General features: G+C 38.0%; 2 protein-coding genes across 2 annotated transcripts; both read right to left on the minus strand.

Annotated features, from left to right (window-relative positions):
* Positions 1–5837: 5837 nt before the first annotated feature.
* LOC145037872 (delta(12)-acyl-lipid-desaturase-like) lies at positions 5838–7180 on the minus strand. Its single transcript, XM_078986618.1, has one exon. The coding sequence runs from the start codon at positions 7101–7103 to the stop codon at positions 5955–5957; it is 1149 nt and encodes a 382-aa protein (XP_078842744.1). The 5' UTR covers positions 7104–7180; the 3' UTR covers positions 5838–5954.
* A 31240-nt stretch (positions 7181–38420) lies between these two features.
* On the minus strand, positions 38421–41501 carry LOC145037874 (uncharacterized). The gene is made up of 3 exons (XM_078986619.1): positions 41100–41501; positions 39273–39502; positions 38421–38781 (listed from the first exon to the last, which is right to left on the minus strand). The coding sequence occupies exons 1-3, from the start codon at positions 41461–41463 to the stop codon at positions 38503–38505; spliced, it is 873 nt and encodes a 290-aa protein (XP_078842745.1). The 5' UTR covers positions 41464–41501; the 3' UTR covers positions 38421–38502.
* Positions 41502–72089: the final 30588 nt, after the last annotated feature.

Below are 72089 nucleotides of genomic sequence, written 5' to 3' on the forward strand. Positions count from 1 at the left end.
GCGAAAAAGGACTTCGGATAAAGAAGTTATGAATTTATAAGGGAGTTTTCCTATCCCGGCCCACTAAAATAATATAATAAAAATAAATTCAAAATTAGCCGACGGAGTCTACACGAAAGTTGTAGACCATAGTCGCACCTACGCGTGGATGTAAAGAACATCAAAAACGGAGCTCGTATGAGGAAGATATGAATTTTTGAAATTTATTAAGTAATTAAAGTATTTAATTTAAATATAAATTCGATATTATCCGAAAGAGGGGAGTCACCGGCCTTATTCACATTATGCCCAGCGTAACATAGAATTACGCCCAATGTAATTTGGGGTTTTAGCCCCCTACAAAAGGAAGTCGAGGGCAGCCGAGTTCTTTGCTCATTTCTTCTCTTTCTCTCGTGTTTTTGCAATGTTTTTCATGCAAGAGATATCTCGAAGCCCCGATATCATTCCCGAAACCTGAAGCAAGTCTCGAAGCCCCGAAGATCCTGAGAAGTGCGATTCCCAAGCTGAAGCTCTGCCCGCGAGAAGCCAATTTTTGTGAAGATCTTCTAGATCTACTGAAGAATACTACTTCTACAAGTCATAGTGTTGTCCGGTCATCTTCTAATCAAGTGAGTGTATGGTTACTTTCTTCTAATATATAAATATTTAGTATTTTCTATGAAATATGTGCTACATGTATAATATTTTGTTGTTTATTTGAGATGATTATGGAATGGATGAATTATATAAATTTTAATGAGTTAAACTATATACGTATTTTGTATCTAAAAATATGTTGGGTAGAACATGAGTAGATGAGGTTGTTGGTAGCTGATAAAAGGTGGGTTGGACCATGAGATAAAAGGATAAAGAGATAAACTTGTTTTAGATCCGAGAGTACGGATTAGAGCAGGAGGTTCATTTTAGATCCAAGGGTATGGATCAGATCAAGAGGTTAGTTTTAGATCCGAGAATATGGATTAGGTAATGAGGCAAATTTAATATACGGGAGTACGAACCATGTATTTTAGAATTACGTGTTCATTCGATAAGGTATGATGTGTATAGTCCCTTTTAGGAACATGATTTTAATACGAGTACTGATTATAATATGAAAATACATATGTATGTGAAGTATTTGTCATTTTCCGAAATACGTGTTAGATATATTTGATAATATACAACGTGCGAATCAGATATGGTTCAATATGTGTTAAGATGTGTATATACGATACTATTCCTTAAAACCTTGTGTTAACTATACACTAGTTAGCGTTTCCTAAACGGAGATAGTATCAAAAAATTGGTTATAAACATTGTAGGTTAGACTAGTGATGGGTTAAGACTTAAATGCAATGTTAGTTCAATTAAGATTCGAATTTAGGTAGTCTCTCAATAATAGTATGTGTGGGGTGAGATTGATGATCGGTGGACTACGTCCTATGTACAGAAGTACATTTTATGTACGATGTCCTTTTCAAAGCTCTGTGTCTTGGGTGCTGCTTGTGCCAGGGTACTATTATGTTCTCGGGTACGATTCTTTCGCATACCAGAGTACTATAAGGTGCCAAAAGTACTATCACGTACAAAGTCTTTTTGACAATTTTGTGTGTTGGTTACGGGAGCGTACGGGAATACTCTATTAGTATTTCCCCATACTTTTATTTTGAGAGAGCTTTCAAGTCAGCGTTTCTTTTATGAAGTGATCGACCGAGCTTCATATGTCAGCGTTTTCTTTCACGAAGTAATTAAGGGAACTTCGTACACTGCCTAATAAAGTGTGTCGATAACAGACCATTGCTAGGTATGTCTGGTGTTATATTGCTAGATAGGGTGCGTCTGGGGGTGAAATACCTCATGTATTCAGGCCACTGCTAGGCAAAGTTCGATGTTGGGATAGGTAGAGTCTGGGGGTATAATACCTCATGATAGTCAGACCACGCCTAGGCATTGTTATCTAGATAACTACCCCTGACTTAGAATGTCTTGTGGTTCTTTCTTTTACGAACGAAGGTTCGTGGTGAAACTTATTCCATTCCCCTCATTTGATGTCATTATTGATCCTCGTTTGCTGCAAGGGAATTTCCGAAGCTTCGTCAGTTTGTGGTTCATATCGATTCCTTAAGCTAGATCTCGTAAGATCATTGTATAGGGTCAATATGTGGGGATCGACGGGATGGGATATATTGTCTTAGAAATATAATTTATATGTGTTTATAACATTAGTGTTTTCGTAGGATCGAGATATACTTTATTATCACGTTGTTTGAACTCAGAGCTTTCATTCTCTGTGTTCCTTAGGTGATAAGGTTCACCAGGGATATTCGAACTAAGTGTTCATTAAATATTTGAACTTCGTGTTCATTAGGGATATTTGAACTAAGTATTCATTAAGTTCTTGTGAACTAGGTGTTCATTGGGTAATATTGGAACTAAGTGTTCATTAGGTGTTCTTGAACTAGTTGTTCATTAATTATTGTGAATTGCGTGTTCACCAGAGGTTATCTAAGAACCTTGGCGGCACTAGACTTTGTGCCAGTTCCTTAGGGCAATCCTTAGGAATGAATGGGATAAGGGTAATCGGTTCTTAGGATAAATCTTTAAGGAATAAATGGAGATAATGGGGGTGGGTAATTGGATTGATTGTTTGATAGTCAAATATAATACCTATATTATTGTGGGATGAAAACCCTATATGCTCACCAAGTTCCCAAGCCTGACCCACTCAGTTTTCTTTGCATTACAGGTAATGGCACAAGAATATAAGTTGGTGAACTTGACGAGTGATTTTGGATTATAGGCCAGTAGTTATGAATAACTGTTGTAAGGTCTATTTTGTTCTGTTTATGCTTTTGGTATGTAATGAACATGACATCCTGAGATTTTGTTATATAATGAAAATACATTTTTTTTAAAGAAATGCTTGGATAATTTTTATCATATTTTGTTTAGGGAACAAATTCCGCAATTGTTTTCTTTAAAAGATTCTTCTGATTTTAAAAACAAAGCATAAAAAAATCGGTCTTTTCTGGCCATGAAATTGGGGATGTCACATTGCACCCTATTTAAGGAACATTATAACCCTTCATCAGCCTCCTTGATACTCTCTCAAATCCAGAACGAAACCCTAGTGCCTCCCATGAGCTTGTGAGCATTCTTGAGTGTTGTGAAGCTTCAAGAAGAAGGTGAAGTCTTGGGGATACAAGAAGAGACTAGTAGATCTAGATACCTCTTGAATTCTCCTCCATTTTCTGGTAAGAAAGTTTCCACCTTGATCATTATGCATGTGATCTCTCTCTTCTTTTCATTTTGGGGGTTTTTTAGTCCAAGAACCGTAGCATGAGAGGAATGGACATCCCAAGAGCTTGTGTTTTCAGATCTAGCACTATTAAGGGCTCTTATGGCATAAAGGTGCAAGCTTTATGCCATAGGAACCCCCCTTGTAAGCATATGAAGTTTTCTTTTAGCCTTTTTATCTCAAAAGGCCATGAATGGACGAAAAAGGTGGTATCTTTGCATGGTTAGGAGATGGTTGGGTCCAGATCTATGTTTTTGGTGCTTTGAGACCCTCAGAAATCATCTTAATAGAATTGGACATAGAGGGACTCGGCGAGTCACTTGGGGGACTTGGCGAGTCAGGCCAGTTATTGCCCGAAAACCCTTTTGTTAAGGGTATGAGTTGAGTTTGGTAAGGGACCCAACCAATCTGAGTCCATAATGGTCATGAAGTTTATGAAGACGGGCTCGACGAGTTGTCCAAACAACTCAGTGAGTTACAGCCTAGACATTCTTATGTGGATGATGAACTCGACGATTTCAAGGTAGAACTCGGCGAGTTGGCTGAAGATGGTCCCGATTGTATGGTTGAAGGAGAACCCGTCGAGTTTTTGCTAGACCCGACGAGTGGAGTCGGGTTTGTATGGGGTTGCAGGAGTATGGACTCGAGGAGTTGGTAGATCAACTCAGTGATTCATGTCAACTGGAGGTTGACTTTGACAGTTAACTATGACCTAGGTTGACTTTTGGGAATGTTGTGGTCTAAATTTTATTTTGGTTATTAATTGTTCGGGAAGTCGAAAGGTCAGCGGTTTAGAAGTTGCCGACTAGCAGACAAAAGTGTTCAGCGAGTTTTCAGCAGTGCGGGGTGAGTCTCCTCACTGTATGCATGGGTCTACGGCCACAATGCCGGCCCATTATGTTCATGTTTATGTTTATGCTTATGTATAGAAGGAAGATCTGGGGGTTAGTTCTAGGCATTTATTGATATATGTTCCGGGTTACGACCTAATGCAGGGTGGGGCCCAAGGAATGTTAAGATGCTAAAGGTCTTTGTCATTCTTGCATGTTTCAGTATGATAGGTTTTGGACCGAAGGTCCGGTGTCGGGGTATGCTCGAAGTACATTAGATAATATTATGTCTCCGGGTCGGGGGTCTGATGCCGGGGTAATCCCGAGGAAGATTCTTAGTTAATATGTTATATTATACTTGCTGTCTTCGTGATACTTGTATGTGCCTAGTAGGGAGGTGAGTGTAGGCGAGGTCCCGTATCTCATCACTAGCTGAGTATGGATGGGGTTCCATATCTTGATATTAGCAGATCAGGGGAGAGGACCGTGGTAGGAAGGATGTGAGTGTGGGTAGGGCCCCGCATCTCACTACTAGTAGGAGTGTGGACGAGGTTCCACTACATCAGTAGCAGACAAGGGGCGGGGCCCAAGTAGGCGAGGCCTTAGATCAGGATATGGATAGGGAATGTTTTTGTATGTTTTAGTATGTTATTTGATCGTATTTACGTTTATGGCGGGCGAGGCTGAGGGACAGGCGGGGCCTAAGGGAAACATATTTGTATACCGAGTGGGGCTCGATGCCAGGCGGGGGCCTGATAACGGACGGGGTCCGATGGCAGGCGAGGCCTAATGCAACGGGCGGGGGCCCAGTATGTGATTATGTGCTCACGATTCTATATAGCATGTTTGGATCAGTAGATATTTATGGTATGTGGTAGGTTGGGGAACTCACTAAGCTTCGTGCTTATGATTTACAGTTTTGGTTTCAGGTACTTCCGGTAGCAGAGGGAATGGCTCGGGATTATCGCATGGGACACACCAAGAAGTTTAGTCTGGAATGTTTACTCTGATAAAATGAACAAGTGTTTTCAAAAGATACTCTGATTTGTCATGAAACCCTTATAGTATGATTGAAATGTTTTAATATTTATGGGTTAGTAATGTCTTTAAAAGAAAATTTTTGGTCACGATTTTTGAGATGTTACAAATTTCTGATTAATTCTTAATTAAATAACATTATTTCTAATTTATATATTATTCTCATAGTATATTAATAAATCATTTATTTTGATTTCTAATTAATGTATTAACTATATAATAAATTAATATACTAGTTTCTCTCTTGAAAAAACATTGTAATCCATTATTGGTTTTAAAGGCAATACAAAAAAAATTGCTAATAATTCAGGATTATACTAATTTAATTATTAACTTAGAAACATAATCTAACGATTTTGTCTAGAATAACAAACAAGAAGGCTATAAAAGTGGTAATCATGGATGAAGACGGAACTTATCAAGCACAACCATTGTTTAGAAGAAAGCACTTGAAGGTTTTAATTTTATTGGTATTTTGTGTGTATGTGGTAGAACTATTTCAAAGTTCAATATTATTATATCGGCGTTTATACGAGCATACCACTTAGTTTTTTAATAAATTCAAAGATCAACTTATTATTTAGTTATTAATGTTTTTTCTAAATGGCCATTTTTAAAAACAAAACTAAATTCAAATTTTTATATTTTAATGTAAAATGCTAAATTTTTTAATCTTAATTTCAACAGATCACTTCAAACAACAAACCACCATAGTTTATACTATTATTGTTTTTAATTGGCCAAGGCAGTTACAAGAAATTACATCTTCTGTTTAAGGTTGAAAAGCACTACAAGACACAAACATGACATCAATATTGACCTTTGAACCAGTAGATACCTTTGTTCTTCTCATCGATCTCATTATCCGGCTCCACGAATAGACAGTTCTTGGATTCTCTCCATAACGCCAAGAAAAATGGAGTGTTATCACTTTGATAAAACTCACCGAGAATAGGGCGGATCGCTTTGGTGGCTTCCATGGCATGATAGTGTGGAATGTATGAGAACAAATGGTGTAGCACATGTGTGTCAGTAATATTATGGAACACCTTATTTAGAACTCCATAATCTCTATCTACAGTAGACAGTGCTCCTTTAATCCAGTTCCATTCAGAGTCATCATAATGAGGCAAAGAAGGATGAGTGTGATGAAGGTAAGTGATGGTCACAAGAAACGCGTTCATGACCATCAATGCACCTCCATACACACAGAAAACCCAAGCAAACCCTTGAATCATCGCCACTTTGTATAACATGTAAGAAAATGTTATAAGTCCGATATCAGACATGAGGATCAATACTCTCTCACTCTCTGAGAAAATCGGGCTTCTAGGATCGTAGTGGCTTGCAAATTTATCATACGGTCTTCCAGCAGCATTGATTGTCAAATAGATGTACCATCCAAGAGTGAGTTTAACAAGAAGTGTTAAGATTCGACCAATTGGGTTGTCAAGGTAAAACGAGGAAGAAGCAAGTTTTGATTTTGTCTTTGGTACATATACTTCATCATGTTGAAGAGAACCGGTGTTAGCGTGATGTCGTCGGTGGCTTATTTTCCAGGAAAAGTAAGGTGTTAGTAGGCATGAATGTAAAACAAACCCTATAGAATCCTCGATCCATACGTGGTCACTGAAGGCATGGTGACCACATTCATGAGCAATAAGCCAAAGACCCATGAATATACAACCTTGAAGGAACCAGTAAACCGGCCATACAATGTAAGGGAGAGGGTGAGGGAGTTGTGGAATATATGTTGTGGCGAGGTAGTACAAGATCGAGGAAATGATGAGATCAAAAACAAGATACGAAAAGGATCTAATCCAGGATCTTTGGAAACAATGATGTGGTATGGCTTTCTTGATATCTGACAACGAAAATGGAGGTTTTGAGGTAGGGGCTCGTTTAATACTGTATTTAGTATCTAGATCATCAGGACTCAAAGCACCAGCAGTGGCCATGTTTCTTATGAACTGGATTGACAAAATCTAATTTTAGCTCGTGGAAACTAAAAAGAAAGTATGAGAGGATTCTCAGTCATCAGTTACATAAATATACGTTAAGGTATCAATATTATTGAGCCGCCTTTGTTTACCATCCAGACTTCCAATGAGGCAATGACTTTCTGGGCGCTTTCATCTATAGAAATTTTATTATTTTAAATTTCCTTTTCATAATAACGTTTAGCCAATCATATTTCGAAAAACACTATCGGGTTATATACGTATCTAGTTTAATGTTTGGTCAAAATAAGCGGGTATTTTAGTTTGAAAATAACAGAAAATATATATATTTTTTCAAGAATAGTTAATTGTTATTTTTGATATATTACAATATGCACGCATATTTTGTTTCAATATTTTTTTTAATTGGCATATACAAATACATAATTTTTGGGTTCCGCATTCTTTTAACGATAAATTTATAAAATATAAATTGATGAATTGAAGATCATATAATTTTTTGTTCTAATCAAACGAACGCGTGTTTTTTTAATGGCGGCATTAATATTAATAGCTAGCAAAAGCAAAAACAAAAATACATTTAGTAATTACAACAGACAAGAGATAGATTTTGCACTCAATTAACCAATTTAATTTGAAACTTAGGAAATCTTGAATTAATCTAAAAAAAACGATTTTGAATGAAATCTCAAACCACCGCCTTCAAAGGTTTCACTTGCACGAATTGAAAAACGTTCTATTATGTAAGGACCATATCACCCAAACATAGTAAGACCATCAACATCCAGACATCTTGTCGGTTGGAGATGCATTCAAATATAATTAATCATAGATAACCACTCAGAAATTAGAAGACAAAACTAGCAAATCCGACTAGCACCTTGTAGCTAGAAAACTCCACAAATTCATCACCATCCCGCAAGAAAAAAGATGATTGATAGTTTCAACGTCTAAGTACATCACATAACCAATTGCAATATCACATCTATCTAAATTAACTCTAGTAAGAGCTTTATTCAAATTCAACCTCTAAAAAAGAATAGGTAGAATTTCGTATACGCCCTTCCTAAACAGCTAAATATCGTATTTGCCCAGACTAAGCTCTAAATATCGTATTTACCCTTCCTAATGTTTTTTAATATCATATATACCTAAATCTATTTTTTTGGTATTTTTTATTGATTTATAATTGTTTTTCATAATGTTAAATCATTATAAATAAAATACATTATGAATGGACAACAATACCCTTCCTCCTAATCTCCTATTCACCACACGATTCACAACTTTATGGATCGATTCTGCGTTTTCACCTCTTATCGCATAAGACACACACATCAAGCCTTCCATGAGGCTTCCGATTTTTGCATCCAATCGCTACATCTAAATCGATCGTTGATTCCAGTTGGTGCTCCCCTGTTATCGCATACAGACACATGCATCAAGTATCTACCTTCCTTCTGATCATAGCACAATTCCTTCTTCCTCCTGTTGTCACACACTCCTCACACTTGCATCATCAAACCAGGTTCTATCGGCATCAACATATACCTATTTTCCATCTTGTTAATTTCGGTTTTAGGGTTCTTTTAGTTTCAATTGTTCAAAGTCTTGTTACAATCCGCTTTGTTATGTTGTATTTGATAGCTTGGTTATGTTGGATTTCAAGTACAATCGGTTTAGTGAACTAAGAACTTTTAATTTCGGCCATGATCTTCAGCCTCATGAGATTAGGAGTTCGGTGATTGATCTTATTCAAAAGCATTGCCTTCAACACTTGTGATTCCAAAGATACAGTCAACTACAAGCAACAAGGTAATAAGGTTTTCATTCTATTTTTTTAAACTGATTAAATAGGTTGAATTGGTATATGTGTAAATAGTGTACTGAACACCAGCATTATAATTTTATATGTTGTTTGTAGTGTCCAGTTTAAGAGTTTTGCTTACATCTACAATGAAGATCAATTCATGGCAACGTTAGCAAATGATATCTCAACTGTGAAACCCCTTCCCAAAACCATAAAAGGAACCATAAGAAAGAAATAAATCCCTTCATTTAAAGTGTTTAACTCATAAGCCACTTTGTAGATGAACTAGTTATTGCCGATGGTGGATGCTTACAGGTAAATACATTGTTATTTATGTAATAACCCGGGTTGTTCTTTATCATGGTTGTGTTGAGATTTTTTAGGTACTTAATTAAATTATTCTAACTATATCTATTTTTGATGGATTTTGTGTGAATATGAAGGATGTACATGGAATTATCAAAGGCAATATTATTGTGGATTCACACATACAAGGTCCGAACGGTTCATGGGACACAATAATCGACATATCTGGAGGAGAAGTCTTAGGTGGCCAAAAGAAACTTATCATGTATCATGCAGTCTTTGAAAATGTAGTGGATAGGACACAAAGCGTGAAGCGAATCTTAAGAAATAGCATTGTACTTTGAGGAATTCATGATATATAGCATTAAACTTTCAAAATTTTGTAATAGTTAATAACAGTAGCTATATTTGTTTATGTTTGTATGTTTTAATTGTAATATATACAATTTTGGTCATTAAAGGATATATTTGAAATTAGTTACATTTTGGTCCCTGAACTTTAAATTTGCACAATATTTACCAATTTCACAACAAATGCAAATCCATGAAAAAAAACTAAAACAAAATATTTATTTATGTCACGTACTAACAAAAAAATCCATCTATTGAACCCTAACTAAGAATATTTTCAACTTAAACTTACAAATTTTTTCTAAAGGACCAACTAATTTCATGAGACCTTTTCATGTAGAACCCGAAACTCTCAAAACACCATGTGATTTTGTATCCTTTCCATGTAACCTTTTAGATGTAAATGTTTCACTTTGATCAAAACTATGAGATGCAGGATTTTTACATGTCTTTTCACGGTATACATACTCTCTACATCGCGGACACTTGTGTCTTCTTTTAGACTCATCCGATGATTTTATTCTATTCTTTTTGGTCGTCCAGCTGGGCGTTTGATAATAGGTGGATATATTTTCTCTCCATTCTTTTGTGCCCATTGAACCTATCCGGGCATCGGAGCAATTTGAAAAGCATATGCGGCTTTAAAGTTTTCTATAGTGAAATATGGATCAACATATTTGTCCCAGTTAATATCCTTATATAAGCAATAAAAGTCGTTGCATGTACACATGGTCGACCTTGAACTTGCCACACTGGACAACTACATTTTTTTTCATCTAGGTTGACCTCCCAACGTGTTGCCTTGTACTTCACCTCAACTTGATTCTCAGAACTTCTAGTAACTTCATACTCTCCCAAGTTCTACATGATAATTTATATATATATATATATATATATATATATATATATATATATATATATATATATATATATATATATATATATATATATATATGATATATATGTATTATTGAAGTAAATACTAAAATAAATATAATCATTCAACTGAATTATTTAACATGCTTACCTTAGTGATGTCATTGAGATGGTTTTTAGAAATAGGAAACAATGTGCCATTCCATGTATTCACCAAATTTCTTTTCTTATCAAACCGTTTCATAATCTTTTCCCTAATTGCATCAAGGAGATCAAGCACGGGTTTATAGCGTAATTTACCAATCCAAGGATTAAATGTTTCTGAAATATTATTAGTGATGTAATCACACTTGGAAGTAGTACCAAACTTGCTTCTACTCCATATTTTTTTATGATTGGTATTTAGATATGCAATGACATCTTCATTTTTATCACTAATTTCCTTTAATAATCTGTCATGCTTGGTAGAATGGTATGTTTTAGCAGCAACCCATAGTTTTCTGTTAAAGAAGTCCCCACGAAAGTGTTTCTTGAAGTTGCTATATAAGTGCCTCATACATTCTCTATGCTCAACATTAGGATAAACATTCATCATGGCTACTTTTAACGCTTTTTGCATGTCTGATGAGATAACAAGACCATTTGGCGTTCCAATTTCTTTTTTCAGTGAATCAAGAAACCATGTCCATGATTGTGTGTTTTCTGATTCAAGCACACAATATGCTATTGGAAAGACATAATTGTTACTGTCAATACTAGTTCCTGAGGCTAATACACCATTGAGTTTTCCTTTTAAATGACAAGCATCAAGACCGATATACGGACGACAACCAGCAACAAACCCTCTAGAACAAGCTGCTAAACAAATAAAAAACCTTTTGAAAAGTTTCTTTCCACCAACTATGTCAAAGTCAATTTCAACAATGCTTCCTGCGTTCCTTCATAATAGTTCTTCTATAAATTCTTCCATCTTCATGAAGGAGTCTTCCTACTTACCATACACGTCGGTATAAGCTTACTCTTTCCCTCTAAAAAATTTTAGGTATGGCACATCAATCTCTATGGAGAGACCTCGCCATCAACATTGTAAGTTTTCATAATCCAATTTCTAAGCTCATATGGAGAGACCTGGCCATCAGATTTCAACTTGTCAGTAATTACATTAGCAATCCATCCTTGAGTGGCTCGCTTATTGCCACCCTTGTTGCTGTAAGCGCAAGAATGTACTTCTACCATTTTCTTAACCTAAAAAAATGAAATAATCATAAATATATTTTTAATATGAAGCATGTTAAATATAACTTAAAGTGTACACTCACTTCAAAGGTAATTGCATCTTGTGTAATAGAAGCATGAATTCTCCACTCGCACTCTAGGTTTTCACACCTTGTTGTGAACCATGTCAGGTTGCTTTTTTGAATGTATTAGTTAAATTCATTTATGACTGCATAATGGTTCAAAGCTCTCCTAAAATCAACCACGTTTTCAAATTTTGAGCCGACTTTCATGCTTATACTATTCTTACTAGATGAGTAAACTACATCATCATCATTCATTATATCATCTTCATTATCAGAACTGAGATGACTGTGATAGCTTTCTTCACTAGGACAATGGTCAGCATCATACTCATTGTGTGGTTCATCTGTATTGGCACACAAATGGTTAGTATGATTATTGGAGCTGATGTTATTCTCTATTGTTGCATAAATGGTTACTTGTTTCTCGCTTCCATACATGCCAAGCATAGCCATGAACTTTTCATCAGAATCAAGCACAATAAGGGATTTTTCTAGTGCATACTTGTCAACATAAAAAATAGAAATTTTTGGGTTGTTCTTTGATGAATAACGTTTTACCACTTCTTCATGTAGTTGACTAAACTTGTATAAAAATGTGTCTATGTGGATACATTTTTGAGATCCAAAGCAATATATTTTCCTACAACTATTCTTCATTAGCCAAAAGTAACCTCCAAATTTCAATTTTAACTTGAACTTGGATGTTGGTATATGCCTGAAATTGAAAATTAATTAGAGAAACAATCATACAATTTAGTAAATGTCTAATTGAATTAACATTAAGATATTTGCATAAACATACTCGATTATTAGAGATGTAGCCCTGCTCTCCCATATGGGTTTTGATGTATCATGAAGGGTAGTATCTTCTATTTGAGAATGATCTTCCGACATTGGTTTGTATCGCCTCTAAAGATAAGAAAACAAAAAAGATATAAAGGTATAAAAACACGACTACAAACATCAACATTGCATATCATTGGCACAATAGCTAAGTGTAGTTGATTCAGATATAAAGGTATAACATGATTAAGATATAAAAGTATAACAACACGACTACAATTAGTTTTCTTCATGATATAATAGAATCATCAGACAAATTAGACAAATTATATGCAGCTGCAATAAGTCTAGGAACTGCTAAACAAATCAAACAACAACAACATAATCAATATTAGTTTTTTGGTTAGTGTCTTCCCATGAAGTCACGTTTTGACATCAAATAGTTTTCTAGTTAGTGTCTTTTATTTTGAAATCAATTAGTTTTCTTCATGATATAATGGAATCATTGACAAATCAAACAAATTATATGGAAAAGGAATTATGAAATTGATACAGGGACTTCACCAATTCCAGATTCTTGATGTGTAGTTGACATATTCATCAGTTGTAATCCCCAATTGAATGTTCAATTGACAAAAAAAATCATAAAATCATGATTACTAAAATAAGTCTAGGAATGCGACTGGAAGAACGATTGAATGCTTAATTGAGGAACGGGAATGGATTCAGTTTTTATTTAAATGTGCGTGTGTGTGTATGCGATTGGAAGAAAGATTAAATGGAAGCACGATTGATTGGATGCGGATGCAACGGTCGACAATGTATGGAATACTCGATCGTGATGTTGATTGGAGGTATCGACAACATGGGCTTGATCATGAATTGTGGGAAAAACGCTATGATCGCTAGTATGTAATCTGTGAATCGTGTGGTGAATAGGAGATTAGGAGGAAGGGTATTGTTGTCCATTCATAATGTATTTTATTTATAATGATTTAATATTATGAAAAACAATTACAAATCAATAAAAAATACCAAAAAAATAGATTTGGGTATATATGATATTAAAAAACATTAGGGGGGGAAAATACGATATTTAGCTATTTAGGAAGGGCGTATATCAAATTCCGCCAAAAGAATATTAACTTTGGAGGGGTTAAAATATTCCATCTGGATGGTTGGAAAGATGTCTCTAAAAATCTAGAATCAATCAAAACTCGAGTTGAAACAACTGTAAAACCCACATCCAAGAATCATATTCCTCCACAAGATTAACTTGAGCAACACAATACCTTCAAGAAGTATACTGGAACATCTCGTGACCACCTTTAGGAGGCCTGCTAAAAACCAAGAGCCAATCAAATAACTAGAGATGCTCAGAAACTGAGAAAGACTTCTCCAAATCTGGACCATGGACCCTAGGAAACTGACATTTGAATGAAATACCAACACACCAAAAATTATCCCAAAACAAAATAGAAGGCCCATTACCAAGCTTGCGTTTACGTAGAGATAATAGATAAATACCTTTCTGAGAAAGATTATTAGTAGCACTGATAATCACATTCCAAGGAGAAGTATCAGAGCTACGAGTGACGACTTTTGAATACCACCATTGACACCGTATATATTTTTAATCAATTCAAGTCATAACTCATGAGGATTCATTTTGAACCTCTATATCCACATAAACAAGAAAATATATATCCAGAGAAAAAAATACTCCCAATAACCAAATCCGTAGATCTCTACTTGCCAAACACTTTCTCTAAGAAACCCATGCCATCTTCATATATTCCAAATCTTTGCCTATAAAAATGTTATTTTGAAAATACTCCAAACATTTTTCTACATCAATCGACATTCTATATAAAGACATATATTAATTAAGTACATTCCCAAGAACTGATTTAATCAACGGTAATCTACCACCAAGAAAGAGTGTATGAGCCTTTCTTACAAAAAGTTAATTTTTAAATTTTTCAACAACACACTTCGAATTGGCAATACACGACATATTACAACTAACTGGAACACCAAGGTAAGTATAAGGGAAAGTTAAAGCCCTACGTCCCAAAACCAAATCCAATTTATTAATTCCACCCTTAGGGACACTGATACCCAGCAACATACGTTTTTATATAATTATTTTTAGTTCTTTTAGAAAGAAAACAACACAGCATGCATGCCAATCAAATTACTACCATTGCGTAAAGATCATTTCCCTATAAAGATCACATCATCGTATACATCAAATAAGAAGTTCTAAAGCCATTAAACCCACTAGAAGCACCTCTAAACAAGCCAATAAATAAAGCCTTCCAAATAATTGCATGTAAACCTTGCATAGAAAGGATAAAAAGAAACGGAGAAATTGGATCACTTGATAAAAACTCCAAAAAATCTCAAATTCGACTGTATGAGCACCATAACCAAAATAGAATCGTGAGCATTCCAAAGACAACCCTCTATCCATCTTTTCCATTTACAGCCAAACCCCATATCATCCATGACAATATCTAGAAAATCCCCATCGAATAATCATAAGTTTTATCGAAGTCAGCTTTAAGGGCATCCACAATTCATTGAACTCCATAGAGTTTAATGGATTGCCATATCATCATTCTAAAATTCATACAACTCTATTGTTGTTTTGTCTGCAATGCATTGAACTCTACAAAGTTCAACAGAATATTACAAAATATAATTTATAGTAAGTATTTAAGGATTAAAACTTTCCTTTTTCCCATTAAAGAGTTTAATGGCCATTAAACTCCAAATCCATTGAATGCCAAGGTGGAATCTCACAATGGTTGAGTTCCATCCATTGAATGACACATGGACTTGCCACCTCATTCAACTCTCCCATTGAACTCACCATTGTGGATGCTCTAAACACTAACAAACTCTTGTATTGCTTTTGATACCACTCCATCACTTCATTAAGAACCGCTGGACCATCCAAAATTTTCTAACCTTGTACAAAAGAGTATCTCTCATAACCATTACAACATCTAATATCAAACTTAGATGATTAACTGACAGTTTGCTAAATATTTTATATAGAAAACCTATCAGACTAATCGGTATTAAATCAGAAACAAATTGCATAAAAAATAAATTTAGGAATTAAATCTATGAAAGATGAGTTACACCCTTTATGAAATTGAGCAATGGCAAAATAATCTTTAACAAAATGAACAACATTTACCTATATGGTCGACCAGAATGTCTTATAAAAAGGCAAATCAAACACCGTCAAGCCAGGAGCACGATCGTTACCATAATCCCAAACCGCATGTTTAATCTCTTTCCAAAAGATATGGACTTCCAAACTATCGACTTGTAAAGAAGACAACCGATAAGGCAACTCGAAACCACACCAAACTCGAGAACCCTCAACAGGAGAAAAATGTTGCCTAAAATGATCATAAAATTCTAGTTTAATAAAGTTCACGTCTTCAGTCAAATTACCAACTTTCATGACACTTTTTTTTATATCCATCTACCATCATTTTTCCATTAAATTCCATGAAAAAACTCTGAGTTTTTATCCCATTCCACAGCCTATTTAACCTTAGATTTTTGAGCTAAACCTTTCTCTGCATATTTATGTAAATCAACTAACTATTTTATTGACTAATTCCTTATTAAGAAATCTTATTTATAAGTTACAACTTCATCAACTAACAAATCAATTATTGCAATATAAAGTACCGAGCTTATTTTTTCCATCTTGTGCAAGACACAAATGGATAATTCATTTTCGAATTACCGATATCAAATTTTAATTTTCTAAAAAAAGATCAACTAATATTAGAATAAAAGTACTTTGGGTTATCCTTGACTAATTTTTTAGTACCGTTGACTTTCTCCTGTTCAATGAAACATATTTTTATGACAATATATTTAAACTAGGAGAAGCTCCGCACTTTAGTGCGAGAAAGGGAGGCTAGTGTACGCATGGAATAATGTTTACCAACACAACCATTTTATAATTTTTACAAAGAAAATTTGCATACATACCTTCAGAGTAGGAAGTTATAAAGCATAGGGACCAGAAGAGGCAAATCTCAAAAATATGGGGCCACCACACCAATTTAGTAAAGAGTAGGACCAAAAGTGGCAAATCTTGAAAATATGGTGGCAAATTTATGAAACAACAATACTATATTGTTCCTCAATGTTTTGGGAATTAATTGTATGTATAATACAAAGAACTAATTCAAATTATGTATACTCGAGTAAATGTAGAGCTATATTAATTACAAAATCATCTTTAACCAATTTTTAAAATTATAAAAAAAAAACCCTACAATATTTCTTATATATATCATATCATATTTTTCTATATTGTGATCTTTAAAATATTTTGTGACATACAGTCACATTTTACCAAAATACGGTCCTACTCTAGAGCCACAACAAACAAGGAACAGGGAAGAGAGCCCAGATCAAGAGTTCTCAGGCTATCCTACATGACCACATACCGACAGTCCCTAAGGGAACTCCATAGATGATAACCAACAAGCACATATAAGATACAGTTCTACGGGTTATATACCACAAAGCAACATTCTCAACACCAAGAGACAGATATAACAGATCACTATAACATAACAATATACTATATATCAACAATCCAAGGAATGCATGGTTGTATATACTCAAAGGTGAGATAGTCACCCGGAAAGGTGATCCTACTATAGAACCACAACCAAACAAGGAATAGGTAAGAGAGCTTATATAAAGAGTTCGCAATTTATCCTACATGACTATATACCGTCCATAGGGCATCCCTCTACTAGCAGATAACTAAAACTAGTGGGCCAAAACTGGTGCCTTCGACCCACGGGTACATTGAGGTGAAACTCACCTCAATATGTGTGTAGATAACCATTGTAGCAACAAAGAACACTACCATCTTCAACTCACTTCCAATCACCTACAGGAAGATACTTGATTCAATACCTGATCACCAATTATATTCATTACAACAATGACTACCCTACATGAAATGATGATTAGGGTTTTATATAAAATAACGATTAGGGTTAAGTAAGAACATTGAACCCGTTAATGACTTAATCACTTAAGGGTATGATTGATTATGGTTTGACTTAGTCATTCTCGGGTGAAATAATAATCCAATGAAAGCCCAAATACAAGTTCGATCATTGTCCAAAATAGAGTTCCTCGAGTCTAGGGTTTTTACATAAAATGATAAATAGGATTAGTATTCCACATTTAACCCATTAAGGACTTAATCCATTAAGTAAAATATTGCATCAAGTTAATTGTGGAGAATTATTAAGTACTATTTTAAGCTTAATTAATAGTTTTAACACGGTCCCGACCAACTCCAAAATTAGGGTTTCTTGATATTAGGGTTTTCTAAACCTAATTAAGGTTTCCAACTCCTAAGTTAAATGATTAACTAATTAAATAAATATAAAATTAATGAATTGGGCACCACCCACCACCACCTCGGTCAGTGGTGGTCGGTGGTGGTCCATGGCGGCAGCCACTCGCACATGATGGTGGTTCGAGTGATAATTCCAATAGTCCAAACACACATACAAGTTCCTACAACACACATACACATACTAGCATAAAAACGAATAATAAAAAGCCCAATACAACCGCCAAAAAAGGTGGCCGACGGTGGCAGGAGGTGGAAGCTACCACCTCACGGTGGTGGCGGTGGGTTTTCTTTGGTTTTTCGGCTAAACAAAGACCATACAACATCATACAAATAAAATACGCTCACACACACTACATGGATACACGCACCATAACTCACACACATAGAAACCACACACGATGGCTGGTGGTAGCAGATATGGCAACAAATGGGCAGCAGCCATCATGGTTGGCTGTCATGGTGGTCTTTCACGTTTTCTGGCAACTCAAAACACCCATACACACATGCAATATTAATCAATTATGTTTGATGCTAGTGGTTGTCATGGTGGTCCTTCACGTTTTCTGGCAACTCAAAACACCCACACACACATGCGAGACCTGCAATTAAACTAATGTCACAGCCCCAAACCGGAATGACGGAAACGTTCGGGAGCGAAGGAAGTCATGTACAGTATCACAACAATTGTAAAATAGTAATCAAAGCAACAACAATCGTTGTATTAATAACATAGTATTTACATTGTGTTCAAAACATTACTTGTACAACATTAAAACTATATCAAAAGATAAGGCGTAATGCTACTATGCTCCACCTTCATAACACTCGAGAAAGTACCTGCTACTAACTTTCCTGAGAATACATTGAAAAGAGAGTGTCAATATTTAAGTTGGTGAGTTCATAAGTATTTTGGTGGAAAATATGTGTTCTTTGTTATTAACAACATTAATGTGCTCTTCCAAAAAATCCAATATTTTCTTAGTAAACATATCATAACCTTAGTACTTTGAGACTAAAAAGTATAAGTTTCTTAGGTTTATAACCTAGGATTCAATATTCTGATTCATGTACTTAATCTGACCCATCATGTTACCTCCTATGATTACTTAGTGTATACAATTATATATAATAAAAATCGAACGAACAATCGATTGGGTGAACCTGCCCTAAGACCACAACCAAACAAGGAACAGGAAGAAAAGCGGAAATCACACATCCCACTAATTATCGGATCTTCATTATATAGAATCGTAATGTATATATTAAGTAATCATAGATATTAATAAAAAGAATACTTGTTATATGTTTTTTTGAATTTCTATTTGTACCATATTAGTAATAATATAATGTTTTACTTTTCATGTAATTCGTGTGCAAATCTATAATTTATTACTTACAAATAAAGTAATATAGTTTTATTATTTAAATAAAACCTTTGAAAGTACATATGCCTTGAAATCCGAATGTATGGTTAATAATCAAATAAAACCAGTTGATAACATACCATTCGTAAATAAGTATTGAATTCTTTGTAAACATATTCTTAGGTATATCCGTTTTACTATAAAACATTGAGTTCGATAAACAGTTGTGTTTGTATTCAAAAAGTTGAACTGTACACTGTTCAGCTATAAAATAATGATATTGATTTTGGAAAATCTTATATCTTCCACAATATTGATTTTTAGTTTTAAACGTTCCCAAACCGAAAAGGTATAGGTTTAGTTGCCATAATTAATTTCATCATACGTACTTTTATTCATAAGTAAAACTAATTAAATGAATATTTGGCATGTAAAATAGATATGATGTAAATACCTTGTTTTACTGCTTTAAAAGAAGTATATTACTACGTAAAATAATCATTGTTTTATCCATATGAATTCTTATAACCATATTGTAACGACCCAATATTCAAGGCCAAAAATTTCATTTTTGGTTTAATGTATTTAACAAACTTTTTACCAAAACATTATTAATAAAACGTCCAACACAAATTCATAAGGTTGTATTTCAAACCATAACATCATACGTATTGAAAATCAGAGTACAGTCCCAAAACTTCTTGCGGAACATGTGAGTGTGTGTGATGTGCTGCTACGCCGCCCCTTCAACGAAGAGGTACCTGAAACCAAAACCAAAACTGTAAGCACAAAGCTTAGTGAGTTTCCCCAAAATACCACATACCACACAATATCGTCGACATCTTTCAACCGGTAACATTCATCGGTATCTTTCAACCGGTAACCATGATCGGTATCTTTCAACCGGTAACCATCATGGGTATCTTTCAACCGGTAATCAACATCGATATCTTTCAACCGTTAACTGGGGACTATTTCACCCCCTACTACTAACATGCAATCAACAGGTATAAGCATACAGTCAGGCATATCCGGGTATTGACCTACCCTTGGGTCCTATGGACCACTGTTAGGGAAACTAATCCCTTCTAAACACATAACACATAATCAAGATAAATCACATAACCCGACCAAGATAATTATCACAAAGACCATTATCTTATAAATACCCCTTTTTGGTGGGCCGGCATTGTGGCCATAGACCCAACCCTACTGGAAGGTAACTCACCTCAATGTCGTGCAGTGTCTGAAATATCTTTGGCGCACAAGTCGACTCCCTACGACTCCTTGATCCCTACACGACAATCTCCAAGTCAACACAAATCACATACAACCCTAAACAGGGCCAGTCCAAGTTTAGTCAAAGTCAAAACTGGTCAAAGTCAACATTCTGTTTACCTGACTCGCCGAGTTGGCCTACCAACTCGTTGATCCATGCCTCACTAAACCCAAACAAAACCCCGGCTCCACTCATCGAGTCTAGTGAAACTCGATGGGTCCTCCTTCAGTCATCACATCGGGACCATATTTATCCGACTCGCCGATCTCCTTCTTGAACTCGTCGAGTTCACGTTCAACTTAAGAACTTGCTAGCCTACGACTCACCGAGTTGTATGAAAAACTCGTTGAGTCCATCTTCAAATATTGGGAGATTGCTATGGACTCGCCGAGTCTGCTCATACCACTGGCCGAGTCCCATGGCTTCTAGGTCCCTTTTCGCATCTAAACCCACAAGGGACTTCCTTCCTATCATTTACCCATTCACGGGAAGTATTTGGTGCACAATGGTCACCGACTCGTCGACTGCCAAGAACAACTCGTCGAGACCACTCTTGACCAACTCCATACGGTCGATTTAAATGAGGTCTAACACATGAAAACGATAGATCTGGCCTTCTAATGTCCATTTTATACGTAAAGTTTGAAACTTGATGCACATGCATGGGGGGTTTTAGCTCAAAAACCATATAAAGTGTCCTACAATGTGCATGGGGTTCTTATGACCCTAAAGTTGGCACCTTAATGCCAGGAGACCCCTCTTATGGCCCAGATCTGAAGCTAGAGTCCACCTAAATGCACCCAAGATCCATATTCTAAAGATGAACAACCAAATCAAAGACCAAAGCAGGAGCATTTTACCTTGATTAAGCTGAAAATGGAATAGGATTTATGGATCTACAAGCCCCAAGTCGAATACTCAAGCTCCTCTTCTCCCTTCCAAGCTTCACAAGTCAACAAAAGCACCAAAATGGCCTTAACAAACACACACACACACGCATACGGCTAGGGTTTTGATATGCATCTAAAGGAGAGTGTTAGGGAAAAGGGAGGCCGAGTTAAGTTGTTTATACAGGGTCCAAACCCTCATATTAGGGTTTTGTCCGGACAGCACGGACTCTCCGAGTCCGATTTCTAACTCGTCGAGTCAACCACTTGACTCTCGGGTCCAATTCGCTTCTACTCGACGAGTTGGGCCACCAACTCGCCGAGTCCAAGGCCAAAATGCAAAATGCTTAATTTAAAATACGTACCAGGAACCAAATGTTACAAATCTCACCCACTTATTTTAGACTTCGTCCTCAAAGTTTGCTGCTCGATCCTGAAACAGATCGGGGTAATGTTCCATCATCTTGCCCACCGGCTCCCAAGTCCACTCCGAGCCCTTTCGGTGCTGCTACCAAACCTTTACCAGCCCCAATCTCATGTTCCTCAGATTCTTTGAGTTCCTATCTATGATCACCACTGGCTGATCAATGTAGTTCAGGCTGTCATCCACCTGAATGTCCTCTAAAGGCACTACTGCTGAATTGTCCACCAAACATTACCGAAACTGGGAAAAGTGAAAGGTATTATGAATCTGACTGAGTTCGGTAGGCAGATCTAGCCTATATGCCACCTTGCCCACCCGGGCTACAACCCTAAAAGGTTCAATATACCTAGGGCCCAACTTGCCCCACTTCCTGAATCGAATCACACCCTTCCAAGGTGACACCTTCAGGAGGACCATATCCCTGACCTGGAATTCCAAGTTAGACGACGCTTGTCGGCATAACTTTTTTGCCAAATCTGAGCAGTCTGAAGCCTTCTTTGAACCTATTGGATCCTCTCTGTAGTCTGGAATACTAGTTCGGTACTCCCCCATAACCCTCTAACCAACCTCACCCCAGCATATCAGGTCCTGCACTTCCTCCCGTACAACACCTCGAAGGGAGGATGGTCAATACTCGTGTGATAGTTGTTGTTGTACGAGAACTCAGCCAAAGGAACGTAAGTATCCCAACTACCTCCAAAGTCTAAGACACACGCCCACAACATATCCTTCAAGGTCCAGATGGTCCGCTCACTTTGTCCATCTGTTTGCGGGTGAAAAGCGGGGCTAAAATGCAGACAAGTTCCCAGCTCGTCATGGAACTTCTTCGAGAACCTCGAAGTAAACTGAACGTCTCTCTCTAAAATCACCGATACTGGCACCCCATGCCGCGCCACCATCTCCCTGATATAAATGTCGGCCAACTTTTTGGCCGAAATGCTTTCCTGAATCGGGATAAAATGGGCGCTCTTGGTCAATCGATCGACGATGACCTAGATCGAATCCGCTCCCCGCACGGTCCTGGGAAGCTTTGTGATAAAATCCATCGTGATGTCTTCCCATTTCCATAGTGGAATGTCCAACGGATGCATCTTGTCGTGAGGTCTCTGATGCTTGGCCTTGACCTTCCTGCAGGTCAAGCATCGCTCCACATACCATGCCACACCCCGCTTCATGTAGGGCCACCAATAGCCCAGACAAAGATCCTTATACATCTTCCTCTCCCCAAGGTGAATGGAGAATCGAGATTTGTGCGCCTCCTCCATCAATACCTGGCGCACACCCCCATGATACGAGACCTACACCCTACGGTGCAGAGTCAACAACCCCCGGCTACCATAGTCAAAGGAGGAAACCTGAACCACAATTTGCTCTCTCTTCCGATGTTCCTCCTTCATGGCCTCCTGTTGGGCCTCCTGAATCCGCTCCAACAGCGGATTCACCACTGTCATCCTCAGACAGATATCCCTGATCGGTGCTGCCTTGCGGCTAAGCGCGTCGGCTATCACATTGGCCTTCCCTGGGTGGTAAAGGATCTCGAAATCGTAATCCTTTACCACATCAAGCCATCGACGCTGCCTCATATTCAGATTTGGCTAGTCCATGAGATACATCAGGCTCTTATGGTCCGTGTAAATCGTACAACGAACCCCATATAGGTAATGGTGCCAAATCTTGAGGGCGAACACGATAGCTCCCAGCTCCAAATCATGTGTCCGGTAATTCGCCTCATGCGGCTTCAGGTGCCTCGACACGTACGCGATGACATGCCCTCTCCACATTAGAACTGCGCCCAAACCTGAGATGGACGCATCACAATACACCACAAAATCCTCAATGCCCTCTGGCAGGGCTAATATTGGCACCTCGCACAATCTATGTCTCAGAGTCTCGAATGCGGCCTGCTGCTCAGGCCCCCAACGAAAGACCACGACTTTCCTCATTAGCCTGGTCTAGGGTACGACTATATTGGAGAAATCCTAGATGAATCTCCGATAGTAGCCACCTAATCCTAGGAAACTCCGAATCTCAGATGGAGACTTCGGAACTTCCCATCTCATCACGACCTCTACTTTGGTCGGGTCCACTGAAATTCCATCCTGGTTGACGAGGTGCCCAAGGAATTGCACTTCGTGCAACTAGAACTCACACTTAGAGAATTTAGCATACAAGTTCTACCTCCTCAAAGTCTCCAGAACCTCCCGCAGATGCTCCTCATGCTCCTCCTGCATCATGGAGTAAACCAAGATGTCATCAATAAACACTGTCACAGACCGGTCTAACATCAGTCTACACACGTGGTTCATGAGATCCATGAATTCGGCAGGAGCATTGGTGAGCCCGAAAGGCATCACCACGAACTCATAGTAGCAATAGCGTGTCCAAAATGCCATTTTCTATACATCATCTTCTTTGACCCTCATCTGATGATATCCTGAGCGCAGATCAATCTTAGAGAACCAAGATGCTCCCTGTAACTGGTCAAAGAGGTCATCAATCCTTGGGAGTGGGAAACGATTCTTCACCATTACCTTATGCAGCTCCTAATAATCTATACACATCCGATACGACCCGTCCTTCTTCTTCACTAACAAAATCGAGGCTCCCTGGGGAGAACTACTCTGTCTAATGAATCCTTTGTCTAACAACTCCTGTAGGTGTATAGACAACCCCTACATCTCAGGAGGAGCCAGCCGATATGGTGCCTTGGCTATCAGAGCCACATCGGGGACTAGGTCGATCCTGAATTCCACCTGCCTCTCCAGAGGTATCCCAGGCAACTCCTCGGGGAATACGTCCGTAAACTCACGCACCACGAGCACATCGCCCACCGTCGCCTTACCCGCCTCCCGGGTGTCCATAACATAGGTGACATATCCTACGCAACCCTACTGAAGGTAACGCCTAGCCCTCGCTGCTGAACATACCGCTGGTCCTTGTTGTGGCCTCTCGCCGTGAACTACCAACTCTCCCTCACTTGGGGTACTGATCCGAACCAGCTGCTGCAGGCAATCTATCACTACCTTATTGGGGCTCAACCAATCCAATCTTGTAATCACCTTGTTCCCCCTTAATAGAATAGGAACCAGGTCTACCAGGTAACGCTCCTCGAACAGCCTCAAAACACAGTCTCGATAGACCTCCGTTGCTCGCACCGACCGATCGTCCGCAATCTCGACCTCTAGAGGGCAATCCAACATGCCCGAAGACTCCGGAAACTTCTTGCTAAGCACAAGAGAGGCAAAAGATCGGTTGGCACCCGAATTAACCAATAAAGGTTGAGGTTGAGCGCCTCTGCTTAAGCATGTAGGTTTTGAGTGAAAAAAGAGTGGTACATGTAGAAAAAAAAGAAAAAAAAGAAAAAAAAAAGAAGAAGAGAGAATTACGAAAAAGTTTGAATAATTTTGGAGCAAATAAAGTGAAGATCAAAAGATCAAAATTCCAAGAAATTCAAAAAGTTGAAGATAGCAAGAAATCAAATCAAATAAGGTGGTGAATTCAAACAAATCAAAGATCAAATTGTTAAGAAAGTGAAGAATTCCTAAAAAGCTCCATAGTGGTATCATAAATTGTAATTCTAGATTATGTATGCTTAGGTTGCTCAACTAAAAATACCTTGAGGTTAGGAGGTTTTCTGCGGATGGATTCGGAGGGTTGCATAAAATGAGCATTGTTCGAAAAAAGTAGGCAAGTGTTTATGAAGATTGTGAGTATTTAAAGTATGGGGGGTACTTTAGGAAAATTTTAGACACAAATGCATGCGTTGAGGTCTTGACATAATGGCTGAGTTTTAAATGGATTGTTTAGTGCAATATTGGTAAAATAAAAGTAAATTTGCTTGGGGGCAAGCAAAAAGGCTAAGTGTGGGGTATTTTGATATGTGTATTTTTATATATATTTATGTATAACATATCTTAATATTTTAGCCTTTAATAGTATTATTTAGAACTAAAATATACTTAATATGCTTTGAAATATTTAATTACAGTTAAAATGGGAGATAGAATGCAAAAGAAAGAGAATGGAGCTAAAAAGATGCAAAAAGGATATTGCTGGCAGATTGACCCCTTTTCAGTGTTTCGGGTATATCTAATGACTCACAAGTCCAATTGACGAGATTCAAAATGTTCTGAAAACAAGACGAAATTTCCTACAACTTATGTGAGAGGAACTTTTGGCTAATTCGACACTTATCTTATCCAAAATCGTACTTGAAGATGAAGCATAAAAGCTGGATGGAAATTCCCTCCAAGTTACTTATTCCCCAAGCACCACTTTCCTTATCTTTATTTGCTTAATCCCTAAGCCACATTAGTTTCCTTATTCCAATCCAACTCTAATATTCCATATAATTCCATCTCCATCAACTATAAATACCCCATATCATTCCACCAATTTGAATAATCTATGATATTCCACTTCGACTTGTGCAACAAGAAAACTTCATAGTTGCCGTTTTGAGGGTCTAGGAGGTGGCCGGAAGGCCGTTAAGCTAATGGGAGCAGAGATCGGAAGGGTTGGAGAGCGGATACGTGTCGGTAATCATATGGGCTGTTAACGTAACCATGTTTAGCATTCCATTGTGTTACTATTCTGTATTTAGTTTCTGACTTGGGTGTAAAAACCTTTTACTTTGTGTTTATGATTGAATGAAGCTTTGATTATTAGACTAATTGCTATATTAAATAGTTTGTTTGTTTTTAATTTATCTTCCCAAGCTTGTTAAAAGATCCTAATGTATTAATGATGAGTATTTTCTGTTAATTGTTAAGTGAATTGAGTTGTATGAACATATGCTTGATTGCTTGTCTCTTATGATTTTGATGACCATCGAGATTATAAGTCTAGGAATAACGAATGTGAAACTAGGATTAACATGGGAATAAGTAAGTTAATGTGTGAGACTTGTTTGATGACCATCAACAAGAGGTTAATTGAGTGTTTAATTTGGTTAACTATATTTACAAGTCTTGCTTGATACGAATTGAACACTAGGAAGCATGTTAGTTTAACCAATTGATCACTGTTTAAATTGACTTGTTTGCTAAAGGATTAGTTATAGTGAACGCGAATCTAATCATTTTAGGAATCGGTGAACATGAATAAATGACCTTGTGTATGTAATTGTCTATGTTTTTAAGGTGTAATTTGTCTAAACCAAAGTACCTGAAGAGATTTGTTTTCCTGTTAGTTTACGAGAATGGTTAATTAATTATTAGTTTGAGATTTTTTAAACTATTTCTTTTATTCTTTTCGTGTGACCTGTAACCTATAATCAAATATATTAAATTAATCCACCGTTCCCTGTGATCGATACCCGACTTACCTAAGCTATACTGTAATCTGACTAGGTACACTGCCTATAAGTGCATAGTTAGTCTAATTTTGTTAGGTTATAAATATTAAAATTAATGGGTACTTCCGTGCACATCAGTTAGCTGAGGAAAATTCGGGAAGATTACATACTTCCAGACATTTTCAGTGTGTTTTACTTTAAGTTTCTTGTCTACGGAGTAATCTAGGAAGGCATGGTACCCTCGCATGGGTACTTCTTATCTTTTGAAGCGAAAGACGATATGGATGTTTGTGTTGGATTTGTCGTTATAGGTTGAAAAGATTACGTTAGACAGTTGGTTAAAGCGAAGAGTGTTTCCATAGCAAAAGAAGTTGGTATGGTGAGGACCAAGCCAATCCACGTCGAATGACGACATCGGAACTTCTTATGGTAAACAAGTGTTAAGTCGATTTGGAAGGAATGATTGTTTACAACGATGGCGTATTCTAAGTATATGTCTTTAATGCTTTCTGTTTTATTCTTGATATTACTATTGCGAATATTTTTACGACATTTAGCTAGTATAGGTAGTAAGAATACTTCGATATTTACCGGTGAAATCTCGTAATATGATCCATACAAAGTCCATCTATAATCACTTACTGTATACAAATCATATATAGTTAAGATTGAGAAGACATTCGACCGAGTAACTTTTCCCTAAATCCACAATCAAAAAAGAAACATGAAAAGAGGCGGAATCACTCACTCTAAGCCTAGAGAATCTTAACTATATATGACTATAATGTTACACTAAGCCATCATAGCTCACCAGTAAGGATTCTTAGTTCTTATATGAATGATGTGATTTTGTTCGGATAAGAGAGAAATCTTTAAAAAATTATGATTTAATTGAAAACAGTTTTAGTGAAGATTAGGTGTTTAATTATTGTTGTTTGGAAACGTACCAAAATCCTAGCAGGGTTCCTCATTGCTTCTTCATGTTCTGTTTTTAAACTTCTCCCGCTCCCCCGTCATTCCTCTCGGTTGGATAGTCTCTCTTGAAATGTCCTGTTTCACCACATAAATGGCATATTGGACTTACTCCGATATTGGTGGTTGAATTGATGTGTTCAACTAGAATCCTACAGAAAGGGGCAGTGTGCCCTTTCATGTTGCACCTATTTCAATACAACTCCCGACAGACTCCATAATGATGGTAGTTGCATTTGTTGCAGTGTGGGAGGTTTCCTAAATATGGTGTTGTCGGTGTTGCGGTAATAGGGTTAGTGGGAGTATGGACTGCCCTAGCTTGTTGCTTTTTGGTAAGTCCTTGAGATGAACTACTCTCATTCTCATTCTTAAACCTTCGTCTCATGTTCTTAGGTTTGGGGCTTAGGGTGACGTGGCAGGTACACACTTGTTGGTTTACTTGGTTGTTACTACGATTTGAATTGTCGACACTGTTTCTATTTTCGTTTGGGTTGTTAGCATTGAGATGTGCCATGACGGCTGTCGTGGCAGCTATGAGCGCAGCTTTAAAGGTAGCAAAGTCTATCTGCAGAATTGGGGTTTCACCGGTTGGCCGGTTATTTCCATGTGAAGACATGATTCTTTTATATGATGTGATATGAAATTGTAAGTACTTATGGTCGTTCTAGTTGTACTTTATCTATTTATATATATATATATATATATATATATATATATATATACACACACACTATAAATTTCTTATTTTGTGGTATGATTCTCAATGTTTCGACCTACATCCCTATGATGCATTCACAGTAGAGAGTAGAAATAAATTTTGTACAAAGGTTAAGTTCACTCATTCTAGTATTACTCTCATCCAAGCATGTTTACCTTTTGGAATTCTAATGTGATTCTGCGCATTAGTGTTGGTTTGATCGCACCCTATAAGTCTACATGAATGTATCTTTCTACCATAATGTTTAAAAGAATGAAATCGAAGTAAGTCTTTAGTATTAGCTATAACTCATGTGTCGATTGAACTATGTTATCTTGGTTATGTGCATATTATGTTCTGACTTTTATAGAGTTTTATAAACAATTCATAATAGAAGTCTATATAGAATAAACTTATGAATTTTTAATAGTTATCATCCTTACACGAAATTCTTTGACTTGATATACTAGTATTTGTTGTTATAATGAAGTAATAAACTCAACATGTAATGTGAGTAGTGTAATCAGTAACTTACTAAGTTATATTAGTTTATAAATTATTAGTGTGACGCATAAGGTGCTCTCTAGTTTGCTCCTGATAGAGTAAGGTTCGTTAATGGTCTCTCTAGTGCCTTTCACTTCGTTCGGTCCTTTCTTGGATTTCTCCTCATGAAACCTCTTTTGGTTCTTCCTCAACTCCTCTGATGGCTATTGTAATAGAGTGGTTTCATCTACCTATGTTGTTCGTGTGAGAATGGGAATGTCTAAAGAATCTACGAGATTAATAAAACATTTCTATTAAAAAATGTTTTTACGAGGATGATCCTTATTGGGTCTTTCTATAATCACGTAGTGTATACATATTATATATAACCAATATATCTAATAGTGTATACATACTCTAAAACATTTCTATTAATGGGAATGTCTAAAGAATCTACGAGATTAATAAAACATTTCTATTAAAATATGTTTTTACGAGGATGATCCTTATTGGGTCTTTCTATAATCACGTAGTGTATACATATTATATCTAATAGACCTTCGAATAAGTAATCATACTCTAAAACCACAACCAAACAAGGAACAAGAAGTAGAGTGAAAATCACAAATTCTAAGTCTATAAAATCTCACTTATATATAACCTTAACATATACACTTAGTAATTATAAACCTACCAGTAAAGGTCTTTTAGTTTTCACATAAGTTAGTTATTTATCGTATCTAAAATACTCATATAGTATTTTTATTGCACGTTTAATTCTAGAGCTTCTTGATATACAAAGTTGATAAGTTTTTAGACTTTTTGTTATTGTATAGCATCATAAAATACTCCTATAGTATTTTTAAACTTTATGTTTGATTCTAGTATTCCTTTGTATATTGGGTCGGTAAGTTTTAGAGTTGTTGCAACACCACAATCACTCCCAAACACATTTTGGTCGTCTCTCAAATAAATATAGTTGATCAGGCTATATTTATTCCAAATATAATTACACAACTGTCTAGGTTTGACTATAGTGTCCTACATCTAAATACTTTTGTTTTGTTCTTCTTGTGATACTTGTTCTATTATATATATATATATATATATATATATATATATATGTATACTTTCATAAAAATATTAATATAATTTTAAAGTAGAATTCTTAGTTAGAGTGTTTTAGTCTCATTGTATTTATAGTTGTATATCTTTTATAGGTTCATATACTTAGTTTACTATAAACAATGCTTTGATACCATTTTGTTACACCCCGAAACCGGAACGATGGAAACGTTCGGGAGTGGACGACGTCATATATAGTCTCACAACAATTGTAAAATAGTAATCAAAGCAACAACAAACCATTGTATTAATAACATAGTATTTACATTGCTTTCAAAACATTACTTGTACATCATTAAAACTATATCCAAAGATAAGGAGTAATGTTACTATGCTCCGTCTTCATAACACTCGAGAGAGTACCTCCTACTAACTTTCCTAAAAATACAAGTGGTTTGAAAAGTGTAGGGGTATGAACTCACCTTGTGTGCGTGTTCTTGCTTAGATACAAATTGGTTGTGAATAATCTTCGGGATAGAATAGGTGATTATAGCTATATCCTAATAACTTTTACACACGATATCATATTTAAATCAAATAAGAATAATTTAAATACTAAGTTAAAGTGTTAATGTAACATCCCCAAAATATGAGACCAAAAAATTCTTTTAATAAAACATTACTTAAAGCAAAATCATCAATCCAAAACATAAATAGAGTATTAATTTCCAAAACACATGTTCGTTATCAGAGTAAAATATTCACAGGCTGTCTAATCAATGGTGTGTGCCATGCGATCACGCCGAGCTCTTCCCTCCGCTAACGGAAGTACCTGAAACCAAAACTGAAATCCGTAAGCACGAAGCTTAGTGAGTTCCCCACCCTACCACATATCATGCATAGTCACATACTGCACATACTGGGCCACACGCGCTATCTTGGGCCTCACCCGCTATAACGGCCCCGCCGCTCCAGGCCCCACCTGGCTTCGAGCCCCGCTCGGATACAAATCTGTTTCACTTAGGCCTCGCCTGTCACAGGGCCTCGCCCACTAACAAATAATAACACATAAACATATCACAGGGCCTCGCCCGCCGATAAATGATAGCACATACATATATCACAACACATAAGCTAAACTCGTACGACTGATCATGTCCTAAGTCCTCGCCTATCCTGGGCCTCGCCCTTTTTTTGCTACTGATGAGTTATGGAACCCCGTCCATGCTCCTACTGGTGGTGAGATACAGGCCTAGCCCACTCTCACTCCTTCCCTAACTTGGGCCTCACCCCTATTCAACTACTAATGAGATGTGGAACCCCATCCACACTCTGCTATTGGTGAGATACGGGACCTCGCCCACACTCACCTCCCTACCAGGCACATACATGTATCATACAAAAAAAAAGTATAAACTATCATTTAACAAATCATTGGGCACCCGCCCGCTATTAATGGACCTCATCCTGAATATCATACTAGCATACTGTGCCTAGGGCTAACCCCTAGGCCTTCTACTCATAACTACATGGGCCGGCATTGTGGCCTTAGACCCATTCACACAAAGGGGAAACTCACCTGCACTGGCTAAACTTGCTGACGATCTCACTAGCTGCTGCCCGACAACTCTCTAAACTCCTGCTCCCCTTGCTCCCCGAACTACCAATATCAATGCAACACTGAGTCTAACTGACCCTCGAGAGACCACCAAGTCAACTCTGGTCAAAGTCAAAGTCCTGGTCAAGGTCAACCTCCCAGGTCAACCCTACTCGCCGAGTCAACCTACTAACTCGTCGAGTTCATATATTCAGAGTCCTTCCTTTTGCGTCTCAACTCGACGAGTCAGTCCATGACTCGCCGAGTCTACCGATTTCTGAGTCCTGACCTGTCCAGCTCATCGAGTCTCCACTTAACTCACTGATTCGAGTCTCAACTCAAAGGGTTTGGGGTTTCGCGACCTGACTCGCCGAGTCCAAGAACAGACTCGCCGAGTACAAAGCAATCTTCATCTGACTCGACTAGTTGTTCATCCCACTCGTCGAGTTGCTCCTACTCTTCATGCTACTCGCCGAGTCCACTCAAAGGACTCGTCGAGTCCTTTCTGATCTCCTTACATGTAGAGGACTTTTGAGTCATGCATGGACTCCAAACTGTACATCTACCCTTCCCAAGCCTATTCCTCACGTAAATTTGCAAACTTTACGTGTAGAGAAGGAGATCTAGGCAAAATACACAATAAACTAGGGTTTAAGGAAAAGAGGCTTCATAATCAACTCAAGGGCAGATACTTTATGCTTCTCAAGACCATAATATGCTTAGATCCGAAGTAGCAACTTCAGATCTGGCTTCTAACTAAAAAGGGGTAGCAAATCATGGCTAGAAAAACCCCCAAAACCCATAACCATAATAGATCTAAGGGAAGGAAACGACTTAATACCTTCAATAACTCAGAAAGTTTCCCCAATCTTTAGCTCTAAGGCCAATCCTTGAAGCTTCAATGATTCCCCTTCTTCTTCTTCCTTCAAATCACCCCAAAGATGGCTTGGAATCTTGAATGAGCAACAATGGGGCTTAGGGTTCGATGTTCTGAGTGAAAGAGGTAGTAAAGGAACCCTAGGGGAGAGAATGAGACATTTAAATAGGCTCCAAGTCCCGAATTTAGGGTTTTCCTCGCACAGACCAGACGCCGAGTCCCCTTGGCTGACTCGCCGAGTCGGTCACTTACTCCTCGACCCGGATCCTGCTCGGACTCGCCGAGTTTCTCCTTCGACACGCCGAGTCGCCCGTTAAAATTAGGGTTTTCTTTCCTTTCTTGGCCTTCCAGATTTTGGGTGTTACAACTCTCCCCCACTTAAACTAAACTTCGTCCTAGAAGTTTGCTATGATCCACCGCCTGCGATCTACCTCCAATACCCTACCAATTATTCTAACACTAGCTGCCTACCTTCGCTGGCCTTCCGCTCAGTCATTCAGACTAACATCAATCCTTGCGGATAATAATCTCGGGTCAAACCTGACCCTGAACATTCTAGAAACCCAAATTCATCAACCGAAATCCATCTTGTACTCTCCGAGTACTGCAACTGAACCCATAGGGGTTCACCCCTTCTTTCCTTGCGCACTTTCCTTGTCTTCCCAAGGCAATGCTCCATAACCATTTATTTCCTCTGCCACTGTGAAGACCCTATCTTCACCAAATCTATTACTCCCGCTACTCCCAGTACGGGTCATTATCGCCAGTATCCACTGGGCATTCTTTCTACTATCATTTGGTGTCGAGCACCCCACAATCAACTAACTGAATTCCACCATACGTTTCATACTTGCACTGCTACTTACTGGAAGTTCTGATATTCCTTATCTGGCTTCCGGATGAACTGAGACCACCCTGGTCCCTACCAACCTATCAATATCAGGATTACCGACTCCCACCGATCGCTGACCCAACACAACTACTAGTCGCTCCCAGCGACTTTCGACGAAACTTCAACCACCTACAACTACTCAATCTATTCTACCATGCAGGCACTACAATTTCCTGGGATCCCCGATCCCCTATCTTGACTCTAAGATCCCTACTAGGTCCCACCTATGCTGCTAAAACTTATGGGCCTCGCCCACGGGTCTCACCCACCCTATCCTTCTAGTCTCACTTGCCTAACTACTCTCGCACGGGCCTCACCCACGGGTCTCACCTAACCATAATAATGAGCAACCCTGCTCTCAGGTCTCACTTACACTGCTACTCTCATACGGGCCTTGCCCACGGGTCTTACCCAACTATATCCTAGAGCGGCCTCTCCTAAGGTCTCACCTCTCAAGGGCTATACAGTCAACTCCTTACCATTCTCATTCATTACCCATTCATGATCCTTATCTGAATGCTAAGAGATAAGGGTCTCGCCCCAACTCTGCCAACGAAGCTACTATGGAATGCTACGGCTTACCCACAGTCTTGCATCACCTTCTATCGCCATCTCCTAGTGAATGCTACGGCTGTCCCATAGCCTGACAACACTTCCCACCACTGACTGCTAGTGAATGCTACGACTGCCCCGTAGTCTTACAACACTTTCCACCACTGATAGCTAGTGAATGCTACAGCTGCCCCGTAGTCTTACAACACTTTCCACCACTGATCACTAGTGAATGCTACGGCTACCCCGTAGTCTTACAACACTTTCCACCACTGATCGCTAGTGAAGAAGGCTACGCCTCTCCCGCTGCTCTTCCATGCTCTACATGCTGTCTTTTCCACTATCTGCTAACACGAAAGCATCCAATTCTATCTGTCCTCAAGATCTTTATTCCGACTCACACGAGTCCTACAGGCGATCCTTCGACCTGAATTCCGAACCACATACTCACCATCACCATTACACACACGAACTGATAGGGAGTTTCTCAAATTCCCAACCCTGGACTACTTAATCCATCAAACGCTGAACTACCTCTTTTCCTTCTCAGAAATCGCGTACTCGTTCTGGATTTGCATGCTCTTACCCTTGTACACTCGGAGGATTCTCCCCCACTTCGATCCTACTTACACCTTGCTACCCAATGAATAGAAATCCCAATCCTTGCTACCATTCCATAATCAATCTGCTGAGGAATCCCAAGCTTACCATAGCTAGGGATCTAACCAGTCCATTTCTAAAACTTATATGGCTCCGAACTAGCAAGACATACCGAGTACCTCCAAGGCATGCTACAGTTACTGCATCCTAAGCAACCTCCCTCAATAAGGCACATCCCCTAACTACCATTCAAATATCAAAGGTATGCAGATGGCATATAACTCGATCACAATCAAACCGTCCAAAAATAAAATACTCATACCGATAATGATGCAGAACCATAACAATATAATCATGCACAAATAAAAGAACTGAAAACGGAAATTGCATACCTGCAACATCCAGCGTTGCTCGCGTCTCCAAGGTAGCCATCTGAAAAGCCCTGCCTCCTACTGCAGGCGCCTCTGCACGGCCCTGACGGCCGTCTGTGATCCTCAAAGTTGCAGGGGCAGGTGCCATCACCCGTCCTGCTGAAAACAAACTAGGGCACTAGGCCTTCTTATGGCCCCGCTGATTGCACTGAAAAAATATCAAGTCTGATCCCTAAGTGGTGGTAACAGTACAATCCCTGCTAAAATGACCAGTTCGACCGTACTTGAAGCAGGCAGAATCACCACCACTACCACTCCTACACGTGCCCCCGTGCACCCTGCCACACTTCCCTCATCGGCTACCTGAACCTCATCTAGCTTCCTCTTCCGGATCTACTCTAAATCAATTTCCCTCTCCCTAGCTCGAGAAATCATATCTTACAGCGTCTTACAGCCGGACCTGCTCACGAACTCCCTGATGCCATCCCTCAACATCTTGTGATATCGGGCCTTCTTCATCTCTTCATCCGCAACATACTACGGTACGAGAAGAGCCCTCTCTCTGAACTTGGCGGTGATCACCGCCACAGTCTTAGTGGTCTGCGTCAAATCGTGAAACTCCCGTGTCAACTGCTGCACCTCAATAATTGGAGAAAACTCCGCCCTGAACCTGGCTGAAAAATCACCCCAAGTCATCGCGTCCAACGCAGCATCATCACCCAAAGCATGACCAATCTCTTCCCACCAATCCCTCGCTCTGTCCTTCAGAAGACAGGAAGCGAGTCTGACCTTGTCCTCGTCAAAACACCGGCTCGTACGGGACGCGTTGGCAACATCAGCCAACCATCTGCTGCTAGCGATGGGTTCCCTAGCCCCATGATAATCTGGTAGTTGAGAGAAAATGGATAGGTTTTCGGCCAAAATAAGGGAAAATGATTGTTGTTTTCGACCAAATCTATATATATATATATATATATATATATATATATATATATATATATATATATATATATATATATATATATATATATACATATGAGTTTTCGGCCATGAACACATTCCAAGGAAGAGGGGTTTTCGGCCGAGAATTGTAAGTCGAGTCGCATGTTTTTGGCCGAGAACACTACCCGAGAAGATAAGAACGAAGGTGTTTGCGGTCCGAAGGCGGCTAAGGTGTTTGCGGTCAGGAAAGAAAACCCACCGAAGTAGTTTTATGCTGAACACATGTTTGCGGTCCAAGACGTTTACTGCCGAGTACCGTGTTCGGTCGGAAGGAAATAAGGGAAATGCAAAGGTTTTCAGTATAGGCAAGGATCCTTGGATTTTTGTGCACTTCTCTTCTAACTTATGTAACACTTTTATTAAAAGTTTATACCAACATTATTAATTTGACTTTATTAAATTAACAAAACAATAAAGTTGATTTTTATTAGATATGTTTGACTTTTGTTGACTTTTATAGATTTGAAAATAACAGGTGGTCACAACTGAGACAACCACATGGAGCCCCAATGGTGGCAGAAAAACGGCTGGAGCAACGAACCAAGTAGTGACCGATGAATATGACGTCGTTGAGGGCCACATGGACGGCGACGGCCGTTAGATGGAGCTGAAACAACGTAGAAAAGAAAACAGGAAGAAGAAGAGGTTTTAAGTAGCCACGACCTCCGATCTCAACGCTAAGCCTCAAGTCACCCACGATCTCGCAAGAAGGGACAGCAACGAAAACAGTTAAGCGATGGCTGCTTGACGCTTCGGTTAGCAACAAAGAGGTACGACGGCTACACAACTAACAACGGCGACTGAGGATGAGGAGGAACAAGGTTGGCGGCTGGAAATAATCTTTAGGGTTAGGGTTTTTTGGGTGAGTATGCAATGAGAGGAAAGGGAGGGGTTAGGGGTTTTCAGGTGAGTATGCAATGAGAGGCTGGAAATATTCTTCAACTTATGACGATTTTTCACTTTCGACCCTTCCCCCTCTAATCTTTTTTCAAATCAGATCCACAATTTACCAAACAGATCTTGATTCATGAATTTCTTTACATTTCAAGTCCTAATGTTACAACATAGACCCCAAAACTGGAAATTATATTATTTAACTCCTTATGGATAACACTAATAAATTATTACGGGTTTAGGGCTAAAACAAAATAAAATATAAAATACATCTCGGGGTCTTAGGGCTTATTATTTACTTATTTATTTATTTTAAACGGAATGTTACATATGTGTCTACAATTTTGAGTTTGGATGAGGCGTTTTGGTGACTACATCATTCGAGAGTGTAAACACGTTGATTGAATAAAAACATTAGAATTATTAACTATTATTTATGTGAGTCATTTACTTAATACAGGACCGTTGGGTTGCTTTAAGGACCATCTTCTATTTAAATTGATTTTCCTTACCCCTTTTAAGTTAATCCGTTCTACCCGTTTCTATATCATCTTCATCTTTGTTTTGTTTCCCTCTCACTCTATCTCTGTCATTTCGTCCCTCTTTCATTATGTCAACTAACACAATTCCCGATAAAGATTATAAACACAATGTGGCTTTGTTTTCGAAATCGTGTAATGAGAAACTCACCAGGTTGATGATAGATAACAGACCTTACTTCAATTCGACCAACATTGCAAATGAGAACAACTTGAGGCAATGAAGAATAAAACACCCTCTAAAGTCATGAGATTTGCAATAGAATTTTATCCTGAATAAAAGTCTACTTACTATGCTCTTATTAGCCTATTGAAGACATTCTAGGATGTTTTGAAGAAGAAAAATAAACATTTGCGTATGTTTATTTCTTTTTTTAAAATAATGTAATGTTTTAATATATATTTAACTTTTGTCTTTAAATATAAATATATAAAATATGTTGTTTTATGTCAAAGAAATGTCATAGATATTTATGTTTCTTATTTTCAAGCTTAATATATATCCTTGCAGGTGTGTTAACATGGGACTACCATATGAAGACCACATGGCTAATTATAAGCAATAGACACTCAATGCCGACGAAACCATTTATAACATGTCTTAATGGTTTATTGTAAACAAAGATGGTAGTTTTTACCGTCTCAAACAAATGAAAAGTGATAATGAGAACTTAAAAAAAATGGTTTGTTGCAAAATTATGACATAATCCAACTTAGAACATACATTTTACAAGAGTTGGGAAAAATGTTAATTTAAAGTGATGAGAAAATAGGAATTGTTGCCAAGCTGGTACCAGCATCCGCAATGAAACAACTTCCTGTAACATATAACGAAGAATCATGGATCAAATATCGTGCAAGAGATGTCAAGGCTGGATTAATCGAGCCAAGGGTTTTCAAAGGAATTGTCTTCAAAACCACATTGTTGAACCATGTCTTATCTACTAGCCCTTCGGTGATCTCCGTTCTGAAAATTCCAGGGTTTATGCAGTTCACTCTTATGTTGTCGGTTCCCAATTCCATTGCCATCACCTGTTGTCATTATATCTTTTGGTTAAATATTTATTCATGCTACTAAGTTTTTGTTTCTCTTAAGTATTGCAACAAATTGAGATTTTAGATGATATATGCAATCATATTTTATTCATAGGCGGATCCAAGGGGATCCTGGGGTAGCCCGGGATACCCTTAATTTTTTTTCGGTAGTGTAATTTTTGTTTAAGAATTCTTTAATTTTTTTTTGGGTATAATGTATATATATGTATCCCTTCAATCTTAAACAAAAACAAATAGTAGAGCTATTAGTTAAGGCATTGTCTTATTAAAGTAAAGTCACGTCAGCATTTAACCTGGATAACGGATCAAGTGGTCAGAATTGTAACAAATTGGAAAACACAGTGTCAAAATTGACAAAAAAAAAAAAAAAAAAAAAAAAAACACGGTGTCAAAATCGAATTTCTATGTAAATAAAGTGTTTTTTGTGTCATTTACCCCTAAAAGATGCCATTAAATTGTAATGTTACCTTTGTCATGGTATTAACCGCTGCTTTTGAAGACGCATATGCCACTCCTCCGGGCAGAAAAACACGATTAGTGCCCGCAATCGATGAAATGTTGATCACCGAACCACCACGTTTAGCATGACGCATATACATACAAACATGTTTTGCCACCAACCATGACCCTGTTAGGTTTGTCCTATAGATATAGTTCCATTTTTCCTCTTCGAAATCCAGTGGGTTACGAGGTTCACCTGCATTGTATAATTGATGGCCAGTCGATAAATAACTATATAACTATCATAGTTTATGATTTTGCGTAAAGGTAGGGGTTGCATTTTAGAGTTAACAATTTACATCTCAATTATAATGATTTTTAATTACACAAATTATGAAAAGTTTGTGCGAATTTAGTTACAAAACATTTTTTTTAATCAATTTATATAACGGCAAGCATGAGCCATGAGCAATTCTTGTCAAATCGATTAAACACGTCACATGTACAACAAAAAAAAAATTCACCTTCTGAATGTATTATTCTAAAAAAATATTATTTATACAAATATAATATATGTAATTTTATGTTGAAATATTACAATGAACAAAATTTTAAAATTATAACAATACATATAAAATATTGCTAATAGTGTTTATTATGAAGACTATTCCATTATATTTTAGTAGAACAATGATTTATTTTTTATTTATATTATTTTGGATATTAAAAAATAACAAATAAAGCATATATCAGTTATCTCTTGACACGTGTTATATTTAAATGTGAATTATATATATATATATATATATATATATATATATATATATATATATATATATATATATATATATAATATTTGTCATGGCTTATTCGTTACTCATGTGTTAATAATGAGTATATCCACTTTTCAGAACATTTCATATGTTATTAACATATGTATTAAGTTATTTACATCTCAATGACCAATATTATTCACATGTACGATACTAAAACTTTAATAAAAATTAAGCAAATGCTTAATTCACATTTATATAATAACATAATTGTAATAAAAATCCGATACACACTTTATTCGTGTATGATGAGAGCTGATAATTAATAGACATAAAATTTGTATTTGATATGAAAAAAATTTTATATCAATATGAATGTATGTCTACACAAAATAAAAAAATCAAGAATTATGATCTATTTGAAATTGTTTCAATAATAACTCATACCAATTTAAAATTTTTTTTGTATATAAACTAAAACAAACCTCTCTCTCTCTCTCTCTCTCTCTCTCTCTCTCTATATATATATATATATATATATATATATATATATATATATATATATATATATATATATATTCTATGAATTATAAAAATTAGTTACATCATACTATTCAGTTCAGTTAGTATCAATGATTAAATATTATAATATATATTTTGAGTTAAACAAGTTTTATTAGATTAATATGGTATAAGATTAAAATATTATTTTGAACCACGTGAAAGATAATAGATTAAAAATTAAAGATCGAAAAAAAAAAAAAAAAAAAATTGAAGATTAAATATTAAAATTTTTAGATAAATATATAGATTAAATATACTAAAAAAACATAATATTAAAATTAAAGACTAAAAAAAATTGTTAATTAGATTTTGATCAAACTATTCTTTTATCTCGTTTTCCCTTCTTCAGCCGTTGAAAAAAAATCTCCTTTTCCCTTGTAATCCACAATTAGTCTTTTTATCTTCATCATGTATTTGTTAAGGTAGTTGACAATTGCGTTTAGTTTTTCAAATCATTACTACTTACACTGAAATGATATACAAACACTCTAACCAAACTAGTATCTACAAACTAACCTGAGATTCCAGCATTGTTTATCAATGAATCAATACGCCCAAATGCATCCCATGCCTTTTTAACTGCCGCCTTGATGGTAGCCTCATCCGCACTCACATCCAACTGCACTGCAAAAGCCCGAATGGGTACTGCTTCGGGTACAGACTGAGATCCAGATCCAGAAGAAATGTCCATTCTATTAATTTCATCACAGAGGGATTTGAGTAAATCAATCCGCCGAGCAGAAGCGATTATCTTGCAACCCGCTCTCGCTAAATCAAGGCAGAATTCTTTGCCAATTCCAGATGATGCTCCGGTCACAAACACCACCTTTCCGGTCAGATCGTGCCATGGCTCTAGTATACTTTCGACTTGGCTTGTCATTTTTTCTATTGGTTGAGGAATGTGAAAGTTTTAAAGTTGATTTATAGAGATGGAGAGCTTAGATTTTTATACGCCAAGTGGGGATACTTTAGCTTTACTTAAATATGTGGGCCCAAAGCCTGCCAATATTGATTAAGTCTATTCATGTACGACATTTTTATGTTAGTTCCACTTTCTTTCACCAGTATTTTGAGTGGACTGTATTGTGTTATTACATTATTGTAATACAATAAAAAATAAATAAATAAATTGGAAATTATGTTTATTGTATTGCCCAACAATATATTAAGTTAAATATTTTAAATATGCTCATTTTTATTGATTCGTATAGATTATTACTTATAATTTTGTATTCATTATTTTCATAGATTATTCGTATATATTTTGATATTTTAATGCTTACAAATTATATTATTCCATTTGCAGAGAGGAGGGGATTTTGAAAAATAAACTATAGGATATATTGGTGAACAGTCAACCTCGCATCGAAAATAATAATATAGTCCTTTTCATAGGTGTTAATAAAATTACTTAAAAATATAGTAGTACCAAAAAATAAGAAAAATGAAATATTTGACAATTATCCTCAACAAATTTTCATGTTTCGGGAACCATTCACTACAAATAACAATCCAAAACTCTGATACTAACTTGTTACATTTCAAAATTTACGACCAAAAATTTCATTTTTAATTTAATAATTATAAAACTATTTGTCGCAAAACATCATAGTACTACTCATATCAAAAACCAATGTATCCATAATCAAAACATGTCATGACAAAATAATACCGGGGTATAAATCTCACAGATCTCATGTGCGGAAATCCCAGTGTGATTTGTTGTAGTCATGTCGGCTATTTTCCCTTCGAAGAAGAGGTACATGAAACTAAAACTAAAAACCGTAAGCACAAAGTTTAGTGAGTTCCCTCATTATACCACATATCATACAATAAACATATTGTCGGGTATATATGGGTGCCCGACCTACCCTGCTAAGCATATCGGGGTGCTCAGCCTACCACTACTAGGCATACCAGGGTGCCCAACCTACTCCTCTCAGACATACCGGAGTGTCTGGCCTACCACTGTCAGGCATATATGGGTGCCTGACCTACCCTCCGGTTTATCTCAACCGGTTACGGGGACTATTTCACCCCTACCATTACCACATAATAACATATTATAAACATACTGTTAGACATATATAGGTATTGTCTACCCCTTTAGTCTCTTTCAACCAGTAATCGGAGACTATTTCACCCCTCCTACCATTATCACATCATAGCATCCTAGCACATAAAGCATAACAGATAGTGGCATATCAGACAATTATCACAAAGACAATCATCTCAACTATAAACAACTACTAGTGGGCCGACATTGGTGCCTTCGACCCACTTCTACTAGAAGGTAACTCACCTCGATAACTGGAAATAGCTGCAAAGACTACTGCTCTGAAATCAATCTCTCTCAGACTCCTACACATAAACATTTCCTTTAATTGTCCTTCCATACTCATGATCTCTTAAGGGTCAATTTTGGTCAAAGTCAAAGTCAATATCTGGTCAAAGTCAACATCCTGGTTGACTCAACTCGTCGAGTTCCATGAATCATAAAACCTTGAAATCGCGATCCAACTCGTCGAGTTCTTTCATGAAAACATCGAGTTTCTTCCTATAACAGAGTCGAGACTTCTCCAATCAACTCGTCGATTCATCCTTGAACTCATTGAGCTTTTCCCTTTACAGACTCAGGACACTTCGACTCAACTCGTTGAGTTCTTTTATGGACTCGACGAGTTCTTCCGTCTGTTGAGCCATCTTAATAGATTAAGCTCTTATCCTTCAGATCTAAGCCCCCTACTTCATCTACATGCTGAAAATGACCTCTTAAGGGTAAAGTTTCCAAGTTTACCCGTTAGTAGCCCTTCTTAATGGGTTTAGCTCAAACCCTAATCCTTTAAGACTTAGATCTTGATCCAAAAGCCATAATACTCCAAACTAAAGCATAAAAACTGAGATCTAGACTCTAGACACCATATGAACACGTAAAGTCCCTGGATTTCCCTCCATGCATTCCCTTTTGGAGCTTAAAAGGCCAAAATGACACCTTAAAGCTTGCATGGGACTTCCATGGCCATAAAGTTTGCACATGTATGCCATGAAAATCTTCCTAGACCACTGATCTGAAAGAGCAATCACTTGGGACATCCAAGTCTCGAAAGCTAGAATTCTAGGACCAAAACATGGAGAAATCACTCCAAAACTAGATGTAAGCATTAAATAGACAAGATAGGAGCTTTATACCTCTGATGAACCAGAAATGAAGCTAGACTTATGGGTCTACTCTTCTCCAATACTTTGTTGTTCCTTCTTCAAGTATCTTCTTCATCAAAACCTCAAGAATGCACCAAAAATGGCTCAAAACTCTCAAAAGTGTATTAGGCTTTTGTGGATAAGGTTTGGGACGATGGAGGATGGAAATGAGGCCAGCCTTCGGAGGTTAAGGTATTTTAATAGGGTGCTAAACCCTGAAAATTAGGGTTTCAATTTGGCAACCCTACTCGTCGAGTAGACTTTAGGTCCTGCATCCAAATTTCGTTCCTACTCGACGAGTTTAGGGCCTCCAGCTCTTCGATTTCCTGTGCAAAAATTAAGAAAACTCTGTTTGACCATTCAAGAAGTTGTTTTCTTCTCTTAACCCTACTCGCCTATCTCATTATCTATATCATTATTTGGTATCAAAAACTAAACAACAACATACCTTTTTCGATTCCACCACTGCTATAAAGAGTCGTCGGTTCCTTCATGGCACTTCTTCCACAAGCTTTCGCGATCGTTGCTTCACTCAGCAGTGTTAAAGAGCTCTCCGATTGAGGTTTGTTTTTTCCCTCCTTAAACCTAGTCATTTTTAATTCTTAAATCAACAATCAATCTACATTATTTTCTGATCATAGGTTGCAATCGAGAGTGCTTCCATTTTAGGTATATTCATGTGTATCCAACATGCTCCATTCTTCACTTTTTTATCTTCATGACCTAGGTGTGAGTCGGTAAAAAAGGACTGTCATTGGAACGCGGTTTTGTCTAAACAAGAATCTTGAAGCTTAAGGGATGTTAATACCGGGATAATTTAGAATGATGTTGTAACACTTGGATTTTTGGTATGGTACTTAATTACCCTTTATATTTTAATTGTTACATTTAGACCTTGTAGTAGTACGCAGGGCATAGCACTTAGTACGCTTAGCGTACTAGCTGAGAAGCTAGTAAGCGGGGTGTACAACATGGTACGCTTAACATACTAAGGAGGGAAGTGATCGCGCTTGTGAGGCCTCATACACTAGGCATATGAGGGTTACACTTAGCATAATCGGAGGATATAGAAACCCTAATTTTAGGGTGTTGCACCCTATATAAAAATCCTTAAGTCCCTAGGGTTGGCCTCTTACTGTAACATCCGGAATTCCAGGTATCCTATTTTAATTAATTATTTTGTGTCAAGGAGAGGAACTCGACGAGTTGGCGCTTAAACTCGTCGAGTAGGATCGCGATTGCTGACTGGATTTAATAAATGGACTCGACGAGTCGACTAGTAGACCTGACGAGTCCGCGCTGTGGATAGAAACCCTAAATCTTCTGGCTTGTGCCCTATTTAAGGGACCTTCTGGCCCTCATTTGCGGCCACCTTCACCCTTGAGAGAACCAGAGCACATGAAAGCTTTATGAGAGAGATAGAAGAAGAAGAAGAAGAAGAAGCTGTTTTCATCATTTTAAGTGTGATTTTGCAAGAAAGAAAGAATAAGGGAAAGCTAGGAAGATTGAGGAGCTCAGATCTACCACCATTTGATTAGAAGAGGTTGCTAGAGGTATAGATCTATGCTCAATCTCGTGGTTATGGTGATCTACTTGAATCTAGGATTTTCTTATGCCTTCTTTAGCTTGGATTCGAAGTATATGAGGTCCCAAGGTGGAGTTCTTCTTAGATATGGACCTTAAGAGGTCCAGAGAGTCCTATCTATCCTGCTTTATGCTATTCCATTAGAGATATGAACCTAGGTTGCCATTTTAGAAGCTATTTCACCAAAAAGAGTCTTATGTGCGTTGCACAGGTGTAGAGATTGGACCTTTATGTAGTTATTGAGCATTGGGAAGTCAGATATATAGGTTAGAGGAATAGATCTGACCTCAGAAGGTAATTTGAGTATTACCATGGAAGGAACTCGCTAAGTCTATAAGGGGACTCGACAAGTCGAGTCGGGGTTGCCCCACGATTTGTGACCAGTGGTAACCCGTCGAGTGGAAGGTTCACTCGACGAGTCGAGTGAGCCCTTAGAAGGATTCAGGGGACACTCTTGGACTCGCCGAGTCAGTAATGTGCACTCAACGAGTCTGGTCAAAGTTTGACCGTTGACTAGAGTTGACATCAATTGACCTTGGGGTTTTGGTAAAGCTGATTCAAGAGAGGCCAGAGAGGGGTATAATGGTCTTCTACCTATTATTAGAGATGAGAACATGAGAGGATTTTGATATATGTATGCTATATTTTATATAGACCGGAATGGAGAGTCCAACGATATAGACCGGACCGAAGGGTCCGATGATTCAGACCGAACCAGAGGGTCCAACGAGCTATGGGACTGGAGGGTCCTGCTAAGACACCTAGACCGGAGAGTCGTACTGTGTTATAGCCTTGAGTGGCGTATGTGTTGTATTTGGTATTTTGGGGAACTCACTAAGCATTTATGCTTACAGTGTTATGTGTTATGTGTTTCAGGTACTAGTGAGGATCGCAGGAAGGCGTCGGTATGATCCGTATACACTGACAGAGTATTGTATTTTGTGATCTTGGGATATGTTTTATTATAATGATATTCGACAAACACGAGCTTTGAAAATATTGTATGAGTTTTATGTTTTTTTGAAAAATGAAAATTTGTTTTAAATTTTCACGTCGTTACAAGTTGGTATTAGAGCGTTGGTTTGAGGGATTCGGATGCACCTTCGGGCGTATCTGAACTCAAACTGAGGATTTGAGAAAGTTTTGCATAAAAGGAAACAATTTTTTTAAAAGAGTAAAAGACTTTGAGAAAAGAAGAAGGGAGTAGTGTGTACGATCAGCCAGCGCCCGAACGGTGATTTCCTAAAATACCCTTACATTATGTGTTATTAGATATATTGTGATATGCTATGCATGATAGAGTAGGCTAGGTATTCATATCTAGGACTAGAGTGACCTGATTTGTGATGCCTTAGCCTAGGAGATTACTGCTACTATGAGATGCTTTGAGAGTGAGTAGGTAGCAGCGAAGAGCTTATGAGAGGTCTACTGGAGAGTAGCCTATGTATATCAATATTAGAGTACTTGTGATCTGGGATCCTAGGAGGAGGACTTAGGGTGAATACAGATGTGGTGTGCACGATAGTATTGGGCCCGTACTACGGAAGACACCGAATCATTGCGAAGTTCAAGTAAGAATCCTTAGGGTACTAAGGAGCAAGTAGGGTTGAGTTATCGAGTGTGAGTATAATCGAGCGAGTCACTGATATTTTTATGTTGTATTTCAGAGACATCATGGTTGTGACACGCCACAGACCAGAGACCAGCAACGTGAGTGACAAGGAGCTTCGTTAGATGATCCATGAAGAGGTGGTTGCGGCTATCTGCGCAGAGATACCGGAGACGTTTGGGTCTATCAAGACCACCCTGATTGAGACGTTTGATGAGAGATACACAGAAGTTACTGAGGCTGCGGTTGTTGTGGCTACTGCTAGACCTTAGGGGGTGACTTGTTGTTGTTCCGGTAGTTCAGCAACACGAAGCCACCGAAGTTTGATGGGACACAGGATCCGATTGCTGCGATGAGATGAATTTCTGATATCAAGGGATGCTTCTACACCTGTTCGTGTCCGAAGAATCTGAAGCTTCAATTTGCACTGAACCAGCTTCGCTTGGGAGCGAAGGACTGGTGGAAGTTTGTGACGGCGGATTTCACTACTGCGGAGATTTCGGCGGTGACCTGGGAGAGGTTCACCACCATGTTCAGGGATGAGTATGTTCCCCCGGTGGAGAGGGAACGGTTGGCACAGGAGTTCTTTTCCCTCAAGAAGGGGACGGACTTCGTAACGGTGATCACACGGATGTTTCACGAGAGGGCGTTTTTTTGCCCTGAGCACGTGTCGTCTAAGCAGGCATGCATGATTCGATACTTGAGCATACTGAGGAGGGAAATTCATGAGTTCGCGGCGAACTCCTCATACCGAACATTTGCTGAGCTCCAGGAATATATCCGGAAGAGGGAGATTGAGCTAGAGACTCAAGTCAGGGAGGAGGCCAAGTCTCAGAGGATGGACAGACAACCAGCGCAGGCTCAGCCGGCCGCCAAGAAGACAAAGCCCACTGATTCGAGATCTGGAGGTCCGAAGGTCCGCACTTGTAGGAAGTGAGGAAAGAGTCACAAGAGGGTGTGCAGAGTTGGGGTGTGTTACAAGTGTTGGAAGGAGGGTCATTATCCGAGGGATTGCCCCAAGGGATTCTTGGTTTGCTTTCATTGCAACTAGACCGGCCATCGAAAGGACGAGTGCCCACAACTACTGCAAGGATCAGCACAGGGATCTGTACCTGCTGCTCGAGCTACTAAGATCCGGTCAGTGAAGCCGAGGCACCGAAGGCTCGCGGGAGAGCCTTCCAATTGACAGCGGAGGAGGTTCGCGCAGTACCCGACTTTGTGGCTTGTATGTATCCTTTTATTTCTTATTGCTGAGCTTGAGATTTTGTGCTTATATTGTGGTATGCTTAGGTACTTTTCTTGTGAATTATGTACCTTCTTTGGTGTTATTTGACTCGAGTGCGAGTCGATCTTTCGTATCATTAGCATTTAGTCAGCACATCAGTATCTGACGAGAGGCGTTGAGTCGACCTCTGTGAGTTTCTATAGTCGACGAGCAAGCGGTATATGCATTTGATGTGATTCGAGGATGTGTACTCGTGATCTTCGGTGTTGAGTTCCCGATATATTTAGTCCCGATTGCGATGGGGGATGTTTGTGTCATTGTGGCCATGGATTGGTTGAGCCGATTTGGAACTGTTATAGACTGTGAGTGCTAGCTGGTGACGATACGAGACCCTAGTGGGGGAGTACTGACGGTGTACGGAGAGGGTACCCGATCCGGGTCAGCATTTTGTTCGGCTGCCAGAGCGAGACAGAGTTTACAGTATGGCGGTAAAGGGTTTATAGCCTATGTAATGGACACGTGAGTTACCACTGAGAGGCCGAGTTCTATCGAGGAGGTCCCGATAGCACGCAAGTTCCAGGATGTTTTCCCTGAGGAGTTTTCGGGTGTGCCTCCGGAGAGGCGGGTGGAGTTTCACATTAATTTGGTTCCGGGAGCAGCGCCTATCGCCGAGGCGCCTTATCGCCTTACGCGCCCTAGATGCAGGAGTTTTCCTTGCAGCTTCAGGAGGTACTGGGGAAGGGGTTCATCCGACCAAGTAGCACACCGTGGGGAGCACCGATACTTTTTGTTAAGAAAAAAGGATGTTTCACACCGGATGTGCATTGATTATCGGGAGTTGAACAAATTGACGGTCAAGAACCGTTATCCACTACCGCGGATCGATGATCTGTTCGATCAGTTGCAGGGTGCATCTTGGTTCTCCAAGATTGACTTGAGGTTGGGATATGATCAGATGAGGGTGCGGCATGAGGATATCCCGAAGACGGCGTTCAAGACATGTTACAGGCATTATGAGTTCATGGTGATGCCTTTTGGGCTCACCAACGCACCCGCAACATTCATGGATTTCACGAACAGGGTGTGCAGGCCGGTGTTGGATCGTTCGGTGATCGTGTTCATCGATGATATTCTAGTGTATTTGAGATCTAGAGAGTAGCATGAGGAGCATCTGGGAGAGATTCTCGGGGTATTGAGATTGGAGAGGCTATACGCCAAATTCTCCAAGTGTGATTTCTGGTTATGAGATGTCCAGTTCTTGGGGCACCTCGTTAACCAGAATGGGATATTGGTCGATCCGGCCAAGATTGAGGCGGTTATGAGCTGGGAGGTGCCGAGATCCCCCATCGAGATCAGGAGTTTCCTGGAGTTGACCGGCTATTACCGGAGGTTTATCACGGATTTCTCCAAGATTGTCGTTACTCTCACCAGGTTGACCCGGAAGGGCGTTGCTTTTATTTGGGGTCCTGAGCAGCAGACCTCGTTCGAGACTCTTCGCTAGAGATTGTGTGAAGCCCCAATGCTATCCTTTCCGAAGGGAATGGAGGATTTTGTGGTGTACTGTGACGCATCTATATCGGGATTGGGTGCGGTGCTTATGCAGAGAGGGCATGTGATAGCATATGCATCGAGGCAGCTGAAGCCCCATGAGATGAGGTATCCCACCCACGATTTAGAGTTGGGGGCAGTGGTGTTTGCCCTCAAGATATGGCATCATTATATGTATGGGGTTCGGTGTACCATATACACGGACCACAAGAGTTTGAAGTACTTGACGGATCAACCCAACCTAAACATGCGCCAGAGGAGATGGTTGGATGTGGTAAAGGATTATGACTGCGAGATCCTGTACCACCCAGGCAAGGCTAACATTGTAGCCGATGCCCTGAGCCGCAAGGCGGAGAGTGCCCCGATACGAGACATTTATATGAGGATGATGGTGATGACTCCGGTGTTGGATACCATACGAGAGGCCCAGGCAAAGGCTGTAAGATTGGAGAACCGCAAGAGAGAGCGGGTGATGGGGCAAGTATCTGAGTTCGTTACCGATAGATGAGGGCTTTTGACCTTTCAGCATCGGATTTAGGTGTTGTTTGCGGGCGGGGCACGTGCCATACTGATGGAGGAGGTGCACAAATTAAGGTTCTCGGTCCATCCCGAGGCCACTAAGATGTATTTGGACCTGAAGAAAGAGTATTGGTGGCCCTGTATGAAGAGGGATGTTGCATGGTTTATTGAGAGGTGCTTGACCTATCGCAGGGTTAAGGCCGAGCACCAGCGTCCGCATGGCAAGTTGCAGCCACTTAACGTTCCCCAGTGGAAGTAGGAACAGTTTTCTATGGATTTCATCACCAAATTGCCAAGGACTGCGAAGGGTGTCGATGCAGTTTGGGTGTTCGTTGATCGGCTAACAAAGAGCACTCATTTCCTTGCTATCAGTGAGAGCTCTTCTGCGGAGAGGTTAGCGGAGATATATGTGAGGGAGGTGGTATCGCAACATGGAGTACCAATCTCGATTGTGTCAGATCGAGATGTACGTTTCACTTCCATATTCTGGAAGAAATTCCATGAGGATTTGGGTACGAGGTTGCATTTCAGCACCGCATACCACCCACAGTCGGACGGGCAGAGTGAGCGGACGATTCAGAAGCTCGAGGACATGCTTCGAGCATGTGTGTTGGACTTCGAAGGAAGTTGGGCACGTACCTACTATTGGCTGAGTTTTCCTATAACAACAACCACCATTCAAGGATTGGTATGCCTCCCTTCGATTTGTTGTATGGGCGGAGGTGTGGGACTCCCATCTGCTGGGAAGAGGTAGGGCAGCGAGTAATGGGAAGCATTGAGATAGTGCTTCAGATGACTGAGCAGATACAGTAGGTCAGACAGAGATTTTTTATAGCTCAGAGTTGCCAGAAGAGTTATGCGGATAGGCGACGATTCGAGTTTGAGTTTCAAGTTGGAGACTTTGCACTCCTGAAGGTATTTCCTTGGAAAGGAGTGATCTGATTCAGGAAGAGGGGCAAGCTATGGCCCCGGTACATCAGTCCTTTCAAAGTGACCTTGACGGTGGGCAGGGTAGCATATCGTTTAGAGCTACCTGCGGAGTTGACCCAGATACATGATACCTTCCACGTGTGTCAGTTGAGGAAGTGTATAGCCGACGAGTCGGCGGTAGTGCCACTAGAGGATATTCAGGTGGATGCGAGCCTGAATTATGTTGAGAAGCTAATCGCGATCCTGGATCGGAGGATTAAGGTTTTGAGAAACAAGGAGGTGTCCCTGGTTCAGGTCTAGTGGCAACATCAGAGAGGGTCCGAGCTGACTTGGGAGCCAGAGTTGGAGATGCGGGAGAAGAATCCATAGTTGTTTGCAGAGCGAGACTTCGAGGGCGAAGTCTGATTCTAGTGGGGGAGAGTTGTAACATTCGGAATTCCAAATATCATATTTTAATTAATTATTTTGTGTCAAGGAGAGGAACTCGACGAGTTAGCGCTTAAACCCATCAAGTAGGATCGCGATTGCTGACTGGATTTAATGAATGGACTCGACGAGTCGACTAGTAGACTCGACGATTCCGCACTGTGGACAAAAACCCTAAATCTTCGGGCATGTGCCCTATTTAAGGAACCTTATGGCCCTCATTTACGGCCACCTTCACCCTTGAGAGCACCAGAGCACGTGATAGTGTTCTAAGAGAGAGAAGAGGCCGTTTTCATCATTTTACGTGTGATTTTGCATGAAAGAATGAAGGAGGGAAAGCTAGGAAGATTGAGGAGCTCAAATCTACCACCATTTGATCAGAAGAGGTTGCTATAGGTATAGATCTATGCTCAATCTCGTGGTTATGGTGATCTACTTGAATCTAGGGTTTTCTTATGCCTTCTTTAGCTTGGATTCGAAGTATATGAGGTCCCAAGGTAGATTTCTTCTTAGATCTAGACCTTAAGAGGTCCAGAGAGTCCTATCTATCCTGCTTTATGCTATTCCATTAGAGATATGAACCTAGGTTGCTATTTTATAAGCTATTTCACCAAAAAGAGTCTTATGTGCGTTGCACAGGTGTAGAGATTGGACCTTTATGTAGTTATTGAGCATTGGGAAGTCAGATATATAGGTTAGTGGAACAGATCTGACCTCATAAGGTAATTTGAGTGTTACCATGGAAGGAACTCGCTGAGTCTATAAGGGGACTCGACGAGTCGAGTCGGGGTTGCCCTGCGATTCATGGCTAGTGGTAACCCGTCGAGTGGAAGGTTCACTTGACGAGTCGAGTGAGACCTTAGAAGGATTCAGGGGACACTCTTGGACTCGCCGAGTCAGCCATGTGCACTCAACGAGTCTGGTCAAAGTTTGACCATTGACTAGAGTTGACTTCAATTGACCTTGGGGTTTTGGTAAAGTTGATTGAAGAGAGGTCAGAGAGGGGTAGAATGGTCTTCTACCCATTATTAGAGATGAGAAGATGAGATTATTTTTATTAGAGATGTTATCCTATTGATAGGAGGAGGCTAGGTCGGGATATTCGAGCACAAGAGTTTATCAGGCTTCATACGAGGTGAGTCTTCTCACTATACATTACTTAGAGTGGTATCTTCTATGTGTATGTTTGAGATTATGTGCCATGTGATATATATGTATGCTATATGTTATATAGACCGGACTGGAGATTCCAAAGATATAAACCGGACTGAAGGGTCCGACGATTCAAACCGGACCAGAGGATCCAATGAGCTATGACCGGACCACAGGGTCCAACGAGCTACGGGACTGGAGGGTCCTGCTGACACCTAGACCATAGGGTCGTACTGTGTTATAGCCTTGAGTGGCGTATGTGTTGTATGTGGTATTTTGGGGAACTCACTAAGCATTTATGCTTATCGTGTTATGTGTTATGTGTTTCAGGTACTAGTGAGTATCGCGGGAAGGCGCCGGCATGATCCGTACACACTGATAGAGGATTGTATTTTGTGATCTTGGGATATGTTTTATTATGATGATATTTGACGAACATGATCTTTGAAAATATTGTATGAGTTTTATGTTGTTTAGAAAAGTGAAAAATTGTTTTAAAATTTCTCGTCATTACAAAAACTCAACCCCTAACCTCCACTACGCTATCTTTGAGCTCTTGAGAAGATTTTGGTGATTATTTTGCTCTTTGTGAATGAAGTATAGAAGATTGAAGGTACGTTTCTTGGTGTGAAGTGTATAGAACCAGAATCACCACTTATCTTGCAAGCCTTTGGAGGTATCAAGTTCATAACTTGGCTTTTGTATGCTTAGATCTCTTTATATCTTGGTTTTTATGTTTTTGGTCCCTTTTTGGGTTGATTGATGAGTTAAGGCATTTAAAGGGATTATTATTTTAGATCTGAGCATGTTATGAGGTTCTTACGCATAAAGGTGCAACCTTTATGGGATTTTTGGTTTCATGCATGTATTAAGTCCCTTTTGAGCTTTAAGAGCTTCATTTAGCCATGCATGAACGTAAATTTAGCAACTTTACATGGTTAACCAACTCAAGGAAGTCAGATCTACGTTTTAGAGCAATGTCTTAATGGATTAAGGGTTAAAAGTTGAAGATGGATGAATGGGGAAGTATGTTGGGCGTACAAGCCTGTACCTGCCATGTATAAGCCCTAAAGCGTGTACGCTTAGCGTATAGCTGTGTACGTCCCACTTACTCAGTCACTGAGCTTCGCATATTAGATCTTCGATTAGGCCATTTTTTGGGCTTAGATGCTTTAAGCTTGTTGGGCCATCTGAATTCTTGTGTTTGTGAGCTAGAAATATGTTGGACACTTAATTTAGGCCCATGGAAGGGGTAAAATGATCATTTAACCTATTTATGGGACTGATAGTTATGGATTGAAATCCAAATTATTAATTGGATGTTATTTGGTATTGATAGCTCGGGGATTTATCGGACCAGCAGCCAGAGATCTTTCAGTGTGATTCAACAGTTCAAGGTGAGTTTTCTCACTATATTTTGCGGGTTGAAGGCATCAATGTTGGCCCATGATTATGCCATGTTAGTATGCTAGTTGTCTGCATGCCTCTTGCATGTGTTGTGTACTTGTATGCTTACCGGGCAAGGCCCGATAACCATCTTTTATGCTATGTCTCTTTGTTTATTTGATATATGTTATATGTATGTTGGGCGGGGCCCGATCTATATACCAAGCAGGGAATGTCAGGCGGGTCCGATGATGGGTAGGGCCCATTATGTGTTTATTATGTGTGGTATGTGGTATTTTGGGAAACTCACTAAGCTTTATGCTTACGATTTCAGTTTCTATTTTAGGTACTTCTAGTTCCAAAAGGAAGGGCTCGGGATGATTGCAGAGTACACACCACCTCGTTCCGTGTTTTGTGATTACTCTGATTTGATATGATATTTGCCACACTTGTTACATAGATTGTATTGATGACTTTTTTTGGAATACTATTTTTATTAAATTAAAAATGAAATTTTTGGGTCTTATTTTTGGGACGTTACAGATGTAAGGATCTAAATCATCTGTTTTTCATGATTGTATCACATAATCTCCACCAGGTAAGGATTAGAGATTTGAAATAGTACAAACTGTGATTTTTTTAGAATGAATAGGTTAAGCGATTGATAACGCAAGATCTTTTGTTCTAGCGGGTTCTAAATCGATTACAATTTTGACATCGATTTTCTGCATAATTGCGAAAAAGGGCTTCCAGAAGTTTTTCGATTGAAATGGAATATCTGTAGGAGCCAAGCCTAGACCTCCAGGAAGAGTGATTAAGAGAAAATTGATGCCATGACTAACTAAATGGAGAATAAGCCAATAAAATCCTAGTTCTTTCAACAGGGAATGATGACGGGAAGGAGTAAAGTGTTATATTAATTAATGGTATGTGATGTGGAAGCTGACCTGGCGTTCATAATTTAATATATTTTAAAATTAAAATGAAACATCTGTAAACTAACCGGATGTTCTTGTATCAGGTAATAAAATGGTGTGATTGACACGTAAATTGTAACTTTAGTGACTAATTGAGCACAAAAAATACTTGAGTGACTATGCTACTGTGCCAAAAACCCGAAAATTGCTTATCCATCTTTCTCTTGGATATATAAGGCATCGACCAATACTTTTAACATCAGCACCATGACTTTTTTTAACACGTAATCTTAAACCCTAAACATTAATACTCTGATAAACTCAAAGGAAGTGATGTTTTCATCCTTGATTATTTAAGGTCGAGGATTATGAGACCCGAAACAAACACCATTGATACGATGACTTTTTAATATCTCTTTCTAGCATACTGATGACTTTTAAGTATCATGTATTTACAAAATTAAAAAAGAAGATAACATGACTAAAAATCTAAAACAAGGATATTAGTGTGATGAATATATTTAAGTCTAGAATCCTGATATCGCCATATTTAGTTATATATTTTAGGCGATATTTTGATATTTCTAGCTATATTTGGTCTTATTTAAAGATAAAAGTTACTTAATTTCTTTAAATTAATTTTTGTAACAACAAAGACATATTCGGGAAAAAAAAGGAGCTAAAATTATAAGCTGGAAGCTGAGGAACTGGAACCGAGCCTAAAAGAAGAAAAACACACAAAAAGAACCTACCATGACGTGATCATATACATGCCACGATGTGGTGACATGTCAAGATAAAGAAGTTTCCTAGATGAACTGCATGGATTGCTTGGAAATTACATGAAGGAATGCCCACCATGACGTGGTAAGACATATGCCACGATGTGGTGACGCGATTTATGGAAACACTATGTAATAGGTTCTAAATCATTCTCTAAGAGAGAGAGTTGTGGTTTTCTATGACTAATTGCGAGAACCCTTAGAAACCCTAAGGAGGCCAGAGAATGATTGGAGAGAGAGATTTGAAGAGACCAAGAGACGAAGAACACATTAATCATTCAGTTTGCTTTACTTAATCATGTTTAGTGAAGTTTACATCGTTCTTAGGTGTTTTTCTGCTTTAGTTATGTGCTAATAACCCTTTATTTTTGTTTAGTGGAGATAAACTTCGATACTATGTGTTGATTTCAATGATATGAAATTTATTTAGCTTGGTTATTACTTGTGTTTGATAGATCGTTTACCTTTCAAGTTAAAGTTATGATTTTTACCACCTATCTATGAGTTATGTGTAGTTGGATGATCACTCCAATTATATTAATTTGATTTTTAACTGTTTATGATCATTAAGTTGTTAGACCTGGAGATTAAACAAATCTTAGGATTAAGTAATATCAATTTATAACTTTGACTGTGATAGAGAGCATTAGTTATATATGTAATGTGCTTGATTGGTTGTATTGAGCACAAATAAGAAATCATTAGATCATATCATTCATAACCTGAATATATTTAATCAAATGCATGTTCACTAATTGTACGATCATTTTATTAGTCGTTCATTATTTGTTAGCACTAGGAAATCCAATCAAGATAACTAGTCACATTAGCCTTCGGTAACCAACTAACAAGTCCATTATACTATTAAATAAATCATACCATCAAGTACAAATTATCTATTACACGTTTCCTACAATGGTTAGACTCAAACAAGAGCTGCACAATAGGGCCAAATCCAGCACTCTGAGATTATTCGAACCTGATCACATGTGACCTGACGTATTCACCTAATGGCTAACTCCCATCACTCAGAGTCCCACAAATCACAAACCAAGCAGCATTCAGACACAGGAAACTACTCAAGCATATCTATCCTCAAAACGAGTAACTATACTAGCATACAATGCTAAGCTCATACTATCAAGTACAACCTTAACAGGCTATCCTACTACTGTCTACTCAATACTAGCATGAAATTCTCATGAAGCTGAAGCACATAAAGCAGGCACATATGTGACAACCTGTTGGATTAGTGTCTAAGTCCATAACTATTTTGGTATGTACTTGACCCGATTATGAGCATGGTCCTTTTGGGTTGCCTTCACCATAGCAATATGTAGGATGTTTTAAGGAGAAAAGGTTTAAATATGATTTATTAATATATTATGAGAATAATATATTAAAGGAGAAATCATGTTGTTTAATTAATATTAGTCAAGAATTAATTAAGAATTAATTTTGTGACTAAAAGAGATTAATTAAATATAGGGGACTGGACTGCAATTATTGGATAATTGAGTTATTGGGCTAAGGAATGCTAAAGGAATAAGGGGTGAACGAAATTATGATGGAAGCCCATCATATTTTCGTCCATAGCCTTGTCCAGAAGGTTCCATGGGCTGCTTAGAGTTTAACCTGTCCATTAGGGTTTTGACTGAAACCCTAGCAGCCCACACAAGTATATAAAGGACCCCTTAGGCCCCAAAAACGTTCACAACTGATTCTCTAGGGTTTCTAGTCGTTTTTGGGCAGCCTCTCTTCTTCTCCTCTTCATCCAAGTTGCATATGGTGTTTGTGACTCCATTAGAGGTGCAACACTTGAGGCACTAAGCTTTTGAAGCCAATTCAAGCAAGGAATTGATTGTTATTGCTATATAACAATCAAAGGTAATTCTCTAAACCCTAATTCAATTTATAATATGTTAGATCTAAGTTTATTAGTCTTGGATTCAAAGCATGTACAATAGAGAAACCTAGATCCAAGCATTAGGGTTTGTATGAGCACATAGGATTGTTCTTATGCATAAAAACCATCAGTGGTATCAAAGTCTTGATTGGTTTTGTTGTATGTGATGCTATGTTGAATTATTTACTGAAAAACGAGTTTTTTTTTCCTCTGCCCGACTCAACTCGACGAGTCAGTATCTGGACTCGGCGAGTTGGCCCTACTCGGCGAGTCCATGTCTGACTCGGCGAGTCAGTGCGTTAGGCAGAGGGTATTTCGGGATTTAGCTGCTGTTTTGACTTGGATTTGATGCTTAAATTGTCTTATGAAGTTAAAATCCGAATTTTATCTTAATTATATGTTTATCCTTGCCAAAACAATAGATAATTTCAAATCTTTTAAATATTGGTTGTTTATGTGATAAATATGGATTATTTAAAGTTATTTGGTAATTATCTAATGACTAAAATAAGAGTAGGTCAAATATAGATAATTATGAAATTAATTGTTTAATTTGAATTATTTGTTGTTTGATCCATAATGTTTTGAAATATTTCAAAACTTGCCCTCAAGTTTTGGAATTTAAAAGTTGATTAAAAGTTTAATTTTGAAATGTTAAATTCTAAAACCCTAGTAATTTGAAAAGTTCAAATCACACCCTTATGGTTTTATTAATTAATTAAAGTGTATAATTAAAAGTGATTTAATAAACACATAAAGTTTTGGTTTACATTTAATTAAATTAAAAGTATAATTTTACTAAATTAAACCACCTAGTATTTTAAAAGTGTAAAATACACCCTATACTGTATATAACATTAAAGGTCTAATATTATATATATGTATGAGTAAACAGTCAGTCTTACCGTTAGTAGGCCTCATTCACGAAGCTGGTCTATAAGGGGTGTTTAAGGAAATTGCCTATCAAATGGTGACTGAATGGGTATCCACTCTTGACTAGTGGAGGGTCGTTAGCCGAACGGGTAGGATAGGACAGAAACCTTCCATTATAAGTATAATGAAGTACAAGGTAACTAAATGCTTTTTCAAATGCCCAAATCATAGTTACTTTAGGCAAAATGTGAAATTATATGCTAACTCATGGAATTACACTTCGTACCCTTGTCAAACGTTAGTGGAGCGTGTGTGGTTAACCGGCACACTAATTTGGGGATGACATTGGTGGTGAAGGGTGGTTCGACGCTTATCATAGATCAATGGAGCGTGTGTGGCTAACCGGCACATTGATTAGGTGATAGTAGCATTGGGCGCACCACGTGATTCGTATGGTTATTCACACCTTGTTTGTGATCCTCGGCATCCCAGTCACAAATAGTAGGGCATAATCGAGATTAAACATGCCATTGAAAAGTTCAATGAATCTCAAAAGATCTAGGAGTTTCAATTCATTTAAAACTTAAACTTCTTTTTCGTTTTTCATGGTGGAAATTGGTAAATCGTCATTTACCTACCTTCAGATATTCTGCAACTAGATTACGGCATCCCTCTTCTACGTTGTAGAGTATTGTGTTGGACCCTAGCTTGATGTTTCATTTGGGTGTTAAATCAAGAATTCTAATCAACATAACTTGAATTTTCTCCCATTTTGTAGATGTCTGAATCTTACAATGGTCTTCCCAAATCCTTTGGAACAAGCTTTCCAAATGAAGATGACATTCCGAGATACGATCAAGGAAATGAGAGTCACGCTTCACTTCCTCCACCTCCTCCAATTATTCTCCCTGACCCACAAGTTCAAAGGCTTAAAAAGTTCAAGCTCACTCAATCCATTTTGGCGAGTAAACACGAAGATGGGAAACCTGTGTATGCACACGTCTTAGAGATGAAGTCACACATTGATAGGTTAAGCATGTTGGGTGTCGAGATTTCAAGCGAGTTGGCTGTTGACTGGGTTCTTCAGTCACTTCCTGAATCATATAGTGAGTTCGTTAGAGAGTACTATATGATGGACCACGGCGTGACCCTAATTGATCTCACCTATTTTCTTATAGCTGCTGAATCAGCAATGATTTGGCGTGCTGGTCAAGCAAATTTGTCTAGTGAATCAAACTCCCAAACTTCAATGGACACTGACAACATTGGAAGTCCACAAAGAACTAAGTCTGTGATTGTCCGATCTGCTGTGCCAAAGGAGTCCATATGCTTTTATTGCCAAGAGAAGGGGCATTGGAGACGAAGCTGCCCTAACTAACTGAAAGATCTAAGAGATGGGAGAGTCAAGACGTATGGCTCTACTACAGGTAAAATCCATTATATAACTCTTTTGAGTTCCTATTCTAGATTCTTAATACATGATGTGATAAGATTACATTTTGATGTTTTGTAGGATCGAAGAAAAGAGAGGAAGCTTGAGAAAAAAAACTGAGCTGAATCTAATCATGAAGAAATGGGTTTCGATCGCATTACTTGAAGATTGGATTCTTGAGCTACTACTTGGAGTTAGAATAGATTGTTAAGAAATATGTAATAACATAGTTTTTCAATTGAATTACATTGTAAGGACAAATTTTTTCCGCAATAAAATGAATTTTGATTTTATCTTATTTATTTATCCTTGCGATGGCATGTATGAAAAATTGATGTTTGAATGTTTCTATTATTAGCAATAACGGATTGATTCTTAATTGTATTATTTGTGGAAGTGTCAAGAGTTTACCATGTAAGGAGAGTTTCTCATCACCCAAGTTTCAATTGGACAGAAAATTGGAATCATGCAATGTGTATTGTATGATGAATGAAAAACTTTCACATTTGGGAAACTTAGACTAATTCTTTGACAAAGTGTCAATTGAAGGACTAGGAGATCAAGTACACTAGGTTGTGCATTGATCAAGTCCACCACAAGAGTGACAAAGATATTCGTCATGATTTACTAAAGTTTAGTAAATATGATTATACTTATAAGATTAAGTGTAATTCTAAGTTGATAGACAGAGTTTCAATGAATAGTAGAACGAATAAAGAAGAATCAAGTAGGCAGAAAGATAAAAGTTTCTCTTTTCTAAGAAGAAGGGAGAGTACCTTTTACTGTGTTTTATGATAAGTCTTAAAGATTAAGAACCGTGTCTCAATAGATCCTCTAAGTGAGTCTTAGTGCAATTGCATGTCTAAGAAGAGGTATCAAGTATTGTAGAAATGGTTAAATCAATAAGTCAATCATACTTCGTTCCAATATCAAGTCTTAGAGTCAAGATTGTGACATTGAGTGAAAAGTCTTAAGTAGATTTATAACACTCATCAAATGTGGAATTTGGAAAAGTTTTCTTATTCTTGCACATTTGAAATTGGTAAGTTGTGCTGTCTTGGATAAGACAAAGACCAACTAGGACTAATTGTGTGAAGTGTTTTGTCTTGATAAGAACTACACTAACTCTTGAATATTTGGTTTGTCAAGAAATGTTTCTTGACAAGAGAATCTTATATGTCAAAGAGTCAGTGGGAGTCTTAATGGTCTTGAAAGGTTTCAAGAACAAATCAAGAATAAACCTTATCGATCATCACTAGCACACGACTTGAGGTTTACAATCTGTCGTGCTGACATTATTTTGTGCCATTCCAATTGAGTTAATTGTGTATATGAGTTCTATGAGTTCTCATTTGAATACATACTAAAGCCTTAGTCGATGGAAAGTATACTGATATGTAAGGACAAGTTACTAAACTACTTGGAAGACATGGTGGGCACTCGTGTTACCATAGGGCAAGAAATCAAGATTAAGAAAGTTCAGTCCATATGAGTTTGGATTTGTCGCAAACCTTGGTTTTGACAAATTCACATGGATAGGAACTCATACACCATAAAATCTAAGTGTCATAAGATTCCCTCCTTCATGAAAATGACCGTGAGGAAATACTTTCACTAAGAGAGGTTTTAAGAAGATAGCAATTGTGAAAATTGTATTCTCACATTCGATTATGGTTACGGCATCCCTTTCCATAGTTCGAATTGTGAGATTTGACAATTAGTTTGAACATTTGGAACTTAGTAACATAAATTCTAAATTTCTTAAACACACATATGAGCTATCTAAGGTGAAGGTGTATAAGTTTAAGAAGCTTAGATAAAGGCTTATCGAAGCATCTGGTATTAGAAATATGAATTTCAGAAATTCAATAGACATTGTTTTCTGAAAGTTCATTTGTTTTCTGAATACATGTTAAGGCTAGTGGGAGCATAAGTGTTGTGCTTATATGATAATCATCATGATAGTGGGAGCATAAGTGTTATGATTGTATGATTATTATGGCGAGTATTGCAAGTTAGCAATATTATTTATAGAAAAACAAAGATTCAAATTTGCAAAGTTGCATGGGTTGAAAAGTTGTTTTGCTATAATTAAGGGAGAGAATATTATACTTCGTTTCAAAATCTAAAGCTTAGATTAAGAAATTTTAATATTTTCAGTCAAAGGGTACATTGTGTGTTCTTAAAATTCAATTATGATTACGGCATCCCTCTTCATAGTTCGAATTGTGAGAACATGACACATAAAATATTATGGCAAAAGATTGGTAAAGTATCATATCTTTATGTAAGACATTATGCATCATGTCCCATACGCTTCGGGTATAGGATCGATTGCAAAGGTTATAATATTTTACCATTCTAAAATTTTTCAAATGTCTAGCACATTAAGAGGGAAAAAGGACTAGAATGGATTTTGACTAAAATTATTAAACAACTATCAAAGGACGATCCAAAGTTCGCTGAGGATTGGTCTCTTGTGAGTAGTTGGAAGTATGGTATTGGATGAACCATATGGACATTATTATGAGTAGATAAGATTCTATTAAGAATGATTTGTCATATGGAAAATGTGGAAATGTTTCCATATTGGGAGTTGGATATTGAGAGTCTATGCCTAGATAGAAACGTTTATGCAAGAAGGATGTTCAAATGAATGTAATTTGAATGTCAGACTTCACGTCTATGGAATTGTCTTGTAACAATTTTCGATAGAGTACTTTGTAATTTCATTGGCCAAGTCTTGGTGACTTTTGTGCTATGACTTTACGAAAGGATCGTTGCATAAAATGTTAGAATCTAGCATATTCTAATAGTAGCAAAGAACCTTGTGTTCTTACACTAATGATAAGGACTAGGAATTGTGAGATGAGCATCATTAAAAAGGTTTTTCAACTGATCTATTTCACAAAGTAAGGACCATAGGAAACATAGTGTGCATGCTTTATGCATGGGATAGATATTGTTGTAATTCGAGTAATAAGTTGATTTTCTAAAACAGTAAACGATAATAATGAGTAATCAATATGGTGGATAAATAGAAGTGTTTTATTTACTCTCACAAGTTTGAGGCCATATAGGATTAAGTATTATTGTTATGTTTCAATTTACATGTTTTGACTTCCAGAATAACTAGGTTGTTCAAATATCCACAGTCGGTCATACGTTGGGAGTAGGTATAAATAAAGACTGTCATGAATCTGTCTGTAGATTGTCTGAATTGTTTAGACATGGCACAAGTTTGCTGCAGAGTTCATGAGTGCTTTGATAAGATTAGAGTATTGGATTAAACCCACGCTCACTTAGATCACTTCATGGATTTATCACGAGTGATTAGTGAGACGATAATATTGTATATTCTTGAAACCGAGACATGTGAGTTGTTATTTGTTGGTCGGTTGCACATTGATAATAAGTAAACGCACTAGTAACTTGGTGTTATAAAACTTATTGTTGTGTGTGATTCGATCAGTAAATGGAAGCGAGCATTTGAGTCAAAGTTTATCCATTCCTTTTACCCAAAGTGGGATAAAAGCGATATGTATGGGCCTCTCGATGATTTAGTGATGACACCTAAGCGCTTGGCCAAGCCGGGACTAAGTTGATGTGTTCAATTATAGTCTGTTATCAGTCGTCATAAATCGGAAGTTGGGAAACAGTATAGAGAGAATGATTGAAATTCATGTCTTTTGTCTATACGATATCTTGAGAATGGAGGAATATATAATCCATTATCTAGAGGACACGCTATCTGATAAGATCAGAGTTGACAGCGGCTTTTGAAAGCTACGATTGCTGATCTGGTTCTGAAGTCATACGGAAAATAGTTATTAGACTTATCCAAGTGGGAGACTGTTGGATTAGTGTCTAAGTCCATAACTATTTTGGTATGTACTTGACCCGATTATGAGCATGGTCCTTTTGGGTTGCCTTCACCATAGCAATATGTAGGATGTTTTAAGGAGAAAAGGTTTAAATATGATTTATTAATATATTATGAGAATAATATATTAAAGGAGAAATCATGTTGTTTAATTAATATTAGTCAAGAATTAATTAAGAATTAATTTTGTGACTAAAAGAGATTAATTAAATATAGGGGACTGGACTGCAATTATTGGATAATTGAGTTATTGGGCTAAGGAATGCTAAAGGAATAAGGGGTGAACGAAATTATGATGGAAGCCCATCATATGTTCGTCCATAGCCTCGTCCAGAAGGTTCCATGGGCTGCTTAGAGTTTAAGTTGTCCATTAGGGTTTTGATTGAAACCCTAGTAGCCCACACAAGTATATAAAGGACCCCTTAGGCCCCAAAAACATGCACAACTGATTCTCTAGGGTTTCTAGTCGTTTTTGGGCAGCCTCTCTTCTTCTCCTCTTCATCCAAGTTGCATATGGTGTTTGTGACTCCATTAGAGGTGCAACACTTGAGGCACTAAGCTTTTGAAGCCAATTCAAGCAAGGAATTGATTGTTATTGCTATATAACAATCAAAGGTAATTCTCTAAACCCTAATTCAGTTTATAATATGTTAGATCTAAGTTTATTAGTCTTGGATTCAAAGCATGTACAATAGAGAAACCTATATCCAAGCATTAGGGTTTGTATGAGCACATAGGATTGTTCTTATGCATAAAAACCATCACAACCGTCAAATCCAAGTCAAAGTCAATGTCAAAAAGTCAAAGTTAAGTCAACAAGTCAAACCGGTCAATCTTGTATAATACTTGTATGATTAAAAGTTATTCTATGAAAACGTACAATTATGTGTCAAGAAGGGAGTTAAACGCCTCAAAACACATCTATGAACCCTTTTGGGGACTTCAAATAATCATAAACGAAGTATAACGGGGTCCACAGACCTTTCATTGCAAGATAATTCAATGAAAATAGCTAAAAGTGAATCTCTCTCAAATCTCTCCCAATCTCTCCCAAATCTGTCCCAAATCTCTCTCAAAATCTGTCTCAACTTTTTATAGTCATCCGGGTCATCCCAACCCTTAACTTGGCCAAAAATCACTCAAAACGGGAAGTTATATCGAAAAATAGCCATTTAGGGCCGAAACCCTCTTAGGAATCGAACCCTCTTAGAGGGAACCACTCATCGGAAGCGAACTCGTTAGAAGCGAACCCCTCAGACCGAACCTGACCTTCGGTCCCGAGCCTCCACCTTCGGTCCTTTCACCTGCCTTCGGTCCTTCCTCCTCCCTTCTCTCGGTTCTCACCTCCTAAGGGTCGAACCTTGCAGGTTCGCCCCCTTCTTCCGGTTTTCGACTACTTTCGCCTCCTAAGCCCGTTTTTGACGGGATTTTTTTCACCAAATTCATATTTTTACTATTTTAAACTCCCAGAACTCATATTTTATTTATTTCTCAAGTATTTATTAATTTAAAATCATTATTTTATATTAAGAGGATAATTACCCCACAAGTGGGTCAAGTGCGCCCACTTGCCTTCCATGTGTCACCCTCTCACTTGCCACCTTATCCACATCACACAAACCAATGCACACATCACTTCAAACTCACAACTTGCTCCAGCAACTCCCCTATATAAAGAAATCCCTGGAGGATTTCTTGATTCACTTGATCATTCCCACACTTTTACACCTTTCTTACCCCACAAAGAAGCTTAGTTTCTCTCAACTTCCAGCCACTTTTCGAAGTGTTCTTAGGCTATTACCTCACTTTTTGGTAAGTATTTCCTCCAAAATCAACTGTTATTCCATATTTTTATAACATCCTTGAATCATCCACACACATTCTAACGCCAAAGAATCATTCTTAGGACCATCCAAGCTTTTACGTGTTCATCAAGTGTTCTTGACTTGATACTCCTTGTCTTGACCTTCCACTCTTCCAAGAATCACTAAAGGTGAGTTCATACCCCTAAATTTTCTAGTTTTCTTTAGTTTTCATGGGGGGAATACAAGTTAAAACACCAAAACATATTTGAAACTTAACTTGACAGCTTAAAACAGAAAAGTTGTGACCTGTTCACGAACTGTTTTACCCAACTTAAACTTAATATTTTTCAAAACTGTTCAATATGAAAATAGTTCAGGTTTATACTTAAAAATTACTACTTGCACATCTTCATACAATTTTTCTACAATTTTTGGTGATTTTTACAAAACTGTCTATCACTACAGCAACGAAATCGGACCAGGTTGTGAAAATGAACATTTTCACAATGGTTTGAGACCACCAAAAATTATAAGAAAATTTGTGAACATAGTAGACTCTTTTGCCAAACTCTCTGTGTTTACGGATTTATTTTTTGATTTACGATGATTTTTCTATAAATAATTTAAAACAGTGATAGTTAAGAATTAGAGTAAATTACTGAAATCGTTCCTATGGTTTGGTCGAAGTTGCACATTTGGTCCCTAATTTTTTTTTGCACTCGGATCGTCCCTGTGGTTTAATTTTGTTGCGTTTTTCGTCCTTATGGTTTGGTAAAAAATTCATGTTTGGTCCCTAACTTTATGTATGTAAGGGACAAAGAATGCAACAAAATCAAACCACAGGGACGAAAACGCAACAAAATCAAACCACAGGGACGATCCGAGTGGAAAAAAAAGTTAGGGACCAAACGTGCAATTTTGACCAAACCACAGGGACGATTTTAGTAATTTAATCTATGAACTAAAATGTTAAAACAAGTTTAAGAGTTACCCACACCTTGTAACATGTTGAGCAAGGTGTGAAATATTTTACATTTAGCATTTTCAATGTCATATTATTGAAATACAAGGTCATGCATAACAAGGTTTCATTTACAACAGAAAATATTTTGATAAAACTATAATAGGTATAGTTTGGACACCAGAAATGGTAATACCATTGATTTAAAAAACGAGCATTTTATTACAAACTACGTGAACATGTTAATGACTAAATTTGTGAGACATTCATCTTCGGAGTAGTCTTTAGTACTACATAAAAGTCCTGTAGTTATAGCTAGAATCTCTTGTAGGGAGAACGTGATAGTTGTATATATATCTATATTGGGTTTGACAACCCACACCTAAGCTGCTTGTAACAGCTAGACCGGCAGGTATGGGGTGACAAGTTTCATAACATTCCGACGCTTGAAGAACGTCGAGTACGAGGTCTTCGAGTCATAATGTGGTTATAACAACTCACATGGAAATTAACAAACACGCCGTTCACGGGAAATTTAAGGATTTCACAAAAGGGAGTTTTATTTACATATAAAACCACATATAAGTATGATGATTTACTTACATATACTAAGTCTTGGTTCAGTTAAGACTACAATAAACCTTTTTGAAAATATTGGATTTTCTGGAAACAAACTCATAACAAAATTTAAGGAACAACATTCATTTTTCATTCATAAATTGCTTATGAACTCACCAAATTTAATGCTGATACTCTTTCAAAAACAACTTGTATTCTCAGGTAATCAGTAATACAGGTAACCACAAGACTTTTGAAGGCAAGACACTAAGGCGTAGATTTCTTTTGAACTATTTTGACATCATATGTAATTTATTTGGAAACATGTATTTTGCAATGATGTAACCTTTTAAATTATATTTATGATGGTTGTGTTTACTTTCTTCACTATGGTTATGATACTGAACATGACGTCCTCCGCCCCCGAACGTTTCCGCCGTTCCGGTTTGGGGGTGTGACAACATAAGGCATCCTCCTAGATCCTTAGTCCTATTCTAGCATGATGTTCTACTGAAATTGAAACAGATAATCATAATATAAACTTGTATGGGTAATTTGGGAGTACTTACTTGAGCTCGACAGATCGCATGCACCACTCCCTTTTCTCTTTCTCAAAACTCTTTTCCTTTAAGTTTCTTTTTCAAAAATTCTTTTGAAAACATTTTTATTTTGAAAACCTTTTACCATTTCCTTAGTTTGAGTCCAATCATACCCGAAAGTGTGCCTGAATCCCTCAAACCAAGGCTCTGATACCAACTTGAAACATCCCAAAAATACAAGCCAAAAATTTCGTTTGAAAACATTACTAAAACCATTATATCAAAATATCATATAATAAAACCATAAGTTGTGTGTCTCAAAATATCGTAAAATATGTTTCATATCAAAAATAATGTCAAATCATGTCAAAATATCAGTGTCTTACTCCCAGGCTAAAACTGAAGTGGGTGCCATGCCATCATCCAAAGCCCTTCCCCTTGCTAGCTGAAGTACCTGAAACCAAAACTGAAACTGTAAGCACGAAGCTTAGTGAGCTCCCCCAAACTACCACATACCATACAATAACATATAAAGCACATACTGGGCTTTGCCCACTGTATCGAACCTAAATCTGGAAACTGCATCGGACCGATGTCCGGAAACTGCATCGGACCGAAGTCCGGAAACTGACTAGGGCCTTGCCCTCTGCATCGGACCGAAGTCCAGAAACTGCATCGGACTGAAGTCCGGAACTAACCAGGGCCTTTCCCTCTGCATCAGACCAAAGTCCAGAAACTGCATCAGACCGAAGTCCGGAACTAACCAGGGCCTTGCCCTCTGCATCAGATCGAAGTTCGGAATCTGCATCGAACCGAAGTCTGGAACTAACCAGGGCCTTGCCCTTTGCATCGGACCGAAATCCGGAAACTGACTGAACATAGCATAGCATAATCATAACTACTTGCATAAACACATATACTGCATACTGCATCGGACCGAAGTCTGGAACACATAACACAAAAACATGCTTGAATCACAAAGACATCAAGCACATTAAACTACTGCATCAGACCGAAGTCCGGAACTACTGCTGACTAAACGGGTCGGAATTGTGGCCGTAGACCCGTTCCTACTGGAAGGAAAATCACCTCGTAACGCTGGCTGCTGAGATGCTAAATTTGGAACTGGCTGACTGCTGCTCCGGAACTCCCCGGCTACAATCCCATAAACACTAAATCAGATACTGATAACTGTTCTCAGGGTAAAATGACTATTTTTGATGGGTTATATACAAAAGAACATCCTATGTGCTCATCCAAAACCCTAAAGCTTGAATCTAGGCTTCTCTATTGTACATGTAATTAATCCAAGACTTGTAACCCTAGATCTAGCATGCATAATTCAAAATTAACACTATAAGAACAGATCTAAGTACTTACCTCTTTCAATTGGCTTGAAATCCTTTGATTCTTCTTGTTCTTGAGCTTAGAGTCACAAGTGTAACTCCTCTAATGGCTTACAAACACCACACAAGCAATAAATAAATTATGAGAGAGGATGAGGGATGCTAAAGTCAGCCCTAGGGTTTCTCTTGGAATCAATTGGCCGAAAATTGCAAGCAAGGTTCTCTATTTATACTGTAGGCTGCTAGGGTTTCAGGTAAAATCCTAATGGACAACTTAATCACCAAGCAGCCCATGGAACCTTCTGGAATGGGGCCTATGGATGAAAATATGATGGATCCCCATCATAATTTCGTTCCCCCTTTGATCCATAAGGTTTCCCAATCCTAAATCCAACTATCACACATTTGACAGTTTAAACCACTTTATTTAATTAATCTCTTTTAGTCACCAAATTAATTCCTAATTAATTTATGTCTAATATTAATTAAATAATATGATTTCTCCTTTAATATATTATTCTTATAATATACTAATAAATCATAATTTCTTCTCTCTCTCTCTTAAGTTACCTTGTCAAGTTGCTTTGGTGAAGGCAACCCAAAAGGACCATGCACAACCAGGTTAAGTACATACCAAATATAGTTATAGGCTTAGACATTAATCCAACAGTCTCCCACTTGGATAAGTCTAGTGAATATATCTCACATACAACTTCAGGATCTGATTAGCAATCGTAGCTCTTATACGTCGCTGTCAACTCTAATCAGTAACTTGTCCTTTAGATAAGGGATCTTATAATCCTTTGCTCGAGATATCATGTTTACAATACTTATTGTTAAGCATTTTGTTTCTCGATCTCATATTCGTTTGACATAAAACTTAGTTGAACACATCAACTTTGTTCTGACCGCGCCCGGCACATAAGTCAAACCAAATCATCGAGTGGCCAAGATATCACCTTTATTCTCTTAGAATAAAAGGAATAAATTAACTTCGACTCATATGCTTTTACTATTTACTAATTAAATCATGCACAACAATGTGTTTTATAACATCAAGTTACTAATGTGTTTACACACCATCAATGCATAACCAACCAACAAACAATAACCATATCTCTAAGTTTTAAGACTATTAGATATTATCGCTTTGCGATCACTCGAGATAAAATTCCATGAAGTGATACTAGAAAACGCGGGTTTTATTCCAATGCTCAAATCACAATTCATAATCACTCATGAACTTTGCATCAAACCATTTCTATGTCTAAAACCTTTTAGACAATCTACAAAGAAATTCATGACAGTCTTCTTTCATATCTACTTCCAACATATGAACGACTGTGGACCGTTTGAAGAATCTTATTACTCAGGAAGTCAAAACATGTAAAACTGAAACAATAGATAAATAACCAACACAAGATAGTAACCTTACTCTTAAATAAAACACCTTTATTTATATCAAATGTCAAGTACAAATTATCTATTACACGTTTCCTATCTATCTAATCTAAACTCATATCGTCATTTCGTCCAATGCTCCTAGCATGATACAAGTGCTTAACACTGCTCAGTTCCTTTGTAAGGGGATCTACTGGGTTATCTTTTGATGATACCCTTTTCACTATGAGGAGTCCCTCTTCTACCCGATGTCTAATGAAATGGTATTTTCTTTCATTATGCCTGGATCTATCGTGATCCCTTGGTTCCTTAGTTAAGGCAACTGTTCCTTCATTATCACAGAAAATCCCCATGGGCTCCTTTATGGATGACATTACTCCAAGGTCTCCAATGAAGTTCTTCAACCATATTGCCTCTTTTGACGCTTCACTCGCTGCAATGTACTCTGATTCACACGTTGAATCAGCCACAGTCTCCTGCTTGGAACTTTTCCAAGTCATTGCTCCTCTGTTAATGGTAAAGACCCAGCCTGACTGCGAACGGTAATTATCCTGATCCGTCTGGAAACTAGCGTTACTGTACCCTCGTATCCTTAATTCATCACTCCCACCGAGGACTAGAAATCATTCCTTGGTCCTCCGAAGGTACTTAAGAATATTCTTAACTGTAGTCCAAGGGGCTCTACCAGGGTTTCCCTGATATCTGCTGAGCATGCTCAAAGCGAAGGCCACATCAGGGTGAGTACAAGTCGTAGCGTACATGATCGAGCCAACTGCGGAAGTGTAAGGTATTTAGATGATATCAGCTATCTTTGCCTCTATACTCGGGCTTTGAGTCTTACTCATCTTGGTATTGCTTTGGATTGGCAACTTCCCTTTCTTGGAATTTTCCATACTAAAACGTTTTAGTACCTTATCCAAGTATGTATCTTGACTGAGTCCTATCAGTCTCTTACTCCTGTTTCTCACTATCCTTATTCCCAGAATATAGGCAGCCTCTCCGAGGTCCATCACAACGAAACACTTCCCAAGCCAGGACTTAACTTCCTGCAGTGTCGGGATGTCATTTCCTATGAGTAGTATTTCATCGACTGTGACAACCCGAAATTTCTATTATGTACAAACATATCAAGTCAATAGAATTCAGAACAGTTACTATCAATTTTCAGACTTTTTAGAGTAAGTTTGAGTATTTAAGGATTTCACCACTTTGGTGATATCAGGAGAGAGGATGCACTAGGGTTATTGTGCATCAATGTTATTCCAAAACTCTAAGAAATTAGAGTTCACTGCCTGAATAAAATATTTTATGACAAAACCCCTAAATCTGAGTGTATATATAGAAGATCTAGTCATTATTTTCACTTTTTCCAAAACTTCTCAAGATCCAAACCCATTTCTCTCTCAAGTATCATCCAAAAAGATTTTCAAGATCTTCAATCTAGTAAGTGTTTCTAGCTTCCTTAAGTGATTATATGCTTAGATCTAGTGTTTTTGTAACAGCTCAAATCTTCAAATAAAATTTT

Source organism: Lactuca saligna, chromosome 3, assembly GCF_052625555.1.
Source record: "Lactuca saligna cultivar CGN05327 chromosome 3, ASM5262555v1, whole genome shotgun sequence".
NCBI classification, from domain to species: domain Eukaryota; kingdom Viridiplantae; phylum Streptophyta; class Magnoliopsida; order Asterales; family Asteraceae; genus Lactuca; species Lactuca saligna.

Bases quoted from the DNA above. Each gene is read 5' to 3' on its own strand.
- LOC145037872 (XM_078986618.1), bottom strand. From the start codon at position 7,103: ATGGCCACTGCTGGTGCTTTGAGTCCTGATGATCTAGATACTAAATAC.
- LOC145037874 (XM_078986619.1), bottom strand. From the start codon at position 41,463: ATGACAAGCCAAGTCGAAAGTATACTAGAGCCATGGCACGATCTGACC. The intron at 39,503-41,099 runs GTTAGTTTGTAG...TATACAATGCAG, and splicing joins AAACAATGCTGGAATCTCAG to GTGAACCTCGTAACCCACTG. The intron at 38,782-39,272 runs GTAACATTACAA...TAATGACAACAG, and splicing joins CGGTTAATACCATGACAAAG to GTGATGGCAATGGAATTGGG.